Genomic DNA, 72,089 nt, shown 5'->3' with positions numbered 1-72,089 from the left:
AGAGAGAAAAAACGAAAATGTTTTGTTTCGCAAACGGTATTTCGTAAGAAATGCACATCTTGTTTCGTAAGGACTAAGTTGTAATGTAAATAAACGTGCGTACCGAATTTATCGGTAATTTCAAATGAAATATTATCCCTTCTGACACGTGTGAAAAATGCAGAAAATTGATAAACTCGACAGACATAAAATTTGTCAAGCCGTCAATTTGTCAAGAATAAGTTAATAATAATAAATTTCACGTGCGATGGCGCAATTCTGATCAAATTTTAACATCACACACTACTCGAAGCAGGAGTTATATTGATTGAATCACAGCAAATAATTCCATATCTCGATTTCAATATAATAACAAACTAAAGCATTTATATCTGTATCTTCTAATGATTCAGAGTAAATATAAAAGAGATAAATATATATTATATCTTAAAGATTCTGTTATGTAATACGGACATTGAAAGACACGATCTCCTGATTATTTCGAGCAACATGTGAAAAAGTATAATTAAATCGCATTGATTTTCTCGAGATATTGCAAACACCTATCACCATAAAAATGTCTGGTCTTCTCTGACTCACAGCAGACAGAGTCAGCCGCGTTCAGCTGCGAATCTGTAACAAAATATATAGTTTTGTTAGTTAAACCGTTAGGTTAAAACTTAGGTTAGGTTGATTTCAGTTCGCGGAAGCGCGAGCGCAGATATAAACGTTGACCCTTTGCCATCGTAATTCAAGGATTTTTATTCCTCTCGGTTTTCGATCGCAATGAATCAAGAGGTGTACAAATGATCGGCTTGAGCGTCGGCTTGAAGGTGAACCTCACCTTCAAGCCGACGCTCGGCTCGAACCGAGCATTCACATGTGGCCGGTAGGAGCACGCAGAGAAAGACAATATGTCCACGTCGCTTCCGAGTAATGCTCACATTTTTCACTCGTAAGGAATTATTCGCTGAGAATACAAAATAGTGTTATCATTGTTATTATTATCATTATCCGCCCAAAAATAATATTGATAATAATAATTATAACAATAATTATTATAAAGCTAATATAATAAATATTGTTCACTGAGATAAAACTCAATTATTATCATACAGCTTGTCTCTTAGTATTAATAAGCAGAGATCTGGTGTGATTAAAATGGGAGATTATACACTCAATGAGATCGTTGATATGATTTATATTTTAGGAGAATGTCGAGGTGTCTATGTGAATGCCGCAGCACTTTACGCTCAGCGCTTTCCGAGGAGACGACATCCGTGTAACGTGACGATCAGAAATTTGACCACGAGGGCACGTACTGGGCAAATGACACGTCAACGTCGTCATCACGAATATGACGAGAATGACGTTCGAGTGCTGACTATTTTGGCATCGGTCTATCTCGATCCTCATATTTCGAGCCGTAGACTGGAGGTATCCACAGGAATACCGAAGTCCACAATCTTGCGGATTTTGAAGGCTCGGAAGTACCATGCTTATCATATCACTTTGACCCAAACATTATTACCTGCCGATTTTGATCGACGCCTCGAGTTCTGCCGGTGGGCCTTACAGCAGATCGATCGGGACCCTAATTTTTTTAGATTTGTGATGTTTTCCGATGAAGCGACGTTCAAGAACACAGGGGAGTTGAACCGGCATAATTGCCATTATTGGTCCGATACCAATCCGCACTGGCATAGAGCGATTGACAATTAACACCGTTGGAGCCTCAATGTCTGGTGCGGGATTGTTAATGGATACTTGGTCGGTCCATTCTTTTTCGAACGTACTGTGAATGCAAATACGTACCTCGATTTGCTCACAGACCAATTGCCTCATTTGTTGGAGAACGTAGACTTGGAAACCAGGCGAAGGATGTTCTTCCAACAGGATGGTGCACCACCGCACTTTGCACGTATAGTCAGGAGGTTTTTAGATGAAAGGTACTCGAACCGATGGATTGGTCGAGAGGGTCCGATTGCATGGCCTCCTCGTTCTCCTGATTTGACGTCACTCGATTTTTATCTCTGGGGCTATTTGAAAGAAGTTGTTTTCAAAGAAGAACCAACAACAAGAGAAGATATGGAAAATCGCATAAGACGAGCTTGTGAAGCGATTCCACGAAATGTCTTGCTCAGCACAGTGGCCCATTTCCAAAGAAGGCTCAATTATTGTATAAATGCTAACGGTGCAACTTTCGAAAACCTTTTGAATAGCTAGATTAACAATAGCAAAGTATGCATAGTGAGAGGGCAAGGGGACTCACTCTAAACAAGCACCCCGAAAGAGGCAGAATTCTACCACGTCCACGTCGTTGTCTCTGGGTAATGCTAAGTGTAGAAGATAATTTAGAAATCCCCGTATACAGATACGATTTTCGCATGAATACACGTACAAGTTCCTTTTGACTTTGAAATGACCTCAAAACATGACATTTGATCTTATCGATCATACCATATCCTATTCTAAAATTTCCCGCTCTTTCCAAATCCGGGGTCGAAAATAGGCAATTCCAATTTAAAAATGTTATTTGACCTTCAAATAACCCCTAAGGTCAAAGTCAAGGTCAAATTCAAGGATATGGTCATACGTCCCCCTCCTTGTCCAACAACTTTTGTATGAAACTTTTTTCATTATTTCGCTCACCGGTCGAGTTATTCTCCATTAAAGGTTAAAATGGTCCACCCTGTATATATATGTTAGGTTTCTCAGTTGGCGCTACTATTCTATTCAATAATATATCATTTCTTTTGTACAGTGGAAAAGTGTTGCAGAGTTTTATTATAGTTATAAGTTTTACTTGTAAAAACTTATGTACACATATATACAGTAAAAAAAATAATTTGAGTTTGATACTTCTAAAAATAACACAATACTTGTTGCGCTTGTATTTGGCGCCTTTTTTTACCTTTTTGTTTAAAAAGGTAAGTTTTTATAAGTTTTACTTGTAAAATCTTATGTATTATCTTTAAGTTTTACTTGTAAAACTTGATATGTACATATATATACCTTTAAAAAAAAAATTTGAATTTGAAATTTCTAAAAATAACACAATACATGTTGCGCTTGTATAAGTTTTACTTGTAATTTTATATTTTTATATACGGTAATGCAGCATATTTTTACATACAAATAATGGTATGAAAAAGTTTTACCTAGTTTTCCCAATGTCTTGTATGTCTTGTAATGTAGTTTTGTAATGAAAGGTAGAATAGTTTATAATGAATGATTATAATTGTGGCAGCAATAATTGTTCCGACCGAAACGTCATACATTTTGATAGAAATGAGTAAATTTTAATTGCGAATCAATCAAGAGTGCCAATATATTTTTAAAGCATCACATCTGCTAGATCGGTTTATACAAAACAACAAAAATATATAAACAACTATAACAATTAACAACGCATAAAAAGCAACAGTATCGTATGAAAAGGAACAAAAATATAAGACAATATATGATGTATATATGTATATGTGTGTGTGTGTGTATGTGTGTACATGAGAGAGTATGTGCATATTTAAAAACATATAAATATATATATATATATAAATATATTATAATATGCAATATATATAAAAATATGTAACAACATATAGTACATATCAAAATATATCATAATGTGTTCAAGAGAATTATATATAAGAAAGTTATATTCTTTTTGAATATTCTGCTTATCTGAGTAATGTAAACATCTCGATTCGAAAATTGTCCTCGGATAGTTCCCTTCGCTCAGAGAACGCTCGGATAACATCAACATAAGAGTTTGATTTCTATTATAACCGACCATCACTAGCGACGGTTACTTTATGTGTTTCTCTCACGAGAAATGTTTCAAACTATTCGCAGCCAACTTGACGCAATCTTTCCTGTTTGTTTGATATTTCGCTTTTGGATACTGTGAATATCATAGTTACTAATAATTTCAAATAGTAGTCAAATAGTTCGTCGAACATACGTAGTGCGCATTAAAACTTATTTCTTTGAAACGTATAAATAATTAGACAATTCCCGAAGAAAAACAAAGTTAAACGGTGTGGTTGTAAACAGATTATAGTACCGATCAAATTGTAAAAGGGCAAAATCTCAATTAGAAGAAAATCGACAGAAAGAAACCAGAACAGTTCTTGAAGAGCGATCCGTGCGGTAAACGTTAAGAAGAGGCAGCCGGATTAAAAAGTGAATAAGTATGACATACCAATGTGAGATCTGCGAACGAAGCTTTTGTCTTGAGATAGATTTAATACAACACGTCATAGAAGTCTTCGAACGAGGCACAGAGATATGCAGCCACTGCAACTATGAAACCAATGATAAGGTAACCTTGCAAGTATATTATACGAAAGCGCAAAGACGGTTACACATGTCTATGGTAAAACTATAACTTTGTTAATAATCTACAGGAAGACATAAAGAACCACATACATGTTCATCTTAACATCCAGGATGAAAGTAATAGTGCGGAGCCAGAACCGTCCTTGGAGAGTGACTTGTGCGTCAAAAATTTTACCACAAGCAAAGAAATTAAAAAGATCAAAATTTACGAATGTTATCTGTGCAACCGAAGGTTCCTAAGAAAGTATGGATTCATATTTCACTACTGGAAGGACCACAAACATTTAACGCACCAATGTCTACATTGCGATTACAAAACCAACGATACGGTAACTCCGCAAAAGTACATTATACGAAAGTGTAATGACGGTTACACGTGTCCTTAGTAAGACTATAACTGTGTTTATAATCTGCAGGAAAATCTGAAGAACCACATACGACGTGTTCAGTCTAACAGCCAGGAGGGAAGCAACAGTGCGGAGCCGACACCATCTTTGGAGAGTGATGCGTGCGGCAAACATTCCAGCAGAAGCAGGGACATTGAAAAGCGCAAGAATATATTTTACGAATGTCATGTTTGCAACCAAAGGTTCTCTAGAATGTATGAATTGATATGTCACTACAGGAAGGTCCAAAAACATTTAAAGCACCAATGTGAACATTGCGACTACAAAACCACCGATACGGTAACATTAAAAAACTACAATATACCAAGGCAAAAGGATAGTTACACGTGTCCTTATTAAGATTATAACTTTGTTTCTAATCTGCAGGAAGATCTGAGGAGTCATATACAACATGATCATCCTAATATCCAGGAGGACTATGATAGTGCGGAGCCAGTACCGTCTTTGGTCAGTGATCCGTGCAGCAAATATTTCAGCAGAAGCAGCGACATTAAAAAGAATATCCTTTACCAATGTGAGATCTGCGAACGAAGCTTTTATTGCGAGGCAGATTTAATACAGCACATGATAGAGGTCGTTGAACGTGGCACAGATATATGCAGTCACTGCAACTACAAAACCGATGATAAGGTAACCTTACAAAGTACATTATATGAACAAGGAGAGTTACATGTGTCCTTAGTAAGGCTATAACTTTGTTTATAATATGCAGGAAAATTTGAAGATCCACATACGACATGTTCATCCTAACATCCAGGAAGAAAACAACAGTGAGGAGTCGGCATCGTCTTTGGAGAGTAATGCGTGCGGCAAACATTCCAGAAGCAGAAGCAGTGACATCGAAAAGTACAAGAATATGCTTTACGAATGTGATGTTTGCAACCAAAGGTTTTGTAGAAAGTATGAATTGATATGTCACTACAGGATGGTCCACAAAAATTTAATGCATGAATGTGAACATTGCGACTACGAAACCATCGATAAGGTAATTCTGCGAAAGTACATTATACGCAAGGACGGCTACATGTATCCTTAGTAAGGCTATAAATTTGTTTATAATCTGCAGGAAGATCTGAAGCGCCACATACGATATATTTATACTCACATCCAGGATGAAATTCTGGATAATAGTGCGAAGCTGGAATCATCTATGGACCATTATCCGTGCGATGAACATTCCAGCAGAAGCAGCGACATTGAAAAGTGCAAGAATATGCTTTACCAATGTGAGGTCTGCGAACAAAAATTTTATTTCGAGATAGATTTAATGCAGCACGCCATAGAGGTCTTGGGACGTGGCACAGACATATGCAGCTACTGTAACTACGCAACCAATAATGAGGTAATCTTATAAAAGTATATTATACGAAAACGTGAGGACGGTTACACGTCTCTTCAGTAAGGCTATAACTTAATAAGAGTATAACTTTATTTAAAATCTGCAGAAAGATATGAAGGCCCACATACGACATGTTCATCATAATATCCAGGGAAAAAGCAACAGTGTGGAGCCAGAACCGCTTTTGGAGAGTATTCCGTGCGACAAACACTCCAGCAGAAACAGTGAAATTAAAAAGTACGAGAATATGCTTTACGAATGTGATGTTTGCATCCAAAGATTCGCTAGAAAGTATGAATTGATACATCACTACAGGAAGGTTCACAAACATTTAATGCATCAATGTGAGCTTTGCGGCTACGAAATCACCGATAAGGTAACTTTGCAAAAGTACATTTTACGAAAGCAAGGACACGTGTCCTTAGTAAGGCTATAACTTTGTTTATAATCTGCAGGAAGATCTGAATAGCCACATACAATGCGTTCATCCTAATGTCCAGAAGGAAAGTAATAGTGCACAGCCGGGACCGTCCTGGGAGAGTGATCCGTGCGACGAACACTCTAACAGAAGCAGCGACATTGAAAAGTGCGAGGAAATGCTTTACCAATGTGAGGTTTGCGAACAAAGCTTTTATTTCGAGATAGATTTAATGCAGCACGCCATGGAAGTCTTGGGACGTGGCACAGATATATGCAGCTACTGCAACTATGAAACCAATAATGAGGTAACCTTACAAAAGTATATTATACGAAAACGTGAGGACGGTTACACGTCTTCTCAGTAAGGCTATAACTTAATAAGAGTATAACTTCATTTAAAATCTGCAGAAAGATCTGAAGGTCCACATACGACATGTTCATCATAATATCCAGGGGGAAAACAACAGTGCGGAGCTGGAACCGTTGTTGGAGAGTGATCCGTGTAACAAACACTCCAGTAGAAGTAGTGACATCGAAAAGTACAAGAATATGCTTTACGAATGTGATGTTTGCAATCAAAGATTCCCTAGAAAGTATGATTTGATATGTCACTACAGGAAGGTCCACAAACATTTAATGTATCAATGTGAGCATTGCGATTACGAAACCACTGATAAGGTAACATTGCAAAACTACATTATACGAAAGCGCAAGAACGGTTGCACATGTCCTTAGTAAGGCTATAACTTTGTTTATAATCTGCAGAAAGATCTGAATAGCCACATACAATGCATTCATCCTAATGTCCAGAAGGAAAGTAATAGTGCACAGCCGGAACCGTCTTGGGAGAGTGATCCCTGCGGCAAACATTTCAGCAGAAGTAGCGACATAAAAAAGTATAAGAATATGCTTTACGAATGTAAAGTTTGTAATCAAAGGCTCCCTAGAAAATATGAATTGATATGTCACTATAGGAAGGTGCACAAACATTTATTATATCAATGTGAACATTGCGACTACGAAACCATCGATAAGGTAACATTACAAAATTACATTATAATAAAGTGCAAGAACAGTTACACGTGTCCTTAGTAAGGCTATTGTTTGTAACCTGCAGGAAGATCTGAGGAGTCACATACAACGTGCTCATCCTAACATTCAGGAGGAAAGTAATAATGCGGATCCGAGTCCGGCTTTGGTGTGTAAACTGTGCTGGAAACATTAGAAAGCATAGCATTAAAGAATGCATAATAGATTTTAGACAATGCCCAATCTGCAACCAAAAGTTCTCTAGAAAACATGATTGATGCATCACCACATGACGGTCCACAAGCGTCAGTCATATAAGCGTAGCCGTTGCGATTACGAAACCAACAAAAGATCTGACTTTCAAAGACATATCACATGGGTGCACGATATTGTATGTACTGAGCACGGCTATAACAGGAAGTATCATGGGCAAAAGCGTTTACAGGGACACATGCAATATGCTCATTTTAATAAGTCAATGAAAAGCAGTCGTGCTAAAAAGCAGTAGGATCGTCCTCGAAGAGTGTTCTTGCGGGAAACGTTCCAGAGTAAGTAGTAACATTGAAAATCACATACATGTCCCTCACCAATGCAAAAGCTACAACTAGTTTCGATAGAAAGGCAGATTTGAAACATTACCTCTAGAAGGATTGCGGGCATTGCAATTATTACAATTACATAGCTAATAGGAAATAGTACTTGCAATAGCATATTGCACGAATGCATATGCACAGTTTTGACTACATATGTAATAAGGAAGGTTGCTACGAGAAGTTCAAAATCGAGTAAGATCTGAAAAAAAATATAAAGCATGATCATTCGAATAATTACTACTAGTACCGAAAAGATGGTCATATAAGCTCTATTTTTTTTTAAAGCACAAGAAATACTGGAATGTGCAAAGGAATCCAGAAGTGGCCTGTTCAATCTGTGATAAGGTTATACGCAAGTAAATTTTATTTTATCAGATTCATACAGATTTCATACAGATATACGCTGAGATGATAATTACTTGTCTTATTTGCAATGAGATGTTTAATGGGAATATGTTTAAAATAATATGTTTAATATGTTGAATTTATGCGTTGTACTACACGTGACAAAGATCCCACCTCTACAAAGTTTACGGCGTTTATCCAGAGGTAGTTTTTATACAGTCACACGCGAGAAGAAGCGTTTCGATTTACTACCGATCGAAAATGTGTTAATATCGAGAGTATTGTGGCAACATTTTTAGAAGGACAAAAGACAAACAAATTGTCGAATTAAGCGTAGAGAAAGTAGAAGAAGTACACGATGAAACAATTTGTACATAAGTTTACACACATACACACACACACACACACACACACACACACACAATATTTGCGTTTAATAAGCATACCAAAGCAGGTCTCTTTATATCTAATTATATTTTTAGCCCTTTTTAAATTATGTTTTAAATTGTGTTTTTATCTCTGTACATCTGTTTGTAATAATTCTATATTTTTCATATCTTCTGTTGTATGCGTACGTGCGTGCATGCGTGCGTGCATGCTTACTGACATGTATTTATGTGTATATAGGTATACATATGCTCACATCCAATTTTCTATGTATTGGGAGTACAAATTAGTTCGGTCCGTTTTTTTGTGTTAAAAGATGTATTTATTTCAAAACAAAATGAATGAACAGATCAATTAAAGTATTTTCCACCGCTGGCTACTACTTTCTCCCATTTCTCAGGAAATTTTCGAATTCCATCTCGAAAAGATGACTCGTCTTTTGAGGCGATCCAAGTTTGGAGCCAATTTTCGATATCTGCGAAAGAAGTGAACCAGTGATCTGCCAAATCGTGCTACATCCTTTGGAACAACCAGTAATCAGAAGGAGCAATGTCCGGAGAATACGGCGGGTGCGGTAAAACATCCCATTTGAGTGTTTCCAAATATTTTTTTACGACTTTTGCGACATGAGACCGAGCGTTGTCATGAAGAAGAATAACTTTATCATGTCTTTGCTCGTATTCGGGCCGTTTTTCTCGCAATGCACGGCTCAAACGTATCCATTGTAGCCGATACCGATCGCCCGTAATAGGATCTCCAGGTTTCAGCAGCTCATAGTAAACAATATCCTTTTGGGCGAGGCTTGTCTTCGACGCTGAAATCTCCATCCTTGAAACGTCGAAACCATTCCCTACATGATTTATCAGTTGGAGCAGCGTCACCATAAACTTCAACAAACATTCGATGGGCTTCAGCTGCACTTTTCTTCCAATTAAAGCAGAAAATTAAAACCTCCCGCAAATGCTGCTTGGTTAACACAAAATTCGACATTTTCAACACTGTAAAAAGCAAGGTTTTTGTATGAAACTCAAAGCGATATAAACTGAATATTATTGACAGATGTCTAACCTCTCTGAAACCGCCAAATCGGCAGTCACTATGAACTATTCATAACAGCCGGAGCCATCTTTTGAAAACGGACCGAACTAATTTGTATACCCAATGATTATAAGAACGGATTATAAGAATGATAGGGAAGAATTGGGGGATGACTTATATGACTATGTTGTAGATGCATATTTTGCATACATGCCGATTAAAACATAACATTAAAATTTTATTTTTATATAATAAGATAGAAAAGTATTATATTACACGTGTGTATGTGAAAGGTTTAAAGTAATATAAAATGTTTGTATATGTGGATATTTATACATATTCGAGCAAACATGAATAACAATGATATTATATCAATATTATGACACTTCACTTAACAATATAGCAATATAAAAGAATGTAAATGTAATATGTTACAAATTGTAGTTACATCGTTTAGCAAGATATTATGACAATGATATAATTTTGTTGTATTTGTACTTTGAATAGAATGTAATTAAAAGAAAGAGAAATATATAGATGTATACATTTTTTAATATGCATATTGGCATTTATATGTTATGTTTGTATTTTAGATTTTAACTCAATAGAATTGTCATGATAATATAGCCAGTAAAATTGCGTATTGTAGGAATATAATCTTATATACAAGGTATATAAAAAGTCCCGGGACTCCTGAATATCTCAGAGAAGTTACGTTTTAGAAAAAAATGTTAAATATGAATGTTGTAGGATTTCAAGAGATTTATCTATTAGTCTTATCAGTTTGACTTTGAGTGATGTTGCTAAGGTTGGGTTAAGGTCAATTTAATTTTTTTAAATAGAAATTCCCATTTTTCATTGTATATTCTTGTAGCTTACCTCAGGAGCTTTCCAAAACACTATAATAACATATTTTTTCAGTAAGTTTTCGAGTTATAAAGCTTGAAAGTTACAGTACCGTCGGCATTAGCATTAACCAAGATGTACCGCGTGAAGGTTGCCCGGTCGGATTTACATCTCTATTGTGTTCGAAGGAAGATCAACGCGATCCATGCGATTGTAGGTGACAGCTTACAGCACATATGGTTTCAACACGATAGTACCAGACCATATTATGGAATAAGTGTTCGAAATTTTTGGATACAGTTTTTCCTAATTAATGGATAGGAAGAAAAGGAGCGATAGGGTGATCACAAATATCACTTGATTTTTCACCATTGGACTACTTTTTATGGGGCTTGCTGAAAAGTAGAGTTTATAAAACGAAACCTCAAAATCTTGATGATCTCCGGTAAATAATTCTTTATGAGACTGCACTTAACTATAGGGATTACATAAAACATGCTATTGCATCTTTTTTCAATCAATTAGGATATTGTCAAACTGTGAATGAAAGACACTGAACATTTATTATAACGCAGTCTCCAACAGATCATATCAATCTTGCCTTCATTGACTATATCATTCTCTGATCTTCCTTCGAATATAATAGAAGTGTAAATCCAACCAGGCAACCTTCACATCTGCGTGATATATATTGCGTAATGCTAATGCCGGCGGTACTGTAAGTTTCAAGCCTTATAATTCGAAAAGTACTTAATAAATAAATATGCTATTATAGTGTTTTGGAAAACTCTCGAAGCAAGATACAAGAATATATAATGGAAAATGGGGATTTCTATTTCAAAAGTTAAGTTGACTTTAATCTGACCTTAGCAATGTCACTCAAAGTCAAACTGATAAGACTAATAGATAGACCTCTTAAAATCTTACAATATTTATATTTAACATTTTTTTCTAAAACGTAATCCCTCTGAAATATTCAAAGATCCCGGAACTTTTTATATACCCTGTATATGTATTAAAGCGAAGGATCATCATGTCGCATCAATATTCGTCGCCTACTATCGAACGTCTTGTGTTGTTTCATATCTGTTTCAGTAAACATTGATTAATGCAGTAATGTTACCCTTAAATAAAATGTGTGTAGACAAAGAATCGAGATGTACCGTTATTGAGAAATTATATTTACTGCGTATCATTAGCAAAACTCACTGTTTAAATTGAAATGGACAAAAGACAAAAGGTGCCGGTTATCAGGCGTTTGTTTATATATATTTCGTGATCCTTGCTCGTCACGTGCCAAACATCTGCCCATGAGAGCAGTTAGGTTCGTCGCAAAACAAACGCAACATAGAAAGTGTTCGGGATGTTTTAAAAATAAAAAATAAAAAATTTTTAAAATAAAAAATTGTGCAGATTAATAAGATCAAACTGAGAAGGAAAGTCAAGTAGCATCTTGCAAATATCGCAATAATTATTTAATTAATTAATTAATTAATAATTAATTAATAAATTAATTAATAAATAATAATTAAATTATTAATGGTTAAAAATAACCACATCTACAGGTTCTTTTAATTAATAACTTGAAAATTTGCGTACTTAATTGTAAAATGGTAAAAGGTTCTTTTGTTTGGAATGGTCTAATCTACAGTTCGTTTAGAATGATCTAATCTACAGTTATATGACAGTTATTGTGCTTAGCGACAGGTTCAAGATTCAGGGTTCAATGTTCAATATACTCATGTCTATTACTAGACACAATAGCCGTCATATAATTGTAGATTAGGTTATTCTGAACAAAAAAGCCCTATACCATTTTGCAATTAAATACGCAAATTTTCAAGTTGTCAGTTAAAAAATCTTCTAAACTTGATCATTTTCAATCATTAATAACTTAATAACTATTGCGATTTTTGCAAAATGATACTTGACTTTTCTTCTCATTTTAATCTGATTAATATTCATAATTTTTTGTTTTCAAAAGATCCCGCACTCTGAGTAATTCTAATTAGAAAGGGGCAGGAATAAGCGCGGTAGAAGAAACATCTGAATATTTAAATAAGGTTCATTTATTAAGCGTCGTATAATCCTCTATAAGACTATCAATTAAAAATTCTTAGTAAATTCTGTAAGGCAATTTTCCGTATGATTGTTACATTGAAAAGTATAAAATATAAAGTTATATTATTCCATTTTTGCAAAGAAAGAATATCCTCGTAATAAATATTCATGATTTCGATGAACATGCTGTTTCTGACATTATCCATAAGGTGTGCGTTCTCTCTCTTCGAATCCTTTTATGTACACAAGTCGGGATGCATCTTCTTTACGTTTACCATACATATCATCCACCACAGCTGCCGTAACGAAATAATTGGATCTGCAGTACTTGACAGTTCCATCTTCCCATCGTAATCCATGGTAATTACCCAGTGAGCTTTCGATTTGTTAGATCTTGCGAATAGGTGCCATGATATAAAGTCCGCAAAGCTGTAATGCGAAAGAATAGTTTCGCTCTCTAATGTTCCGTTATTTCCTTTACAATAAATTTTTTTCCAAATATTATATACCTTTGTAGATCTACGTTGGCATTACCATGTTGAATTATAATCTACGCAGTTACTAAAAGACTGATCTCCTTATACATGGGTGTCCTAGATATTTTATACTATTCAGTTCGTGAAAAAAGAAGTTAGTTTAGCTAACTTTGCGTACGAGATTGGTCAATGAACTGTATTCGACCGCATGATTGTGTTAAATGAGACAGTGGGCCGTAATGTTAACTAGTACATTCTCCTTGTGTACGAATTCTATTCTTACGTCTACGGTTGCACTCTTGATGCTTAATATTTTTAATATTTTTAAAGCATTATATCTGCTAGATCGATTTATACAACACAACAAAAATATATAAATAACTATAATAATCAACAACGCATAAAAAGCAACAATATCGTATGTAAAAGAATAAAAATATATAACAATATGCGTGTGACGTACATGCGTGTGTGTGTGTGTGATTATGCGCATATAAATTTAACAACTTATAAATATATAACAATATGGAATATACAAAAATATGTAACAACATATAGTATATATCAAAATGTATTACAATATATATTGTATGTTAGATTCCTCAACGTTAGGTTGGCATTAGTATTTTAATATATCATTTCTTTTGTAAAGTAAAACAGTGTTGTAGAGTTTTATTATAGTTACAAGTTCTACTTGCAAAATTTTATGTTACATATATAACTTGAAAAAAATAATTTTAAATTTCTAAAAATAACACATTACGTGTTGCGTTTGTACTTAGCGCCTCTTTTTACCTTTTTATTTAAAAAGGTAAGTTTTATACAACGTTATGGGCTCTCTGAGACACGTCCTGGCGGGACAAGGTTGTGCGACTTTGAAAACGACATGTTCATAAATACGCAACTGTCGCGACTGCCTCCATTATTGTTTACGCCGCGGCGGCGGACGGATCGGCGGATCGCCGCGCGTAATAATTTCCGAATTTTCACGCTCGATCACAGTGCATGCGCGCGTGTGACGTGCAATATTGGTGCGTGTGTGTATGTGTGCGTGACGATTCCGAGCATCTTGAGCAATTGCAGTGTTTCATGGTCTTTAAAGGTAAACTTTTATTGGTTAACTTGGTTAAGTTGAAGAAGCTAATTTGTAGTCTCGAGTCTTCGTACTCTTGATGAAGGGCGCGTTTGTCGTTGTAATACTAATGAGGAAACTCGCTTTTTGTTATAGATCTGTTGGAGTTTGCGGCTACGCGATAGCTGCGGTTACTGGGACGTGTTTCGACGGACGCCGATGCCGCACCGGAGGATCCGGTTCGAGCCGAGCAGAGTCGGCTTGAAGGTGAGGTTCACCGATCGTTTGTACATCTCTTGATTCATTGCGATCGAAAACCGAGAGGAATAAAAATCCTTGAATTACGATGGCAAAGGGTCAACGTTTATATCTGCGCTCGCGCTTCCGCGAACTGAAATCAACCTAACCTAAGTTTTAACCTAACGGTTTAACTAACAAAACCATATATTTTGTTACAGATTCGCAGCTGAACGCGGCTGACTCTGTCTGCTGTGTATCGGTGAGTCAGAGAAGACCAGACATTTTTATGGTGATGGGTGTTTGCAATATCTCGAGAAAATCAATGCGATTTAATTATACTTTTTCACATGTTGCTCGAAATAATCAGGAGATCGTGTCTTTCAATGTCCGTATTACATAACAGAATCTTTAAGATATAATATATATTTATCTCTTTTATATTTACTCTGAATCATTAGAAGATACAGATATAAATGCTTTAGTTTGTTATTATATTGAAATCGAGATATGGAATTATTTGCTGTGATTCAATTAATATAACTCCTGCTTCGAGTAGTGCGTAATGTTAAAATTTGATCAGAATTTTGCGCCATCACACGTGAAATTCATTATTATTAACTTATTCGGCTTGACAAATTTTATGTCTGTCGAGTTTATCAATTTTCTGCATTTTTCACACGTATCAGAAGGGATAATATTTCATTTGAAATTACCGATAAATTCGGTACTCGCGTTTATTTATATTACAACTTAGTCCTTACGAAACAAGATGTGCATTTCTTACGAATTACCGTTTGCGAAACAAAACATTTTCGTTTTTTCTCTCTTGTCTAAACGTCATAATTTTCATTCGCGATTGATTCTACGCAAATCGCGTCTCACGTATACATTCTCGGAACGTTGCAATTCATCGTGTTTATTTCTTTTTGGGATAAAAATCTCATCACTTGAACGCGACCATATATGCTTCTTTGCCTCACCATTCCTTTTCCTTAAATCCCATCGAAATTAATGAAAGAGAAAAGATAAACAAAGAGAAAGAAAAAGCGACAAAATATCGTGAAAAAAGAAACTTCTTCTGGATGTCCAGGAAACTGGACATTGGACGGATGCAGAGTCACAGGAGTCACGAAAGTCGATTAGTGTGCAGATCAAACGCTCAGAAAGCGTCATGTTTTATAATGCATGATCATATATAAATCGCATTGGTTTTCGACCAGAGATAATAAAAATAGTGCGCAGTAATATGCGTTCATATCTAGTTTAATAAAAATGTGAATTGTGAGAAGCACTGTTTGCTTTCTCTCTGATTATTGCGGAAATATTTATTCTGCGAAAATTATACGCGGAACCTTGAGAGTGATAATGGATAAGCTATATATTTGACGAATGAAAAACCATACTGATTGCACTGAAGCTGGTTTTTTTTTTGCAACACTTTATACTAATATTAATCTGATATTTTGTGCATAATATTTATGCGCAGTGTCAATTTAAGAAAATTTAACGAATCACTGCTATGGCAGTCTCTTCCTTGATATACACCGACATATTTTTTCTCATGCTCGTGCTTCGGCTTCGAGCTAGCAAAAGTACTAGCGACCGCGTTCCTCATCAATGTGACCCCGGCGATGTTCACACCTCGGCAGGCGCGATCACGTGCTCGTTGTTTACGTCCGATAATTTTCAACATGTCCATTTCTTTCCGCGAAGACGCGTTTGATTAATCGGACTAGATGGTATCCCAATAAAGAGAAGTGCCTGATAGATCTTATCTCATCCCGTACCATCTGGTTTTACATCAGCGTGAATGACAATTGAATTGATATGACTTTGTTTAATAACGATCACGCGATATGCGAAAAGCAACACGAAGACAAGAAAAAAGTATTGGCGAATGCGCGTCAACCAAAATATTCAAATGTTATGCAGCAGTCTACAGCGCCGACGATTGGGGCGCTAATGATGAATCGATTGACGATTATCGGAGCGCATAATTCGGGCTATAGACTTCTCGAAAAGGGAACCAAATAATGTTTACTATTATCTCTCTTTTTGCCTTTTATGCGTACGCACAGTGCAAATCTCAATTTTGCTTTATAAGTCATTACGACTATCGAATTACGCGACATATAAAAGTGGATAAATAAACGACAGCGCATTGGCCGCTTTCATATCGTTTCAACGAAACAGCCACAAAAAGAGACACACTTATTATTTTAATTATACCACATTTAAAAACAAATTTTGTTAGTTTCATTAGTTGCTATATTCACTAGTCTCTTCTAAGGATTTTCTAGTATTGTCTTTGTTTTGAAATGCAGCAAACTTTAATAAAAATAATAGCAGGATTTTTATGTGTAAAGATGCTATAATTTATTGTAAAGTATGCTATATTTCTAAAATAAAAAATTCTTGTTGTATACTGATAAGATTATAAAAGAATACAGAAATTAGAGTCTTAATTTCTTAGAATGAAAAGAACGGATATTTTTAGTCAAGCAATGATAAAAATATTTCCTTATAAGGCCCTATTAATATTGCTTTATAAGGTCCGGTTGATTATAATCTACACAGAAAATTGAGTGTGAGCATGTGTGTACACACGTGAATGCACATGCGCACGGGTGTGCGTGTGTACACACCACGTAGAAACACCGGACCAGCTATGGGCCTAAGGATTTTTATCATGCGACTATCGCCACAAGAAATAAGACCAACGTACTTTTATCACACACACACGCACACGCATACACGTACGTAAAAAGATATGGAAAATGTAGAATTACTGAACAGATGTTCAAGGATAAAAATACATTTTAAAAAAGACTAAAAATATAATTCCATATAGATACATATTTGTTTGGGATGTTTATTAAGCGTGGGCATTGTGTTTATGCGCGTACGCACGTTAAACGTATGTGTGGTTGAGCGCATGTGTGTGCCTGTGTGTATGTATATGTAACTTGTGTACAAACTGTTTCATCGCGTCCTTATTCTACTTTCTCTACACTTGAATTCGTTAGCCTCTTGTGCTTTAAAAAACTAGAACTTACATGACCATATTTTCGGCACTAGTAGGAGTTATTCCAGTGATCATGGGCAAAAGCGTCTGAAGTTTACATATTTTACGTTTTTCTTCAAATCCTATTCGTGTTTGAACTTCTTATGGCACCTTTCCTTATTACACGCGTAGTCATAATTGTGCACCTACTTTCCTGCAATGTGATATTGCAAATGCTATTTTCAGTTAGATATATAATTGCAGTCATTGCGGTTATACATGTGAGGTCTGTAATTCTTCCAGTGGGTAGTGTGGTGATGTTTCAAGTATTTCTACCTATCATAAACTTAGCTGTAGCTTTTGCATTGGTGAGGCACATATGTACGATTTTCAATGCTGCTACTTTCTCTCGAATGTTTGCCGCACTGGACGATCTTATTGTTTCTCGGCACTACTGGTTTTCTCCTGGTTATTAAGCCGTAACTGCTGTTCTCCGGTCAATTTGACCATTGCACTATTTGAAATTTAAATAACGCGGTTAATTTTCTAGTTGCGTATTCATCCGTCAGTGTATTTTCTTACATTCTGAATGTCAGTCGACTGATATACGCGCAGTTGTGTGGTCGTGTTATTTGTCAAGATATTCATCAATTCCGTTTCCTACCGGTCAATTTGACCGGTGAACAGTGTGCGCGTACTTAAAATGGCTTCACAGCAGTTACGGGTTAAGATGAGCAAGTTCCATGTATCTCTTCAGGCGCTTTTGTCCATGATACTCCTTGTTACAGCCGGCCTCAATACACACAGTCGTTATTGTGTACATGTGTGATGTGAAGGTCGACCCTTCTGTTGGATCCGTACTTGCAATCGCTGCAGTTGTATAATGTCCGACGTCCGTGGACCTCCATTAAGTGATGCATCGACTCTTGCTTTTTACGGAACCTTTTTGATTACAAATTGGACATTGCGTAGGATTTCTGTTGCATATTTCATTACTACCGTTCTCGCTGGAATGTTTGCCGCACGGATCACTCTCCAAGACAACCCTGGGCCTGTATTATTGCATTTCTTTTGTTTGTTAAAATGAACAAGTTGTACGTGCCTCGTTAGATCCGTTTTTACTTTAAACTTCCATATACAATCTTGCTCAGGACATATATAATTGTAATTATCCTCGTGCATTCGTATAATATGATATTGATAGTGTGTTTTGCGGTTAGTTTCGTAATTGCAACGGCTGCAAATGTATAACTGACGTTCGTGGACCTCCACGTGATGATATATCAATTCATTGTTTGTACGGAACATTTGGTTGCAAGAGTTGGGCATTGCACAGGATCTCTTCCACGCTTTTTAATGCTGCTCTTTCTAGTGGAATATTTGCCGCACGGATCACTCTCCAAAAATGGTCTTGGGTTTATATTATTGATTTTCTTTTATTTGCTAGTATAAACACTTTGTACGTATTTCTTCAGATCTACCTGCGCTTTGAACTTCGATTTTCAACCGGGCTCAGTACACACGTATTTGTAATTGTTCTCGTTCTTTCGTATAATATGACTATTAAAGCTGCACTTGAAATTGATCTCGTAGTTACAGCAGTCGCAGTTGTACAAGTGACATCCGTGCACCTCCATAAGATGATGTATCAATTCATTCTTTGCATGAACTTTTGGTTGCAGACTGGACATTGCATAGAATCATTTCCGTGCTTTTCAATGCTGACGTTTTTGCTGGAATATTTGCCACACGGATCACTTTCCCAAGATGGTTTCGAGTCTATAATATTGCTTTCTTCTTGTTTGTCAGAATGATCACGCTGATTGGAATGATGTTGATTACTCGTCGTTGACTGTTGAATGTCTTCAATTGATACAAAATGGTTTCCTCTCATCGCCAAATGGGGCCAGCTTAGGAAATAGAAAATCGCAGGGTGCCAAATCGGGTGAATATGGGGGATATTAGAGTAATAAAATTTTATTTTTGGTCAAAAAGTCAGTGACAATTGACGAACAATGAGAAAGTGCATTATCGTGCAACAATCGCCAACTGCCTAGTTCTCGATATTCAGGGCGAACACGATGAACACGGCCTACCAAATGCTTCAATACACCGAGATAATATTGAACATTAATCGTTGTACCACTTGGATCGAATTCTTTGTGGATAATTGTCTTGTAATTCGACCTGGACGTTTATCATCATCCACGTCCTCTTTGTTTTCTCTGAATCGTCGATGCTATTCAAAAACTTGTATTTATGATAAACAATTATCTTCATAAGCGATTTTAAGCATTTGGAGCGTTTCCATAATATTTTTACCGTTTTTAACATAGAATTTAATTGATTCTTCGTTTTCTATTCATTTTTCCGAGGTATCAAACTATTGTCACTTAAATGCATCGTATCTTGGCTTCTAGTGAACGAAATGTCATGAAATTTTTACAGGTTATTAAGGAAGGTTGACACTTCCTAACTCAATTTCCCACCAACAGAAGACGCCATTAATTTCGTTAAAATAGAACTATTCCGGTTATTTTTGAGACAGAAGATGTATATATAGGGTGAGCAAAAAGTTCCGGACCGGTGAAATATCTAAAAAATAGAACGTTTTTTAAAAAAATGTTTTATACAAAAGTTGTTGTTTTAAATGACATATCAGATAACAGTATCAGGATGTCCTTGAACAGCATATTCAAGGTCACAGAGCGGTCACTTTCAATTTTTTCAACGGAACCCCCTACTTCTCATTGCATATTCATGTAGCTTACCTCGATAGCTTTTCAAAATACTATTATAAAATATTTTTTCATAAAGTACTTTTCGAGTTAAGAAGCTTGAAAATTACAGTGAAAGTCACATGAAGTTGAGGTATGAAGCTGAAGTATGAAGTTCAAGTCCTTTAATATGCATAATTACCGAAATTTCTTTTGTTAATAACTTTTCAATGAATAATGAGCGACAGCTGTAATTTTTTACATAACACTCAGGAACATGTCCTTAACAACATATGCCAAAGTCGTGGACTTTTGAGGAGATTGACCTTATATGCATATTTACCTGAGTAACGTAAACAGCTCGTTTCGAAGATTGTTCTCGAATGGTCTCTGCTCAGAGAACGCTCGCTCAACAATTATGTAAGAGTTTGATTCTTATCATAACTGACTACCTCGCGTAACTCCATTATTAATGGCTCGCAACGGTTACTTCATTAACGTTTTTCTCATTAAAAAGTGTTCAGACTGTTTCGCAGTCGAGTGTACTTGATGTGATCTTTTCTGTTTGTCTGATATCTAGCTTTTGAATATTGTCAATATCATAAATACCAATAATTTTAAACAGTTGGACACTCGTGGAATACAGAGTATCATTAAACAACTCACGTATATATCGGGTGTTTCAGACCACCCGGGTCACCCGATTTTTTCGTCAACGCGACATTTTAGAGAAAATTATTTCAAATAAAAGTTGTAGGGCTTTAAAAGATTTATTTACTGACGCTATGAATTTGACCTTGAGATAACCTTGAAAAGTCCAGTTAAGATCAACATAAAAATCTTAAGTGGATACCCCAATTTTTTATTACATCATCTTTTTCTAGCAATTAATCTGAGTAACTTTTGTGTGAAACATTTTTTTACTTACCTAATATTTTTTGAGATATTTAAGGAAAACTTGATAACTTTTCCAATATTTAACTCACGATATCTCACTAACTATTTGTCAGAAGAAAAAGTAGTACTAAACTTTTTTGCTTTATTTAGTTTCAAGAATATATTTTTACAATAGCGCCCTGACTTTTGTTAACTTGCTGATTTTTGGAAATTTCAAAATTTCAAAATCAAATTAACCAAATATTTTTCTCTAAAATGTCGCGTTAATGGAAAAACGGCTGACTCGAGTGGTCTGAAACACCCGTTATATTATCTTTTTTTCTTTTTATTACAGAGCAATTTTCATCTTTCTTTCTTCATTTTTATCCTTCACAAATCACTGAAGTATTAAATATTTATACGTTTTGAAATACCTGTATTTAGATTTAATGAAACAAAATTTGACGATGAGAGCATACTTCGCATTCTTTCGTATGATGCAAACAGGTTAACTGAGGAGATAATCTATGTTGTTCCCGGGATCTCGGTAAATCTCATTAACGTGATTTTCCGGACACATTTGGTATTTAATTTCCGCTGCGTGTTGGCGAGCATAAAAATATAATGCTACTGTTACTGGGATGAAAATAGGAGACATTATGCGAATGTTTTCGATAGCATAATTCGCAAAAGATAATCTTTTCTCTCTCTCTCTCTCTTTTTCTCTGTTTTCTCTCGCCTGTTTCTCGTCACAGTCGAATGAGCGTGTCATTAAACAGAGCGTTGCGTCTCGAAACAATCGCGAGAACGTACGCTTTCGGGGGACAAGAACGACTAGGTCTCGCTAATCGCGCGTGGATTACAATACGCAATCGAGTCGTGTGGCGCGTCTATTCAGCCGACGAAGAAGCCCGACGCTTCTCGTAACATTATACTCGCACCGATAAGTGCATTAGCGACGGCATAATGACTTCATCGAGGACGTCGCTCGGCGGTGGGGTCGCGCGCGTGAATTCGCGTTAATATCTAATAAATCGCGCTGATTGAATCGCAATGATTACTCGCACTCAGGGCGCGTGAAAGCCGGGTCATCGGGTTTAATGATCTCCGCGCGATCGCGCGGCGTCCGCAAGTAATCGCATACGTAATCGCTGTTTAGTTAATACGCGATTCACCAGGTTCCGTTACACAGGTTCCGCCGCGGCTCTAGATATCAAGCGAACGATTTAGGTAAATGCATTAGCAAGCCGCGGTTCTCTAGCTGTGTCTCTCGGGAGCCCCGGCGTGATGAGATTATTGTTTGCTGGAAATTAGGAGCTCTTAGCGAGACGCATTAACACGTCGATTATCGCCGCTATTACAGAGGAACGTGGTTGCTTACGGAGAAGGTCGGAAGAGAGGAGGAGAGAGAGAGAGAGAGAGAGAGAGAGAGAGAGAGAGAGAGAGAGAGAGAGAGAGAGAGAGAGAGGAGAGAGGAGAGAGGAGAGAGGAGAGAGGAGAGAGGAGAGAGGAGAGAGGAGAGAGGAGAGAGGAGAGAGGAGAGAGGAGAGAGGAGAGAGGAGAGAGGAGAGAGGAGAGAGGAGAGAGGAGAGAGGAGAGAGGAGAGAGGAGAGAGGAGAGAGGAGAGAGGAGAGGAGAGAGGAGAGAGGAGAGAGGAGAGAGGAGAGAGGAGAGAGGAGAGAGGAGAGAGGAGAGAGGAGAGAGGAGAGAGGAGAGAGGAGAGAGGAGAGAGGAGAGAGGAGAGAGAGAGAGAGAGAGAGAGAGAGAGAGAGAGAGAGAGAGAGAGAGAGAGAGAGAGAGAGAGAGAGAGAGAGAGAGAGAGAGAGCGAGAGCGAGAGCGAGCAAAGTACAGTTTATCATTAATTCGTCATAACCTTTTCATAACATGATGAAGCAACAATTGTATTTAATGAAGCAATCATGCGTTAAACACGCGGCTTATTCGGTTCCTCATCATATTTATTTATATTCATTTTACATTGTATCGCGTATTATCAGGTCTGTTTAATTAATGAATACGAGCGAACACGTGGGGAACGGTAATTGTGAGTTTCATGCATGCGTGCGATTGCGCGCAGCGTGTTTTTAGAAAAGTTACAGTTGAAGCGTTTCGTACCTGTCGGTTTTTCCTCGACGCGCGGATTTTTCGATCCATTCGACGTCCGTTTTCCTTGAGTTTTCGCGAGTATGACAGCTACCTCTTCGTCGGGTTTCCAAATTTCCGATATCTCGTGTCTCACCGAGACCTTAAGATTTCATGAGATGAAGTTCCGTCGCGAGCTAAAATTTGCCCGAAATTGTCCGTTGAACGAAGCTTTATCACCCGCTGGCAGTTGCGAAGCTTAATCTCCATAACTCTTTACGTCTTATTACATTTGAAATTCCGAATCTCTACTAGTCTCTCTCTCGATATTTCGAGAGGGACTCCTACAGAATTAATGTCAACATGCGAGGGAACGAATGCTGATATACCGCACCCGACGGCAAGCGGGTGATATCGTGCTTGATCTTCGATAAAGATGGCCATAAAAATTTTATTGTCCAATATAGAGGCAAACTTTTTTTTTATCGTGCATTAGAGAGATCGAGTGTGATGACTCGCGCTGCGAACCGTTGCCTACATGGCGTTCAGGCAAGCATGGGGAACAGTTTAGCGCGATACTCGAGCCGAAAGGACTCGATAGGTAAAATCAGCAGATTTTGGCCCGAGCGATGGAACTTTCCTTGTGCATGTTTTCTTATACTTTTCGATATATTGAGTTCAAATCAAACGTTATTTTCGAGATACACCGATAGGGAAGTATTGCATAATATTGCGATGGGAAAGACGCATTTAATCCTTTAACGCCCGACTTTTTTATAAGTGTTTTAAAAATAAAATTTGAGTTTTTTTGAACTGAGACTATAAGTAGTAATAACAAAAAAAAATATCAGAATTTTATATTGGTTCTTTTCATCGTTCGTTTTTTGTTTATTGGTAAATATGACTTGAATCCTAAAAGCATATACGAAGTGAGCAATCTACACAGAGAAAAATGAAGGGTAATCTATACGACATAACTCTAATAGTCAGCATGACATTTTTGAGCTGAAACTTAACTATATTTGTGAGTGAAGTTTATCATTCAGAGCGTCAAGCTTACTACTTCAGAAGAATATCTTATAGATCACCATTTAGATAGTCAATCGTCCCTTCATTTTTCGCCGCATAAAAAACTATAGATCACTAGGTTTCACGAAAATAGTTTGATTTCTTGATTTCCGTGCCCACCATATTGGATTCGCATTTTGAATTTCTGTATACTTTTAATTTCACATTTTGCATCTGAGAAAGCTCCCAAATATATAAAAGTATAACAGATACAAATCTATTCACTTATAGTGCACTTCTAGATGTCAGTAACAATGCTAACTATGCCTACTTGGAATTTGACAAAACATATTATCATTAAAACTGAGCTAAAAACAGATTAAACCGAATCTACATATAATCTGTGTACCATTTTTTAGAAGAAGAATTTACTTTTACAGTGGTGCAAAGAGAATGAAAATATCTCCTTTTTTGACTAAGTTATGGATTCTTAAATATGTTTCTGGTAACTATAGTTACCAGTAGGCATTAAAGGGTTAAATTGCAGTTCTGCTCTTAGCATGACTCAGAATTAACGATGTGGCGGCTATCTATGATTACGTGTGTTTGTGTATCTTGTATTGAAAGTTCTTTTTTATTTTTCAATAGTTTAATTGTCAACGTTATTACAAGAGAAACAAAGGTTAATCGTGCGATCAACATTAACCTTTTTCTAAAATTCTAAATTAATTTCCCTACATTCCCTAACATTCCCTAAATTCCCTAACATTCTTGTGCAATTAAATAGCTTTTGACATATGACGGTAAATTGAAAAGTTTTTGACCTGACTAAGGAAAAGAAAAGTTTCTTACCTGACTAAGAAAAAACCATTTTTTTGAGTTAAATGAAATTGATCCCTCAACAAAGTTTTCCTTCGACTCAATACGCTTGGTCTAACATTTTTAAACCTGTTATTTCTTCAATATAATAATTATCTAAATCCGAAAAATAGTCATTAACGACACTTATCACTTCAGCACCCAACGAAAAATTTTTTCTCAGATAGCCATTTTTTAAAATTTGGAAACAAGAAAAGTCGCACGGGGTCAAATTTGAAGAGTACGGTGGATATGAAATTAATTCGTATTTCAGTTCGTACAATTTCGCCATCGCAACTGCTGATTTCTAAGCCGGTGCATTGCTCTGATGAAAGATTTTTTTTAGTCAAATGTGGACGTTTATTCTTGACTTCCATGTCCAAATGTTGTAACCCAGCATAATATTCTCCGGTGATTGTTTTCCCTTTTTGCAAAGGAATTTTATCACGACGCGATACTCCAATTTCTTCCAATTTCCATTGTTAACAAATTGTAACTTTGAAAGGCTGTCAGATACAAATAAATCGCTAAAATGACATTAAATTTAGCTCTTTGTGTTTCTTTCACTATCATTTATTGGACAAGTATTAAAATTTGACTTTGAAATTTTGCTCTTTCTTGGTTAGGTCTGGAAGCTTTTCAATCTATCCTCGTATTATAAACAGAAGGAATAGGAGAATAAATTTTATAACAATTTAATGATTAAGTTTTAAGGTAATACTTACAAACGCCGACATTAATGTAAGAGAAGACGGAGAAAAAATTTAAAAACGTATGAACGCTTATATAGAGCGATATTTTTAAGTATTATTAGAATAGAAAGGGTTAAGATTGTCTGCCTGATTAATATAAATATACAACTTATCGCATCAAAATGTATTATTCTCTTTTATTTGCACGTGTTCGATCATCAGTAGTAATGAGAAAGTTGATGAAATTCATCTTCCCTCCGAATTCATTCTTATAAAATAGATTTCTCGGTCACACGCGGATAATTTTCTCTCTTCTATGATGACTGACGATTAAATTATCGAAAAATAAAAAAACAAACTTTTAACATACACACACACTCACACATAGAATCAGATATTTGCTACGTCCACAATCGTTATTGATCCTCGATCATACTAAGAGAGGAACTGCAATTTAAATGCGATTTTCAATATTTTTCCATCGGTGCAGCTTGAAAATGACGTTTGATTTAGATTCAGCACATCGAAAAATACAATAAGAAAACCAGCATAAGAAAAATTCCATCGCTTGAGCCAGAACCTGCTGTTCTCCACCCTTTCTATTTACATTGACTCTGCAAATTTCATCGAGCTCGAGAGGATCATAATACACCGAGTGCCTCGAGAATTAATTAATATTGCGTGGAAATAAAGTTTCGGATCACTTTGCTCGTTTTCATAATCATAAATGTCGCTTACGTAATTGCGTCTCGATCGTAATACGTCTATGTATGTTAGATTTCGTTAGTGACTTGATCGTGCTGAATCGCAAACGCGACTACAAGATTGTGCAACTCGCCTTGCGAGCGTCAGTCGCGCAACGTAATGCGTTAGATCGACCGGCGAATATAGCGATTAATTAATTGCCGTTACGTCAGCGCAGACAATGGCGCGGGCGCATTGAGTGTCGCCCCATACCGTAGTCGCAAATTGCGCCGACACGATATTCTTGTAAAAATCGAAAGACTCTCAAGCAATTGCCTGTAAAATATTAAGGTTCAAATTAGTCGCTCGGCGAATTCTCGGCATACAACACGGCGCAAGTAACGTCGATATTGAATTATGCGAGGACATTTAGTTATACCAAGTTGCTGCAGTTTTGTTGTCTCGCAACATCCTCGGCTCGTTTCGCCGGTGTCAAAGAGAAATACGACATGGCGAGGCGAATGAAAAGCCCAACGAAGTTCCCGCTTTACGGATACTTTTCGATCCCGAAATAGACGCGTGAGATTTTCGCAGCATGGCTGCGGCAAAGACGGTCAGTGCGTGCCGTTTAAAATATGATATTTAAAGAACAAGGGTCTATGACGTCTAAAACCCTTACACCCCGTGCAAATCTCCGGCCGTCCGCCGTCCGCCGTCTCGTCGGGTCGGCTTTAACGACCCTGGGGAACTTTGTGATCTACCCCGATAAATCGACCATGCGTCTCTCACGCAAATAGACGGCATCTTGTACAGCAGCTTTACAGCGCGCCGTCACGCTGGATTTCATCTCTTTATTTAAGACTTACAGGATCATACTAATTTATGAGGAACGCGCGCGATAGTGCAAATAGAAAAATCAGAGGAGCCCGCGTATAAATTAGCGTTTCTTTGCCTTATTAAATTACGTTTCTTTGCCTTATCGCCGCGCTAACGTGATCCCGTAATTCATTGCGACGCGAGTCTCGCGAGACGTTCCGTCAAAGAGTAACATCGCATGCTCTCCGCGTTTTCGGGAACGATGTATTAGGTTGGCCAATACACAGTCTGTCCCAGATCCAATGAGACTGGTCTAAAAAAAAATACAAAGTGTTTATTATTTTGATTTTTTATTCTTGTTTATTCAAAATAGTCTCTTTCTGAGTCAATACAGCGCTGGAAACGTTCAACAAATTTTTCGAAACATTTTTTATACTCATCGGCTGGAATGGCCTTTAGTATGGCGGTCGAAGTCTTTTGGATGACCGGGATGGTATCGAAACGATTTCCTTTCATCGCCAATTTCAGTTTGGGAAATAGTCAGAAGTCACACGGAGTCAAATCAGGTGAACACGGTGAATGATCGATAACAATGATGCCTTTTTTGGTCAAGAATTCACGTACCATGATGGCTTTGTACGATGGTGTATTATCGTGCAACAAAAACCAACTGCCTGGCTCTCTATATTCCGGTCGAACTCGTCGAATTCTGGCCCACAATCGTTGTAGAACTCCCAGATAATATTCTGCGTTCACCGTCTGACCTTCTGGGACGAATTCACTGTGAACATTTCCCTTTGAATCGAAGAAAACGGTCAACATTGTCTTGATTTTGCTCTTCTGAAAGCGTAATTTTTTCTCTTTTGGCTCTTCTGGTGACTTCCATGTCGCATTCTGACGTTTTGTTTTTGGCTCGTATTGAAAACACCACGTTTCATCACCAGTTACAATGGCTGACATGCTTGCCGGATTCCTTCGGGAATCCCCATCATCCAAAAGACTTCGACCGCCATACTAAAGGCCACTAAATTCCAGCCGATGAGTATAAAAAATGTTCCGAAAAATTTGTTGAACGTTTCCAGCGCTGTATTGACTCAGAAGGAGGCTATTTTGAATAAACAAGAATAAAAAATCAAAATAATAAACGCTTTGTATTTTTTTTAGACCAGTCTCATTAGATCTGGGACAGACTGTGTAAGTCCGTGCGGTTTTTCTCGATAGATGGCATCAAGGCGCTCTGCTAAGCTTTATCTTCAGTCGAAAGTCTTGAAAGCGTATAGTCATTGACGGATGACATTTCAACGTACATTTAAAAAATATACGTAAATATTGCTTGTGTATCTTGTATGTTTTGCGTCATCTGAAAATGGATAACCAAGACGAGCATTCTCGGCATTTTTACTTCAAAAATGCTTTTTTACTTCAAAAAAGGCAAAAACGCGGCGCAAACCTGTAAAATGATTTGTGCAATATATGGTGAGGATGCTGTAAAAGAACGCATGTGCCAAAAGTGGTTTGCGAGATTTCGTTGCGGAGATTTTTCCTTCAAAGACAAACCACGCTTAGGTCGACCAAATGAGACGGACAGCGACAAATTGAAGGCGGTAATCGACATCAATCTACACTACACGACGCGGGAGATTTTCTAGACGTTTTCCAAATATCGAAATCGAGCGTGGAAGATCATTTGCATTAGAGATTCGTTTCGACGGTTCAAATTTTGATGTGAAAGACAAGAAAACTCCGGGTCAGGCAAAAAAGTTTGAAGACGCCGAACTGCAAGTGTGGACCAAAATCAATCTGAAACACTCAAGGAATTGGCTGAGGCATTAAATATTGCAGTTTCGACAGTTTCTGACCGTTTGTATGCAATGGGAAAAATTCAGAAAGAAAAGGAAATAGGTGCCACATGAATTGACCAATGTGAATATGCTGAACTGTGTATCCACTGCCATTGCTCTCATTGCCAGGCACAGAAAAAAGATTTTTGTACCGGATTGTCACTGGTGATGAAAAGTGGATCCATTCTAACAATCCTAAACGCAAAATATTATAAGTAGACTCAGACAGCATCAGTCAAAGGTTGCCATCCATATGGGTGTCAAAAACACAATATTCATGATTATAGAACATACTTCTGTATTTGATGGGATCAAAAAGGTGTTGTGTATTATGAGCTTTTAAAACTGAACTTATGGCTTGGGGATTTGAATAAGTTCTCGCTGTTTTTCGTGAAAATGAATGCTTTATTTAAAAAAATTAGTAAAGAACATGTCACCCTCGGCATTAGCATCACCCGATGTTCACCATGTGGAGGTCGCCGATGGGATTTTGCACATCATTGACCCTGAAAAGGGCCGAGGGTACTGGACATGATGAGATAAAAGATTTTTTCCAAACATTGGCGGAAAAAAGTGCATGATCAACTATGCGAAAATTCGAGTGAATTCCTTGCAGCATTCTAAGAACTTTTTGTCTTCTGCAATTTCCCCCCAAACCCCACCATTCTCGAGTAAAAAATTCAGAAAGTTTGAAAATTTCAATTTTGGAGGCTGAATAAGTGAAATTAGTTTGCGTTATAAAAAAAAAATGCTTCAGACAAAAGTTTCATTTTTTTTACGTAGAATCGATTGCCGATGTGAAAAATAGGGGTTCCCATTTAAGAAAAAAAAGTTGACCTTGAATGACCTTGAACCCTTCACCCGAGGTCAAAATTGTTGATGGCATCGAATGTCCCCCTTAAAACTGAACAACATTTGTCTGACATTTTTTTCTGGAAAATATCCATCCTCAAATTTTATTCAGCCGGCCGGATTAAAATGGGACACCCTGTATATATATATATATATATATATATATGTATATATATATGTGTGTATATATATATATATATATGCATGTATATATATTTTTTTTCTTTTATTATATCCTAGTGGAAGCACAAATTGGTACACTAAAATTACATCAATTCCACAATATCTTACTAAACGATGTAACTATAACTTACGTAACATGTATTATATTACATTTACATTCTTTTATATTGCTACATTGTTAAATGGAATGTCAAAATATTGATGTAACTTGATGTAACTTCACTGTTATAATTTGAGATTATTGAAATATGTAAATATCCACATACAAACATTTTATATTAAAAATATCACTTTAAAAATATCATACATACATTAAAAATATCACTCGTACAATATATTTCTTTATCTTGTTATAAAAAAGTTTAATATTATATTTCGTTTGGCATGTAAACAAAATATACATCTGTCACATATCCCGTATAGTGATCCATCAATTCTTCCATATGTATCATTCTTGTAATCTACACCGAAAATTAGATTTGACTACGTATGTGCGTGCATACATGTATGCACATATCATGCATTCACGCACGCGCACAACATGTAATTGGTTTCTAATATCATATATCTGTCAATGATTAAATAAACTTTGCCTGCGTATGATATTACTATAGAATATACAGGCTACTTTCGAATTTCTCTGCATATCTGTATATCTCTTGTACTTTACAAAACTAAAGCTTACATGACCATATTTTCGTCACTAGTAGGAGTCATCCGAATGATCATAATATATGTGTTTTTTCAGATTCAATTCTGGTTTGAACTTCTTGTAGCAGCTTTCCTTAATACATACGTACATTGTAATTGTATACATGCTTTCGTGCAATGTGATATTGCAAGTCGTGTTTCCTGTCAGACATCTAATTGCAATCGTTGCAATCTTGTCATGGTCTTTCTAGCGATGATGTTTCAACTTTTCTTTTCTATCGAAATTTTAGGCACACTTTTGGATTCTTAAATCTCGTTTCTTTTTATTCTAGATTGTTTGTTGCATGAGTCATTCTCCAAGGACGGCTCAGCGTTCGCACTTTTGTTTTTCTTTGGTAGTTAGAATGCATACGTCGTATGTGTAGCTTCAGATACTGCTGCACGTTGAACGCCCGATTACAGCCGGGCGCATTACACACGTATTTGTAACTCTCGTGTATTTGTTTATGTTGTTCATAGCTGTACTCGACATTAGTTCTATAATTGTAATGGCTGCAGTTGAATATCGTTTGACGGTCGTGGATTTCTATTAAGTGATCTATGACCTCTTTCTTACAACGAAATCTTCGGTTGCAGACTGGGCATAGCGCAGGATTTCTTATGAACTTTTTAATACTGCTCTTTCTGGTGGAATGTTTGCCGCACGGTTCACTCTCCGAAGACAGTTTCAGGTCCACAATATTGCTTTTCTCTTGTTGGTTAGAATGAATACGTCGTATGTGGCGCATGAGATTAATTTGCTCTTTGAACGCCTATTTACAGCCGGGTTCAGTACACGGATAGCCGTAATTGCCTTCATCCTTTACTTTCCAATGAAGTTGATAATAAAATTTGTTGTTGGTTTTTTAGTTGCATTGACTGCAATTGAATGTCGTCTGACGTCCATGGGCTTTTATTAAGTGATGCATCAACTCTTGCTCGCTACGGAACTTTCGATTACAAATTTTACATTGCTTTTGATCTATTTTGTACTTTTTATTGCTACTGTTTCTACTGGAATATTTAACGCAAGGATCACTTTCTCAAGACGGTCCAGGCTCCACACTATTATTATCCTTCTGAATGTTAGGATGATCACGTCGTACGTGGCTTCTCAGATCCTTCTGTAGATAATAAACAAAGTTACAGCCTTACTGAGGACACATGTAACCGTCATTGCGTTTTCGTATAATGTATAATATTTTTGCAGACTTACCTCATCGTTGGTTTCGTTGTAGCAATATTCATATTGATGCAATAAATGCCTGTGGACCTTCATCAATGCATACCTTGAAAGTTCAATATTTTTGGGACAAGATGTGACATTTATATCTGTATCAAAGTAACGTTTTTGATACGAAATCAAGCTTATAAAAAATAAAATTGTTGATTTTTCACGACGTTTTTCCAAAAATTCCGTCATATTGGATTTTATTGTGAATCTAAACGAATTCTGATGCCGGAATCTTGTAGAATGATCCCGAAAACATAAGGAAATGCTATTCCAACCTTATATAATATGTTTCTCTACATAAAATACAGTTGCAAAATAAGACTAATATTTTAGGACTTTTGGGCGTTAATGGGTTAATATTATACATACGTAGTCGTAATTGTACATATGTTTTCGTATGCAATGTAACATTGCAAGTCCTATTTCCTGTTAGACATGTAATTGCAATCACTGCAGTCCTTCCATGGTCCTTTCAGAGATGATGATGTTTCAACTTTTTCTGTCTGTCAAAACCTTAAGCATACTTTCTTTAATGCTGTTTTGTTCTTATTCTAGATTGTATGCTGCATGAGCCATTCTCCAAGGACGGCTCCGCGTCCGTACTTTTACTTCTCTTTTGACTATTAAGATGAACATGTTGTATGTGTTAGATTCGGCTGAACTTTGCCCTTGCAATTACAGCCGGGCATAGTACACACGTAATTGTCCTCGTGCCATCGTTTATTATGCAATTCATAGTCTCTCTTGTTATTAGTTTCATAGCTACAATGGATGCAGTTGAATATCGCCCAACGTCCGTGGACATTTATGCAGTGATCTATCAACTCTTTCTTATAACAAAATCTTTGTTTGCAGGTTGGGCAATCCATAGAATTTTTTACGTACGTTTTAATACTGCTCCCTCTAGAGGAACGTTTACTGCACAGATCACTCTCCGAAGACAGTCCCGGGTTCATAATATTGCTTTTCTCTTGTTGGTTAGAATGGTTACATCGTATGTAGCACTTCAGTTCCTGCTTCGATTTGAACGCCCATTTACAGCCGGGCTCAGTACACGGATAGTCATAATTGTCTTTATGCTTTACATTCCAATGACGTTGATAATTAAATTTGTAGTTGGTTTTGTAGGTGCATTGACTGCAATTGAATGTCGTCTGACGTCCATGGGCTTTTATTAAGTGATGCATCAACTCTTGCTCGCTACAGAACTTTTGATTACAAATTTGACATTGCTCTTGATCTATTTTGTACTTTTCATTGCTATTATTTCTGCTGGTATATTTGGTGCAGGGATCATTCTCCCAAGACGGTACCGGCTCTGAAATATTACTTTTCTCCTGGATATTACGATGGACGCGTCGTATATGGTCCTTCAGATTTTCCTGCAAATTATAAACAAAATTATAGCTTTATTGAGGACACATGTAACCGTCTTTGCGTTTTCATATAATGTATAATATTTTTGCAGAGTTACCTCATCGTTGGTTTCGTAGGCGCAATGTTCACGATGGGACATAAAATCTTTGTGGTCCTCCGTTAAGTGATTCGTCAACTCATTAATTTTACGGAACCTTTGGTTGCAAACATCATATTCGTGAAGTATATTGTTTTCAATGCAGCTGTTTTTGCAAGAATGGTTGTCGCACGGATCACTCTCCAAAGACGGTTCCGGGTCTATAATGCTTTCTTCTTGGTTGTTTGAATGATCACGTATGTGGCTCTTCATATCCTCCTATCGATTATACAGAAAGTTACATAATTACTGAGGACACATATAACCGTCTTTGCATTTTGTATAATATTTTCGCAGATTACCTCACAGTTGGTTCCGTATATACAATGTTTACATTGGTACATTAAACGTCGGTGGGCATTCTTGTAATGATATATCAATTCATATCTTCTATAAAACCTTTGGTTGCACGCATCACATTCGTAGGGCATATTGTTTTCAATGCAGCTGTTTGTGTTGGAATGTTCGCCACAGGGATCACTCTCCCAAGACGGTCCCGGCTCCGAACTATTATTTTCTTTCTGAATGTTAGGATAAACACATTGTACTTGGCTTTTCAGATGCTCCTGCAGATAAAGAAAGTTATAATCTTACTGAGAATACATATAACCATTGCGTTTTCCTATAATATATAGTATTTTAGCAGAGTTACTTCATTGTTAGTTTCGTAGTTGCAATATTCAGATTGGTGCATTAAATCTTTGTGGTCCTCCATTAAATGATTTGTCAACTCATTAATTGTACGGAATCTTTGATTGCAAACATCATATTTGTGAAGCATATTGTTTTCAATGCAACTATTTCTGTTAGAATATTTGCCGCACAGATCATCACTCTTCCAAGAAGGTCTTGGGTCTGCAATATTACTTCCTTCCTGGATGTTAGGATGAACACATAGTATGTGGCACTTCAGATGTTTCTGCACATTGTAAAGAAAATTACGGCTTTATTGAGGGCACATGTAACCGTCTTTGCGTTTTGTACAATGTTTAACACTTTTGCAGATTTACCTCATCGTTGGTTTCGTAGTTGCAATGTCCGAATTGGTGCATTAAACCTTTGTGGTTCTGCGTTAAATGATTTGTCAACTCATTCTCTCCACAAAATTTTTGGTTGTAATCATCATACTTGTAAAGTATATTTTTGCACTCTTGAATGCCACTGCTTGTGCTGGAATGTTTGCCGTACGTGGTACTGCTTAAAAATGGTTCCGGGCCTGTAATATTGCTTTCTTCTTGTTTGTTGAATGTCCGTAGTTAGAATGAACACGTATATGACTTTCCAGTTTTTTCTGCAGATTATAAACAAAGTTACAGCCTTACTATGGACTAACGACATATATAATCGTCTTTACGCTTTAGTATAATATACTTTTACAAGGTTACCTCATCGTTGGTTTTATAGTTGTCATGGTCCCATACCTTTATCCAACATTCCATGTCCTCAATGAGGTGCTTTGTGAAATTACTGTAACTGAAGCTTCGTCCGCAGAAATTACATTTATGAGACATATTCATGCACTTTTTAATGCTACTCACTTTTCTTAAGTGTACCGCACGGATCGCTCTTCAAAGTTGTTCCGTTTTCTTTCTATCGATTCTCTCCTTATGTAGATTTTACCCTCTTACAACTTGCTCGGCACAATAATCTGTTTGTATAACCACACCGTTCAACTTTGTTTTTCTTCGTGATTCGACTTATTATTAGTACCTTTCAAAGATTCTATGTGCACTTTATAAGATCGACGAACGACTATTTGAGATTATTAGTAGCTGCGATATTCAAAGTATCCAAAAGCGAGATATCAGACAAACAGAAAAGGTCGCGTCAGCTACACTCGGCTGCGAAACAGTTTGAACACTTTCTTCATGAGAGAAACACAAGAAGTATCCGTCGCGAATCATCAATCATGAATTTGCGCGCAGTGATAGGTTATAATAAGAATTAAATTCTTACACAGTTGTTAAGCGAGTGCTGTCTGAGCGAAGAACCATTCCAAGACAATTTTCGGAAAGAGCTGTTTACATTGTTCACAAAGGCGGAATATTCAAAAGAAATATAACTGTCTTATGTATTGCTACCTTGTATATATTGTGATATGTTTGATATATACTATATCTTGTTACATATTTTTATATATCGCATATTATTATATACTTATGTATATTTATAAACTCATGTATTTTTAACTTTATGTACACTCCGATACCGATCAAAAATATATCACCTTTAGGATCAAAAATATATCACCTTTGAGCATGACTTCCTTCACAGTAAAGAAACTAGATTCAAATTTTACAGCAAATAGCTGGTATCATATATACTTTGTGTGTAATGTAGAGATGTGCGAATCAAGAATTTTTATGTCGAATCGAATCGAATCGAATCTAATTTTTTTAACTCGAATTCGAATCGAATCGAATCTATGAAATTTCATTCGAATTCGAATCGAATCGAATCATTAAAAAATTTAACATGACTATTAAACATGTACATAATGATGGAAGGTTTTAATATGAAAGGGGATATTGATATTGTAATATCATTTTAAAGTAAAATATATATTTAAATATTTAAAGTAATTTATAATTAAGTTATTAATTATAAGTTAAGTTAATTACAAGTTAAGGGTTCAAACATACAGGCCCAGATGTCTCGTTTTGTACTTGCAAATATAATGCACGCTAATATATTTGATTCGTAATTGAATTTTCGATTCGAAATTTTCGAATTATTCGGATTCGAATCATAAGGATTCACATTCGAATCGAATCGAATTACATTAGATTCGATTCGATTCGATTCGAATTCGAACAGTTCGCACATCTCTAGTGTAATGTATGGGAAAATTTGGCAACATATATTATGATATTCAAAATATTTCATTGATTGTTCCAAAATCGTCCGTGGACGTCCATGGACTACTTTTGTTTATATGTTCTGTTTATATATTTTGTCGCTAATTCAGCACGGCTGTAAACATTAGTTTAGTAGTATCTTAGAAGATGGACGAACGACAATGAACATTTCTCATAGAGAATCGCAAACAAGGGCATGGAGAAATCTCCCGGCAGTTAGGCTTTTCCAAATCAGCGATGATCAAGTTGCTTAAGAGCGTTTAAAGCTTCAGGAAGGTTTTGTTATAATAAGAAAACACACGGTCAACCTCATTGTACTCTTTCTCTCGGTGATCGTCACATTTTGCATACATCTCGCAACAATCAACATGTCACGGGCCCGGACATTACTAAAGAAATATTGAATCCAGAACAGTCAAATTCATCCGTACATAACATACAGTCTGTAAAGTAAAGTAAGAGCGTGTACGGCATAAATGGCAGTTGGCTTGAAATATCGTCCTAGTATTTTGTGAACCGATAGATGAAATCTTTGTTGTGAACGCTTTGTCACAAAAGATTCAGTTGGCGTCGAACTCTAACCTGAGAAACAAGTTAACTGCCATGAGTGCCACATACGCATCGCGCTACAAGGCTGCGTTCCTTTGTTCCCACTCCAAAGGACCAAAAATGTCATATGCAATGGCTGCTAAATACATGGGAAAGTCAAAATCGTTCGTCGCTAAGTGGGTTCAGCAATATAAGAAGATCAAGAGTGTCGACGACTTGCTAGAACGTGGCTCGATAGGCAAAGTGACGCCGAATATGGAAAAAAAAATTGTGAATTTGTTTAAGCGGGACCCGACATTAACATTGCGACAAGGAGCAGCAAAATTAAAACAGAAGGATATAGAAGTATCAAATACAACTATACGAATCCATCTCCTTGCGCATAACCTCAAACATCGAAGCACAATGAAGAAACCACTGTTAGGCGAGAAACATGTGACGAAAAGACTCGCTTGGGCAAAGGAGAATTTGGATCGAGATTGGAGCAACGTGATCTTTACGGACGGAGCTTCAGTTTGGGGATATACTGCCATCCGACGCTCCTGGTCAACCTTGACCAATAGATTAATACAACGGACTGTTAAACACCCTGTAAAAGTTCATCTTTGGGGCTGCTTTTCGAAACAGGGTTTTGGAGCATTACATCTGTTTACATACAATTTAAATGCTCCGAAAATGCTTAAAATTTATAAGAAGTGTTTGTTGCCAACTGCTGAACGATGCTTCATAAAAAAAAAACGAGGACTGGACCTTACAGGAAGACAACGACCTAAACCACTGGAGCAAGCTTTGCGCCGAGTGGAAAGAGCAGTCTGGCATCGTCACACATGATTGGCCATCGCAGTCGCCACATGCAAATCCCATTGAAAATGTGTGGGCATATCTCAAGCACGAGCTTCGAGGAAAAAGAGTGTGCACTTTGAAGCAGTTGACACGACAAAATTCGTCTCATTTGGAGGTCTTTACCAAACGAATACGCAGTCAACTTAGTGGAAAGTATGCCTCGGAGATGCCAGGCAATTACCAAAGCCGGTGGTGACTGGACTCATTATTAATGGTATAGCATTTTACTTCCCATGGAATACAAAAAATCCATGTACTTAAAAATTATTAAAAATAAATTTTTCTACACATTAACCCGTACACGCTCTTATTTTGCAGACTGTATTTCTTTATCTTTTTATAAAAAAGGTTTAATATCATGTTTCATTCAGCACGTAAATAATAATATATATCTATGACGTACCTCATATAGCCATCCTTCAATTCTTCCATATGTCTCGTTTTTGTAGTCTACACAGAAAATTATGAACATGTATGTGCACACATTCATGTGTACACACATCACGCACGGGAGAAGAAATACAAACTATTTTGAAAGCTGCGAATGTTAATGTTGAATCTTACTGGCCAGGGCTGTTGCCAAAGTTTTGGAAGGAACCGATGTTAAAGAACTGATTACCGATATTTGATCTGGTGTTGGTGCCGCGCCTGCAGGAGCTGAGCCTCCATCTGCAGTAGCACCTGCCAACAGCCAAAAGCTGTACCAACCAAGGAAGAGAAAAAAAGAAAGAACCGTAAGAAGAATCAAGCGATGAAATGGGCTTAGGTTTCGATTAAGCTCAAGGATTGCACTACGTAGATCCATTCCTTTTGTATGTATAGTTATACGTATTGTACAATAAATAAAACATTTTGCGCACGTGTATAAGAAAGTATAGAAAATATAGAACTATTGCGAATATATGTCCAGGAACAAAACCACAATTCAAAAAGGGCAAAAATATAATTCTACAAAGAAATTCCCTCTCGAATATTTTCTAAATGCGGATATCTTATGTGCGTGTGCACGCATGAGCTCATATGTGCGTTTCAAGATGTAAGTTTGAGCGAGTGTGTGGAAGCTGAAGCATAAACTGTTTCACCACTGTTTTTTATGCTTTTTATACGCTTAATTCGACAGCCTGTTTATCGCTTGTCCATCTAGAAGTTTTGCAATAATGCTTCAATATCTACTGACATTATTCGATCGGAAGTTATTCCGAACATTTTTCTCCCTCTTTCCATATAACTGCGTAAAAACTGCGAATGGACAAATGCCATGCCGTAAAGCTTGCAGAAGTAGGATCGTTGGCCCGTGATACAACGAATGAATTCCGCATTCTGCCCTTCGTACTAAATATCTTATTGTAAACAGAACAAGTAATTGTCCTGTCAACATACATCAGTAAACGATTAAATAAACTTTACCTGTGTATGATATTACCACAGATGGTACAGGCTATTTTTGAATTTTTCTGCACATCCGTGTATCTTTTATAAAAAACTAGAGTTAGCATGATTATATTTTCGTCATTATTAAGAGTCATTCGAATGATTATATTTTACGTTTTTCTTCTGTTCCTATTCAAGTTTGAATTTCTTGTAACAGCTTTTATTAATAAATACGTAGTGGTAATTGTACACGTGCTTTCGTCCAATGTGATATTGCAAGTCCTGTTTTTTGTTAGATGTGTAATTGCAGTCGCTGCAGTCAGTCCTTCTATGGTCCTCTCAGAGATGATGTTTCAACTCTTTCTTTCTATCGAAACCTTAATCACATTTTTGGGCTCTTTATTGCTGTTTATTCCTTATTCTGGATTGTTTGATTCTTGAGTCATTCTCGAAGGACGGCTCCGCGTTCGTACTTCCGCTTTTCTTTTGATTATTATGATGAACACGTTGCATGTGTTGTGTTAGATCACATTGAACTTTGCCCTCCCAGTTACAGTTGGGCACACTACACACGTAGTCGTAATTGTCCTCGTGCATTCGTTTATTATGCTTTTTATAGCTTTGCCTGTTATTAGTTGCATAGCTGCAATGGATGCAGTTGAATATCGTTCGACGGCCGTGGTCTTTTATTAAGTGATCTATCAGCTCTTTCTGAAAACGAAACCTTCGGTTGCAGACTGGGCATAGTACAGGTTTTTTTGCGTACTTTTCAACACTGCTCTTTCTGGTGGAATGTTTGCCGCACGGATGACTCTCTGAAGACAGTTTCAGGTCCACAATATTGCTTTTCTCTTGTTCGTTAGAATGCTTATCACGCATGTGTTTCTGCAGACCTGTTCGTGTCTTGTACGCCCGTTCACAGCCGGGTTCAGTACACGGGTAGTCGTAATTGTCTTCATGCATTGCTTTCCAATGACGATGATAAATATAGTAGAAGTGGGTTTTGTAGTTGCATTGGCTACAATTGAATTTTGCCTGAATTCCATGGACTTCTGCTAGGTGATGCATCAACTTTTGGTTGCCAGAGTGCTCTTGATTACAAACTTGACATTTCCAATCTAATTTGTACTTTTTTTTGTTATTATTTATGCTGGTATATTTGGCGCAGGGCTCACTCTCGCGAGACGGTCCCGGCTCTGAACTATTACTTTCCTTCTGGACATTAGGATAAACGCGTCGTACGTGGTCCTTCAGATTTTTCTGTAAATTATAAACAAAATTGTACTCTTACTAAGAACACATATAATCGTTCTTGCGCTTTCGTATAATGTATAATATTTTTGCAGAGTTACTACATCATTGGTTTCGTAGGCGCGATGTTCACAATGGGGCATTAAACGTTGGTGGACATTCTTGTAGTGATTTGTCAAAGTTAACGTTCTATAAAACCTCTGGTTGCAAACAGTACATTCGTAAGGCATATTGTTTTCACTGCAGCTGTTTCTGCTGGAATGTTTGCCATACGTATCACTCTCCCAAGACGGTCCCGGCTCCGCACTATTATCTTCTTCCTGGATGTTTGGATGAACACATTGTAACTGGCTCTCCACATGCTCCTGCAGGTTATAAAGAAATATATAGTCTTACTGAGAACACATATAACCATTGCGTTTTCCTATAATGAATAATATTTTAGCAAGATTATTTCATTGTTGGTTTGGTAGTTGCAATATTCAGATTGATGCATTAAATATTTGTGGTCCTGCATTAAGTGATTCGTCGTCACCTCATTAATTTCACGGAACTTTTGGTTGCACACATCATATTCGTGAAGCATGTTTTCAATGCAGCTGTTTGTCTTAGAATGTTTGACGCCCGGGACACTCTCCCAAGACGGTCCCGGCTCTGCACTATTATTTTCTTCCTGGATGTTAGGATGAACACATTGTACCTGGCTCTTCAGATGCTCCTGCAGATTACAAAGAAAGTTATAGTCTTACTGAGAACACATAAAACCATTATGTTTTCCTATAATGTATAATATTTTAGCAGAGTTATTTCATTGTTTGTTGGGTAGTTGCAATATTCAGATTGATGAATTAAATATTTGTGGTCCTGCATTAAGTGATTCGTCACCTCATTAATTTCACGGAACTTTTGGTTGCAAACATCATATTCGTGAAGCATGTTTTCAATGCAGCTGTTTGTCTTAGAATGTTTGACGCCCGGGACACTCTCCCAAGACGGTCCCGGCTCTGCACTATTATTTTCTTCCTGGATGTTAGGATGAACACATTGTACCTGGCTCTTCAGATGCTCCTGCAGATTACAAAGAAAGTTATAGTCTTACTGAGAACACATAAAACCATTGCGTTTTCCTATAATGTATAATATTTTAGCAGAGTTATTTCATTGTTTGTTGGGTAGTTGCAATATTCAGATTGATGAATTAAATACTTGTGGTCCTGCATTAAGTGATTCGTCACCTCATTAATTTCACGGAACTTTTGGTTGCAAACATCATATTCGTGAAGCATGTTTTCAATGCAGCTGTTTGTCTTAGAATGTTTGACGCCCGGGACACTCTCCCAAGACGGTCCCGGCTCTGCACTATTATTTTCTTCCTGGATGTTAAGATGAACACATTGTACCTGGCTCTTCAGATGCTCCTGCAGATTACAAAGAAAGTTACAGTCTTACTGAGAACACATAAAACCATTGCGTTTTCCTATAATGTATAATATTTTAGCAGTTATTTCATTGTTGGTTTGGTAGTTGCAATATTCAGATTGATGCATTAAATATTTGTGGTCCTTCATTAAGTGATTCGTCGTCACCTCATTAATTTCACGGAACATTTGGTTGCAAACATCATATTCGTGAAGCATGTTTTCAATGCAGCTGTTTGTCTTAGAATGTTTGACGCCCGGGACACTCTCCCAAGACGGTCCCGGCTCTGCACTATTATTTTCTTCCTGGATGTTAGGATGAACACATTGTACCTGGCTCTTCAGATGCTCCTGCAGATTACAAAGAAAGTTATAGTCTTACTGAGAACACATGAAACCGTTGCGTTTTCCTATAATGTATAATATTTTAGCAGAGTTATTTCATTGTTTGTTGGGTAGTTGCAATATTCAGATTGATGAATTAAATACTTGTGGTCCTGCATTAAGTGATTCGTCACCTTATTAAATTGGCGGAACTTTTGGTTGCAAACATCATATTCGTGAAGCATGTTTTCAATGCAGCTGTTTTCCCTGGAATGTTTGACGCCCGGGTCATTCTCCAAAGACGGTTCCGGGTCTATAATAATGCTTTCTTCTTGGTTGTTAGAATGATCACGTATGTGGCTCTTCATATCTTCCTGCAGATTATAAAAAGTTATATCCTTACTGAGAACACATATAACGGTCTTTGCATTTTGGTACAATGTATAATATTTCCGCAGATTTACTTCATCGTTAGTTCCGTATATGCAATGTTCACATTGGTACATTAAACGTCGGTGGGCATTCTTGTAGTGATATATTAATCCATATCTTTTATGAAACCTTTGGTTACACACATCACATTCGTAAGGCCTATTGTTTTCAATGCAACTATTTCTGTTAGAATGTTTGCCGCACTGATCATCCTCCCAAGAAGGCCCCGGCTTCGCACTATTAGTTACCTCCTGGATGTTTGGATGAACACATCGTATGTGGCTCATCAGATGTTTCTGCAGATTGTAAAGAAAATTACGGCTTTATGGAGGGCACGTGTGACCGTCTTCGTTTTGTACAATGTTTAACACTTTTGCAGATTTACCTCATCGTTGAATTCGTAGTTGCAATGATCGCATTGGTGCATTACACCTTTGTGTTTCTGCGTTAAGTGATTCGTCAACTCATTCTCTCTACAAAACTTTTGGTTGTAATCGTCATATTCGTAAAGTATATTTTTGCGTTCTTGAATGCCGCTGGTTGTGCTGGAATGTATGCCATACGTGTTACTGCTTAAAAATGGTTCCGGGCCTATAATATTACTTTCTTCTTGTTTTTGTGAATGAATACGTATATGGCTTTCCAGTTTTTTCTGCACATTATAAACAAAGTTACAGTCTTACTATGGACTAGCGACATGTATAATTGTCTTTACGCTTTAGCATAATATACTTTTACAAGATTACCTCATCGTTGGTTTTATTGTTGCCATGGTCCCATACTTTTATCCAACATTCTTTGTCCTCAATGAGGTGCTTTGTGAAATTCATCTGACTGAACCTTTGTCCGCAGGAAATACATTCGTAGGACATATCCACTTTTTATGCTACTCCTTTTTTTTAACGTTTGCCGCACGGATCGCTCTTCAAAGTTGTTCCGTTTTCTTTCTATCGATTCTCTCCTAATGGAGATTTTGACTTTTAAAACTTGCTCGGCGCAATAATCTGTTTGTATAACTACACCGCTCAACTTTATTTTTCTTCGTGATTCGACTTATTATTAGTACCTCTGAAAGATTTTATGTGCACTTTGTAAGATCGACGAACGACTATTTGAAATTATTAGTAGCTGTGATATTCACAGTATCCAAAAGCGAGATATCAGACAAACAGAAAAGGTCGCGTCAGCTACAATCGGCTGCGAAACAGTTTGAACACTTTCTTCAAGAGGGAAACATATGAAGTAACCGTCGCGAGTCACCAATCATAAACTTACGCGCGGTGATCGGTTATGATAAGAATTAAACTCTTACACAGTTGTTAAGCAAGTGCTGTCTGAGCGAAGAACGATCCGAAGACAATCTTCGGAAAGAGCTGTTTACGTTGTTCACAAAGGCGGAATAATCAAACGAAATATAACTGTCTTATGTATTGCTACCTTGTATATATTGTGATATGTTTTGATACATACTATATGTCGTTACATATTTTTTTATATCGCATATTTTTATATACTTATATATATTTATATACTGTTGTATTTTAATTTTATGTACAGTACCGACCAAAAATATATCACTTTTAGGATGTTTTAGCATAACTTTCTTTGTAGTAAAGAAATTAGATTCATTTTTGCAACAGGTAGCTGTTATTATATATACTTTGTTCGTAATGTATGAGAAAATTTGGCAACATATATTATGATATTCAAAACACTATATTAATTGTCCCAAAATCGTGGATCACCTTTGTTTATATGTTATGGTTATGTATTTTGTCGTTAATTCAGCCCAGCTGTAAACATTAGTTAAGTAGTATCTTAGAAGATGTACGAACGACAATGAAAATTTATCATAGAGAGTCGCAAACAAAGGCATGGAGAAATCTCCCGGCAGTTAGGCTTCTCCAAATCAGCGATGATCAAGTTGCTTAAGAGCGTTTAAAGCTTCAGGAAGGTTTTGTTATAATAAGAAAACACACGGCCAACCTCATTGTACTCTTTCTCTCGGTGATCGTCACATTTTGCGTATATCTCGCAACAATCTACATGTGACGGGCCTGGACATTACTAAAGAAATATTGAATCCAGAACAGTCAAATTCATCTGTACATAACATATAAGAAGATCAAAAAATGTCGATTACTTGCCAGAACGTGGCTCGATAGGCAAAGTGATGCCGAATATGGAAAAAAAATTGTGTATTTGTTTAAGCGGAACCCGACCTTAACATTGCGACAAGGAGCAGCAAAATTAAAACAGAAGGGTATAGAAGTATCACATACAACTATACGTACCCATCTCTTTGCGCATAACCTCAAACATCGAAGCACAATGAAAAAACCACTATTGGGCGAGAAAGATGTGACGAATAGACTCGCTTGGGCAAAAGAGAATTTGGATCGAGATTGGAACAACGTGATCTTTACGGACGAAGCTTCTGTTTGGGGATATACTGCCATCCGACGTTCCTGGTCAACCTTGACCAATAAATTAATACAACGGACTGTTAAACACCCTTTAAAAGTTCATCTTTGGGGCTGCTTTTTGAAACAGGCTTTTGGAGCATTACATCTGTTTACATACAATTTAAATGCTCCGAAAATGCTTAAAATTTATAAGGAGTGTTTGTTGCCGACTGCTGAACGATGCTTCATAAAAAAAACGAGGACTGGATCTTACAGGAAGACAACGACCCAAAACACCGGAGCAAGCTTTGGCGTCGAGTGGAAAGAGCAGTCTGGCATTGTCACACATGATTGGCCATCGCAGTCGGCAGATGCAAATCCCATTGAAAATGTGTGGGCATATCTCAAGCACAAGCTTCGAGGAAAAAGAGTGTGCACTTTGAAGCAGCTGACACGACAAATTCGTCTCATTTGGAGGTCTTTACCGAACGAATACGCAGTCAACTTAGTGGAAAGTATGCCTCGGAGATTCCAGGCAATTACCAAAGCCGGTGGTGACTGGACTCATTATTAATGGTATAGCATTTTTCTTCTCATGGAGTACAACAAATACATGTACTTAAAAATCATTAAAAATAAATTTTTCTACACATTAACCCGTACACGCTCTTATTTTGCAGACTGTATTTCTTTATCTTTTTATAAAAAAGGTTTAATATCATGTTTCATTCAGCACGTAAATAATAATATATATCTATGACGTACCTCATATAGCCATCCTTCAATTCTTCCATATGTCTCGTTTTTGTAGTCTACACAGAAAATTATGAACATGTATGTGCACACATTCATGTGTACACACATCACGCACGGGAGAAGAAATACAAACTATTTTGAAAGCTGCGAATGTTAATGTTGAATCTTACTGGCCAGGGCTGTTGCCAAAGTTGTGGAAGGAACCGATGTTAAAGAACTGATTACCGATATTTGATCTGGTGTTGGTGCCGCCGCCTGCAGGAGCTGAGCCTCCAGCTGTAGTAGCATCTGCCAACAGTCAAAAGCTTGTACCAACCAAGGAAGAGAAAAAAAGAAAGAACCGTAAGAAGAATCAAGCGATGAAATGGGCTTAGGTTTCGATTAAGCTCAAGGTTTGCACTACGTAGATCCATTTCTTTTGTATGTATAGTTATACGTATTGTACAATAAATAAAACATTTTGCGCACGTGTATAAGAAAGTATAGAAAATGTAGAACTATTGCGAATATATGTCTAGGGACAAAATCACAATTCAAAAAAGGGCAAAAATATAATTCTACAAAGCAGTTCCCTCTCGAATATATTCTTAAACACGGATATCTTATGTGTGTGTGCACGCATCAGCGCATATGTGCGTTTCAAGATGTAAGTTTGAGCGAGTGTGTTGAAGCTGAAAGCATAAAAACTGTTTAATCACGGTTTTTTTATATTTTTTCTACGCTTAATTCGACAGCCTGTTTATCGCTTGTCCATCTAGAAGTTTTGCAATAATGCTCAATATCTACTAACATTATTCGATCGGGAAGTTACTCCGAACATTTTTCCTTCCTCTTTCTATATAACTGCATAAAAACTGCGAATGGACAAATGCCATGCCGTAAAGCTTGCAGAAGTTAGGATCGTTGGCCCGTGATACAACGAATGAATTCCGCATTCTGCCCTTCGTACTAAATATCTTATTGCAAACAGAACAAGTAATTGTCCTGTCAACATACATCAGTAAACGATTAAATAAACTTTACCTGTGTATGATATTACCACAGATGGTACAGGCTATTTTGAATTTTTCTGCACATCCGTGTATCTTTTATAAAAAACTAGAGTTAGCATGATTATATTTTCGTCATTATTAAGAGTCATTCGAATGATTATATTTTACGTTTTTCTTCTGTTCCTATTCAAGTTTGAACTTCTTGTAACAGCTTTTATTAATAAATACGTAGTGGTAATTGTACACGTGCTTTCGTGCAATGTGATATTGCAAGTCCTGTTTTTTGTTAGATGTGTATAATTGCAGTCGCTGCAGTCAGTCCTTCTATGGTCCTCTCAGAGATGATGTTTCAACTCTTTCTTTCTATCAAACCTTAATCACATTTTTGGGCTCTTTATTGCTGTTTATTCTTATTCTGGATTTGATTCTTGAGTCATTCTCGAAGGACGGCTCCGCGTTCGTACTTCCGCTTTTCTTTTGATATAATATGATGAACACGTTGCATGTGTCGTGTTAGATCATACTGAACTTTGCCCTCCCAGTTACAGTTGGGCACAGTACACACGTAGTCGTAATTGTCCTCGTGCAATCGTTTATTATGCCTTTCATAGCTTTGCCTGTTATTAGTTGCATAGCTGCAATGGATGCAGTTGAATATCGTTCGACGGCCGTGGTCTTTTATTAAGTGATCTATCAGCTCTTTCTGAAAACGAAACCTTCGGTTGCAGACTGGGCATAGTACAGGTTTTTTGCGTACTTTTCAACACTGCTCTTTCTGGTGGAATGTTTGCCGCACGGATGACTCTCTGAAGACAGTTTCAGGTCCACAATATTGCTTTTCTCTTGTTCGTTAGAATGCTTATCACGCATGTGTTTCTGCAGACCTGTTCGTGTTTTGTACGCCCATTCACAGCCGGTTCAGTACACGGGTAGTCGTAATTGTCTTCATGCATTGATTTCCAATGACTATGATAATGATAGTAGAAGTTGGTTTTGTAGTTGCATTGGCTACAATTGAATTTTGCCTGAATTCCATGGACTTCTGCTAGGTGATGCATCAACTTTTGGTTGTCAGAGTGCTCTTGATTACAAACTTGACATTTCCAATCTAATTTGTACTTTTGTTTGTTATTATTTATGCTGGTATATTTGGCGCAGGGCTCACTCTCGCGAGACGGTCCCNTTTGATATATACTATATCTTGTTACATATTTTTATATATAGCATATTATTATATACTTATGTATATTTATAAACTCATGTATTTTTAACTTTATGTACACTCCGATACCGATCAAAAATATATCACCTTTAGGATCAAAAATATATCACCTTGAGCATGACTTCCTTCACAGTAAAGAAACTAGATTCAAATTTTACAGCAAATAGCTGGTATCATATATACTTTGTGTGTAATGTAGAGATGTGCGAATCAAGAATTTTTATGTCGAATCGAATCGAATCGAATCTAATTTCTTTAACTCGAATTCGAATCGAATCGAATCTATGAAATTTCATTCGAATTCGAATCGAATCGAATCATTAAAAAATTTAACATGACTATTAAACATGTACATAATGATGGAAGGTTTTAATATGAAAGGGGATATTGATATTGTAATATCATTTTAAAGTAAAATATATATTTAAATATTTAAAGTAATTTATAATTAAGTTATTAATTATAAGTTAAGTTAATTACAAGTTAAGGGTTCAAACATACAGGCCCAGATGTCTCGTTTTGTACTTGCAAATATAATGCACGCTAATATATTTGATTCGTAATTGAATTTTCGATTCGAAATTTTCGAATTATTCGGATTCGAATCATAAGGATTCACATTCGAATCGAATCGAATTACATTAGATTCGATTCGATTCGATTCGAATTCGAACAGTTCGCACATCTCTAGTGTAATGTATGGGAAAATTTGGCAACATATATTATGATATTCAAAATATTTCATTGATTGTTCCAAAATCGTCCGTGGACGTCCATGGACTACTTTTGTTTATATGTTCTGTTTATATATTTTGTCGCTAATTCAGCACGGCTGTAAACATTAGTTTAGTAGTATCTTAGAAGATGGACGAACGACAATGAACATTTCTCATAGAGAATCGCAAACAAGGGCATGGAGAAATCTCCCGGCAGTTAGGCTTTCCAAATCAGCGATGATCAAGTTGCTTAAGAGCGTTTAAAGCTTCAGGAAGGTTTTGTTATAATAAGAAAACACACGGCCAACCTCATTGTACTCTTTCTCTCGGTGATCGTCACATTTTGCATACATCTTGCAACAATCTACATGTGACGGGCCCGGACATTACTAAAGAAATATTGAATCCAGAACAGTCAAATTCATCTGTACATAACATACAGTCTGTAAAGTAAAGTAAGAGCGTGTACGGCATAAATGGCAGTTGGCTTGAAATATCGTCCTAGTATTTTGTGAACCGATAGATGAAATCTTTGTCGTGAACGCTTTGTCACAAAAGATTCAGTTGGCGTCGAACTCTAACCTAGAAACACGTTAACCGCCATGAGTGCCGCATACGCATCGCGCTACGAGGCTGTGTTCCTTTGTTCCCACCCAAAGGACCAAAAATTCATATCAATGGCTGCTAAATACATGGGAAAGTCAAAATCGTTCGTCGCTAAGTGGTTCAGCAATATAAGAAGATCAAAAATGTCGATGACTTGCCAGAACGTGGCTCGATAGGCAAAGTGACGCCGAATATGGAAAAAAAATTGTGAATTTGTTTAAGCGGACCCGACATTAACATTGCGACAAGGAGCAGCAAAATTAAAACAGAAGGGTATAGAAGTATCACATACAACTATACGAATCCATCTCCTTGCGCATAACCTCAAACATCGAAGCACAATGAAGAAACCACTGTTAGGCGAGAAATGTGACGAAAACTCGCTTGGGCAAAGGAGAATTTGGATCGAGATTGGAGCAACGTGATCTTTACGGACGAGCTTCTGTTTGGGGATATACTGCCATCCGACGCTCCTGGTCAACCTTGACCAATAATTAATACAACGGACTGTTAAACACCCTTAAAAGTTCATCTTTGGGCCTGCTTTTCGAAACAGGGTTTTGGAGCATTACATCTGTTTACATACAATTTAAATGCTCCGAAAATGCTTAAAATTTATAAGAAGTGTTTGTTGCCGACTGCTGAACGATGCTTCATAAAAAAAAAACGAGGACTGGACCTTACAGGAAGACAACGACCCAAAACACCGGAGCAAGCTTTGCGCCGAGTGGAAAGAGCAGTCTGGCATCGTCACACATGATTGGCCATCGCAGTCGCCACATGCAAATCCCATTGAAAATGTGTGGGCATATCTCAAGCACGAGCTTCGAGGAAAAAGAGTGTGCACTTTGAAGCAGTTGACACGACAAAATTCGTCTCATTTGGAGGTCTTTACCGAACGAATACGCAGTCAACTTAGTGGAAAGTATGCCTCGAGATGCCAGGCAATTACCAAAGCCGGTGGTGACTGGACTCATTATTAATGGTATAGCATTTTCTTCATGGAGTACAACAAATCCATGTACTTAAAAATCATTAAAAATAAATTTTTCTACACATTAACCGTAGCTCTTACTTTGCAGACTCTATTTCTTTACTTGTTATAAAAAAGTTTAATATATGTTTCATTCACATAAATAATAATATATATCTATGACGTACCTCATATAGCCATCCTTCAATTCTTCCATATGTCTCGTTTTTGTAGTCTACACAGAAAATTATGAACATGTATGTGCACACATTCATGTGTACACACATCACGCACGGAGAAGAAATACAAACTATTTTGAAAGCTGCGAATGTTAATGTTGAATCTTACTGGCCAAAGCTGTTGCCAAAGTTTTGGAAGGAACCGATGTTAAAGAACTGATTACCGATATTTGATCTGGTGTTGGTGCCGCGCCTGCAGGAGCTGAGCCTCCATCTGCAGTAGCACCTGCCAACAGCCAAAAGCTGTACCAACCAAGGAAGAGAAAAAAAGAAAGAACCGGAAGAAGAATAAGCGATGACATGGGCTTAGGTTTCGATTAAGCTCAAGGATTGCACTAGTAGATCCATTCCTTTTGTATGTATAGTTATACGTATTGTACAATAAATAAAACATTTTGCGCACGTGTATAAGAAGATAGAAAATGTAGAACTATTGCGAATATATGTCCAGGAACAAAACCACAATTCAAAAAGGGCAAAATATAATTCTACAAAGAAATTCCCTCTCGAATATTTTCTAAACGCGGATATCTTATGTGCGTGTGCACGCATGAGCCATATGTGCGTTTCAAGATGTAAGTTTGAGCGAGTGTGTGGAAGCTGAAGCATAAACTGTTTCACCACTGTTTTTATGCTTTTTATACGCTTAATTCGACAGCCTGTTTATCGCTTGTCCATCTAGAAGTTTTGCAATAATGCTTCAATATCTACTGACATTATTCGATCGGAAGTTATTCCGAACATTTTTCTCCCTCTTTCCATATAACTGCGTAAAAACTGCGAATGGACAAATGCCATGCCGTAAAGCTTGCAGAAGTAGGATCGTTGGCCCGTGATACAACGAATGAATTCCGCATTCTGCCCTTCGTACTAAATATCTTATTGTAAACAGAACAAGTAATTGTCCTGTCAACATACATCAGTAAACGATTAAATAAACTTTACCTGTGTATGATATTACCACAGATGGTACAGGCTATTTTTGAATTTTTTGCACATCCGTGTATCTTTTATAAAAAACTAGAGTTAGCATGATTATATTTTCGTCATTATTAAGAGTCATATGATTATATTTTACGTTTTTCTTCTGTTCCTATTCAAGTTTGAATTTCTTGTAACAGCTTTTATTAATAAATACGTAGTGGTAATTGTACACGTGCTTTCGTCCAATGTGATATTGCAAGTCCTGTTTTTTGTTAGATGTGTAATTGCAGTCGCTGCAGTCAGTCCTTCTATGGTCCTCTCAGAGATGATGTTTCAACTCTTTCTTTCTATCAAAACCTTAATCACATTTTTGGGTTTATTCCTTATTCTGGATTGTTTGATTCTTGAGTCATTCTCGAAGGACGGCTCCGCGTTCGTACTTCCGCTTTTCTTTTGATTATTATGATGACACGTTGCATGTGTTGTGTTAGATCACATTGAACTTTGCCCTCCCAGTTACAGTTGGGCACACTACACACGTAGTCGTAATTGTCCTCGTGCATTCGTTTATTATGCTTTTTATAGCTTTGCCTGTTATTAGTTGCATAGCTGCAATGGATGCAGTTGAATATCGTTCGACGGCCGTGTCTTTTATTAAGTGATCTATCAGCTCTTTCTGAAAACGAAACCTTCGGTTGCAGACTGGGCATAGTACAGGTTTTTTTGCGTACTTTTCAACACTGCTATTTCTGGTGGAATGTTTGCCGCACGGATGACTCTCTGAAGACAGTTTCAGGTCCACAATATTGCTTTTCTCTTGTTCGTTAGAATGCTTATCACGCATGTGTTTCTGCAGACCTGTTCGTGTCTTGTACGCCCGTTCACAGCCGGGTTCAGTACACGGGTAGTCGTAATTGTCTTCATGCATTGCTTTCCAATGACGATGATAAATATAGTAGAAGTGGGTTTTGTAGTTGCATTGGCTACAATTGAATTTTGCCTGAATTCCATGGACTTCTGCTAGGTGATGCATCAACTTTTGGTTGCCAGAGTGCTCTTGATTACAAACTTGACATTTCCAATCTAATTTGTACTTTTTTTTGTTATTATTTATGCTGGTATATTTGGCGCAGGGCTCACTCTCGCGAGACGGTCCCGGCTCTGAACTATTACTTTCCTTCTGGACATTAGGATAAACGCGTCGTACGTGGTCCTTCAGATTTTTCTGTAAATTATAAACAAAATTGTACTCTTACTAAGAACACATATAATCGTTCTTGCGCTTTCGTATAATGTATAATATTTTTGCAGAGTTACTACATCATTGGTTTCGTAGGCGCGATGTTCACAATGGGGCATTAAACGTTGGTGGACATTCTTGTAGTGATTTGTCAAAGTTAACGTTCTATAAAACCTCTGGTTGCAAACAGTACATTCGTAAGGCATATTGTTTTCACTGCAGCTGTTTCTGCTGGAATGTTTGCCATACGTATCACTCTCCCAAGACGGTCCCGGCTCCGCACTATTATCTTCTTCCTGGATGTTTGGATGAACACATTGTAACTGGCTCTCCACATGCTCCTGCAGGTTATAAAGAAATATATAGTCTTACTGAGAACACATATAACCATTGCGTTTTCCTATAATGAATAATATTTTAGCAAGATTATTTCATTGTTGGTTTGGTAGTTGCAATATTCAGATTGATGCATTAAATATTTGTGGTCCTGCATTAAGTGATTCGTCGTCACCTCATTAATTTCACGGAACTTTTGGTTGCACACATCATATTCGTGAAGCATGTTTTCAATGCAGCTGTTTGTCTTAGAATGTTTGACGCCCGGGACACTCTCCCAAGACGGTCCCGGCTCTGCACTATTATTTTCTTCCTGGATGTTAGGATGAACACATTGTACCTGGCTCTTCAGATGCTCCTGCAGATTACAAAGAAAGTTATAGTCTTACTGAGAACACATAAAACCATTATGTTTTCCTATAATGTATAATATTTTAGCAGAGTTATTTCATTGTTTGTTGGGTAGTTGCAATATTCAGATTGATGAATTAAATATTTGTGGTCCTGCATTAAGTGATTCGTCACCTCATTAATTTCACGGAACTTTTGGTTGCAAACATCATATTCGTGAAGCATGTTTTCAATGCAGCTGTTTGTCTTAGAATGTTTGACGCCCGGGACACTCTCCCAAGACGGTCCCGGCTCTGCACTATTATTTTCTTCCTGGATGTTAGGATGAACACATTGTACCTGGCTCTTCAGATGCTCCTGCAGATTACAAAGAAAGTTATAGTCTTACTGAGAACACATAAAACCATTGCGTTTTCCTATAATGTATAATATTTTAGCAGAGTTGTTTCATTGTTTGTTGGGTAGTTGCAATATTCAGATTGATGAATTAAATACTTGTGGTCCTGCATTAAGTGATTCGTCACCTCATTAATTTCACGGAACTTTTGGTTGCAAACATCATATTCGTGAAGCATGTTTTCAATGCAGCTGCTTGTCTTAGAATGTTTGACGCCCGGGACACTCTCCCAAGACGGTCCCGGCTCTGCACTATTATTTTCTTCCTGGATGTTAGGATGAACACATTGTACCTGGCTCTTCAGATGCTCCTGCAGATTACAAAGAAAGTTATAGTCTTACTGAGAACACATAAAACCATTGCGTTTTCCTATAATGTATAATATTTTAGCAGAGTTATTTCATTGTTTGTTGGGTAGTTGCAATATTCAGATTGATGAATTAAATACTTGTGGTCCTGCATTAAGTGATTCGTCACCTCATTAATTTCACGGAACTTTTGGTTGCAAACATCATATTCGTGAAGCATGTTTTCAATGCAGCTGTTTGTCTTAGAATGTTTGACGCCCGGGACACTCTCCCAAGACGGTCCCGGCTCTGCACTATTATTTTCTTCCTGGATGTTAAGATGAACACATTGTACCTGGCTCTTCAGATGCTCCTGCAGATTACAAAGAAAGTTACAGTCTTACTGAGAACACATAAAACCATTGCGTTTTCCTATAATGTATAATATTTTAGCAGTTATTTCATTGTTGGTTTGGTAGTTGCAATATTCAGATTGATGCATTAAATATTTGTGGTCCTTCATTAAGTGATTCGTCGTCACCTCATTAATTTCACGGAACATTTGGTTGCAAACATCATATTCGTGAAGCATGTTTTCAATGCAGCTGTTTGTCTTAGAATGTTTGACGCCCGGGACACTCTCCCAAGACGGTCCCGGCTCTGCACTATTATTTTCTTCCTGGATGTTAGGATGAACACATTGTACCTGGCTCTTCAGATGCTCCTGCAGATTACAAAGAAAGTTATAGTCTTACTGAGAACACATAAAACTGTTGCGTTTTCCTATAATGTATAATATTTTAGCAGAGTTATTTCATTGTTTGTTGGGTAGTTGCAATATTCAGATTGATGAATTAAATACTTGTGGTCCTGCATTAAGTGATTCGTCACCTCATTAATTTGGCGGAACTTTTGGTTGCAAACATCATATTCGTGAAGCATGTTTTCAATGCAGCTGTTTTCCCTGGAATGTTTGACGCCCGGGTCATTCTCCAAAGACGGTTCCGGGTCTATAATAATGCTTTCTTCTTGGTTGTTAGAATGATCACGTATGTGGCTCTTCATATCTTCCTGCAGATTATAAAAAAGTTATATCCTTACTGAGAACACATATAACGGTCTTTGCATTTTGGTACAATGTATAATATTTCCGCAGATTTACTTCATCGTTAGTTCCGTATATGCAATGTTCACATTGGTACATTAAACGTCGGTGGGCATTCTTGTAGTGATATATTAATCCATATCTTTTATGAAACCTTTGGTCACACACATCACATTCGTAAGGCCTATTGTTTTCAATGCAACTATTTCTGTTAGAATGTTTGCCGCACTGATCATCCTCCCAAGAAGGCCCCGGCTTCGCACTATTAGTTACCTCCTGGATGTTTGGATGAACACATCGTATGTGGCTCATCAGATGTTTCTGCACATTGTAAAGAAAATTACGGCTTTATTGAGGGCACATGTAACCGTCTTTGCGTTTTGTACAATGTTTAACACTTTTGCAGATTTACCTCATCGTTGAATTCGTAGTTGCAATGATCGCATTGGTGCATTACACCTTTGTGTTTCTGCGTTAAGTGATTCGTCAACTCATTCTCTGTACAAAACTTTTGGTTGTAATCGTCATATTCGTAAAGTATATTTTTGCGCTCTTGAATGCCGCTGCTTGTGCTGGAATGTTTGCCATACGTGTTACTGCTTAAAAATGGTTCCGGGCCTATAATATTACTTTCTTCTTGTTTTTGTGAATGAATACGTATATGGCTTTCCAGTTTTTTCTGCACATTATAAACAAAGTTACAGTCTTACTATGGACTAGCGACATGTATAATTGTCTTTACGCTTTAGCATAATATACTTTTACAAGATTACCTCATCGTTGGTTTTATTGTTGCCATGGTCCCATACTTTTATCCAACATTCTTTGTCCTCAATGAGGTGCTTTGTGAAATTCATCTGACTGAACCTTTGTCCGCAGGAAATACATTCGTAGGACATATCCACTTTTTATGCTACTCCCTTTTTTTAACGTTTGCCGCACGGATCGCTCTTCAAAGTTGTTCCGTTTTCTTTCTATCGATTCTCTCCTAATGGAGATTTTGACTTTTAAAACTTGCTCGGCGCAATAATCTGTTTGTATAACTACACCGCTCAACTTTATTTTTCTTCGTGATTCGACTTATTATTAGTACCTCTGAAAGATTTTATGTGCACTTTGTAAGATCGACGAACGACTATTTGAAATTATTAGTAGCTGTGATATTCACAGTATCCAAAAGCGAGATATCAGACAAACAGAAAAGGTCGCGTCAGCTACAATCGGCTGCGAAACAGTTTGAACACTTTCTTCAAGAGGGAAACATATGAAGTAACCGTCGCGAGTCACCAATCATAAACTTACGCGCGGTGATCGGTTATGATAAGAATTAAACTCTTACACAGTTGTTAAGCAAGTGCTGTCTGAGCGAAGAACGATCCGAAGACAATCTTCGGAAAGAGCTGTTTACGTTGTTCACAAAGGCGGAATAATCAAACGAAATATAACTGTCTTATGTATTGCTACCTTGTATATATTGTGATATGTTTTGATACATACTATATGTCGTTACATATTTTTTTATATCGCATATTTTTATATACTTATATATATTTATATACTGTTGTATTTTTAATTTTATGTACAGTACCGACCAAAAATATATCACTTTTAGGATGTTTTAGCATAACTTTCTTTGTAGTAAAGAAATTAGATTCATTTTTGCAACAGGTAGCTGTTATTATATATACTTTGTTCGTAATGTATGAGAAAATTTGGCAACATATATTATGATATTCAAAACACTATATTAATTGTCCCAAAATCGTGGATCACCTTTGTTTATATGTTATGGTTATGTATTTTGTCGTTAATTCAGCCCAGCTGTAAACATTAGTTAAGTAGTATCTTAGAAGATGTACGAACGACAATGAAAATTTATCATAGAGAGTCGCAAACAAAGGCATGGAGAAATCTCCCGGCAGTTAGGCTTCTCCAAATCAGCGATGATCAAGTTGCTTAAGAGCGTTTAAAGCTTCAGGAAGGTTTTGTTATAATAAGAAAACACACGGCCAACCTCATTGTACTCTTTCTCTCGGTGATCGTCACATTTTGCGTATATCTCGCAACAATCTACATGTGACGGGCCTGGACATTACTAAAGAAATATTGAATCCAGAACAGTCAAATTCATCTGTACATAACATATAAGAAGATCAAAAATGTCGATTACTTGCCAGAACGTGGCTCGATAGGCAAAGTGATGCCGAATATGGAAAAAAAATTGTGTATTTGTTTAAGCGGAACCCGACCTTAACATTGCGACAAGGAGCAGCAAAATTAAAACAGAAGGGTATAGAAGTATCACATACAACTATACGTACCCATCTCTTTGCGCATAACCTCAAACATCGAAGCACAATGAAAAAACCACTATTGGGCGAGAAAGATGTGACGAATAGACTCGCTTGGGCAAAAGAGAATTTGGATCGAGATTGGAACAACGTGATCTTTACGGACGAAGCTTCTGTTTGGGGATATACTGCCATCCGACGTTCCTGGTCAACCTTGACCAATAAATTAATACAACGGACTGTTAAACACCCTTTAAAAGTTCATCTTTGGGGCTGCTTTTTGAAACAGGCTTTTGGAGCATTACATCTGTTTACATACAATTTAAATGCTCCGAAAATGCTTAAAATTTATAAGGAGTGTTTGTTGCCGACTGCTGAACGATGCTTCATAAAAAAAACGAGGACTGGATCTTACAGGAAGACAACGACCCAAAACACCGGAGCAAGCTTTGCGTCGAGTGGAAAGAGCAGTCTGGCATTGTCACACATGATTGGCCATCGCAGTCGCCAGATGCAAATCCCATTGAAAATGTGTGGGCATATCTCAAGCACAAGCTTCGAGGAAAAAGAGTGTGCACTTTGAAGCAGCTGACACGACAAAATTCGTCTCATTTGGAGGTCTTTACCGAACGAATACGCAGTCAACTTAGTGGAAAGTATGCCTCGGAGATTCCAGGCAATTACCAAAGCCGGTGGTGACTGGACTCATTATTAATGGTATAGCATTTTTCTTCTCATGGAGTACAACAAATACATGTACTTAAAAATCATTAAAAATAAATTTTTCTACACATTAACCCGTACACGCTCTTATTTTGCAGACTGTATTTCTTTATCTTTTTATAAAAAAGGTTTAATATCATGTTTCATTCAGCACGTAAATAATAATATATATCTATGACGTACCTCATATAGCCATCCTTCAATTCTTCCATATGTCTCGTTTTTGTAGTCTACACAGAAAATTATGAACATGTATGTGCACACATTCATGTGTACACACATCACGCACGGGAGAAGAAATACAAACTATTTTGAAAGCTGCGAATGTTAATGTTGAATCTTACTGGCCAGGGCTGTTGCCAAAGTTGTGGAAGGAACCGATGTTAAAGAACTGATTACCGATATTTGATCTGGTGTTGGTGCCGCGCCTGCAGGAGCTGAGCCTCCAGCTGTAGTAGCATCTGCCAACAGTCAAAAGCTTGTACCAACCAAGGAAGAGAAAAAAAGAAAGAACCGTAAGAAGAATCAAGCGATGAAATGGGCTTAGGTTTCGATTAAGCTCAAGGTTTGCACTACGTAGATCCATTTCTTTTGTATGTATAGTTATACGTATTGTACAATAAATAAAACATTTTGCGCACGTGTATAAGAAAGTATAGAAAATGTAGAACTATTGCGAATATATGTCTAGGGACAAAATCACAATTCAAAAAGGGCAAAAATATAATTCTACAAAGCAGTTCCCTCTCGAATATATTCTAAACACGGATATCTTATGTGTGTGTGCACGCATCAGCGCATATGTGCGTTTCAAGATGTAAGTTTGAGCGAGTGTGTTGAAGCTGAAGCATAAACTGTTTAATCACGGTTTTTTTATATTTTTTCTACGCTTAATTCGACAGCCTGTTTATCGCTTGTCCATCTAGAAGTTTTGCAATAATGCTTCAATATCTACTAACATTATTCGATCGGAAGTTACTCCGAACATTTTTCCTTCCTCTTTCTATATAACTGCATAAAAACTGCGAATGGACAAATGCCATGCCGTAAAGCTTGCAGAAGTAGGATCGTTGGCCCGTGATACAACGAATGAATTCCGCATTCTGCCCTTCGTACTAAATATCTTATTGCAAACAGAACAAGTAATTGTCCTGTCAACATACATCAGTAAACGATTAAATAAACTTTACCTGTGTATGATATTACCACAGATGGTACAGGCTATTTTTGAATTTTTCTGCACATCCGTGTATCTTTTATAAAAAACTAGAGTTAGCATGATTATATTTTCGTCATTATTAAGAGTCATTCGAATGATTATATTTTACGTTTTTCTTCTGTTCCTATTCAAGTTTGAATTTCTTGTAACAGCTTTTATTAATAAATACGTAGTGGTAATTGTACACGTGCTTTCGTGCAATGTGATATTGCAAGTCCTGTTTTTTGTTAAATGTATAATTGCTGTCGCTGCAGTCAGTCCTTCTATGGTCCTCTCAGAGATGATGTTTCAACTCTTTCTTTCTATCAAAGCCTTAATCACATTTTTGGGCTCTTTATTGCTGTTTATTCCTTATTCTGGATTCTTTGATTCTTGAGTCATTCTCGAAGGACGGCTCCGCGTTCGTACTTCCGCTTTTCTTTTGATTAATATGATGAACACGTTGCATGTGTCGTGTTAGATCATACTGAACTTTGCCCTCCCAGTTACAGTTGGGCACAGTACACATGTAGTCGTAATTGTCCTCGTGCAATCGTTTATTATGCCTTTCATAGCTTTGCCTGTTATTAGTTGCATAGCTGCAATGGATGCAGTTGAATATCGTTCGACGGCCGTGGTCTTTTATTAAGTGATCTATCAGCTCTTTCTGAAAACGAAACCTTCGGTTGCAGACTGGGCATAGTACAGGTTTTTTTGCGTACTTTTCAACACTGCTCTTTCTGGTGGAATGTTTGCCGCACGGATGACTCTCTGAAGACAGTTTCAGGTCCACAATATTGCTTTTCTCTTGTTCGTTAGAATGCTTATCACGCATGTGTTTCTGCAGACCTGTTCGTGTTTTGTACGCCCATTCACAGCCGGGTTCAGTACACGGGTAGTCGTAATTGTCTTCATGCATTGATTTCCAATGACTATGATAATGATAGTAGAAGTTGGTTTTGTAGTTGCATTGGCTACAATTGAATTTTGCCTGAATTCCATGGACTTCTGCTAGGTGATGCATCAACTTTTGGTTGTCAGAGTGCTCTTGATTACAAACTTGACATTTCCAATCTAATTTGTACTTTTGTTTGTTACTATTTATGCTGGTATATTTGGCGCAGGGCTCACTCTCGCGAGACGGTCCCGGCTCTGAACTATTACTTTCCTTCTGGACATTAGGATAAACGCGTCGTACGTGGTCCTTCAGATTTTTCTGTAAATTATAAACAAAATTGTACTCTTACTAAGAACACATATAATCGTTCTTGCGCTTTCGTATAATGTATAATATTTTTGCAGAGATACTACATCATTGGTTTCGTAGGCGCGATGTTCACAATGGGGCATTAAACGTTGGTGGACATTCTTGTAGTGATATGTCAATGTTAACGTTCTATAAAACCTCTGGTTGCAAACAGTACATTCGTAAGGCATATTGTTTTCACTGCAGCTGTTTCTGCTGGAATGTTTGCCATATGTATCACTCTCCCAAGACGGTCCCGGCTCCGCACTATTATCTTCTTCCTGGATGTTTGGATGAACACATTGTACCTGGCTCTCCAGATGCTCCTGCAGGTTATAAAGAAAGTTATAGTCTTACTGAGAACACATATAACCATTGCGTTTTCCTATAATGAATAATATTTTAGCAGAGTTATTTCATTGTTGGTTTGGTAGTTGCAATATTCAGATTGATGCATTAAATATTTGTGGTCCTGCATTAAGTGATTCGTCGTCACCTCATTAATTTCACGGAACATTTGGTTGCAAACATCATATTCGTGAAGCATGTTTTCAATGCAGCTGTTTGTCTTAGAATGTTTGACGCCCGGGACACTCTCCCAAGACGGTCCCGGCTCTGCACTATTATTTTCTTCCTGGATGTTAAGATGAACACATTGTACCTGGCTCTTCAGATGCTCCTGCAGATTACAAAGAAAGTTACAGTCTTACTGAGAACACATAAAACCATTGCGTTTTCCTATAATGTATAATATTTTAGCAGTTATTTCATTGTTGGTTTGGTAGTTGCAATATTCAGATTGATGCATTAAATATTTGTGGTCCTTCATTAAGTGATTCGTCGTCACCTCATTAATTTCACGGAACATTTGGTTGCAAACATCATATTCGTGAAGCATGTTTTCAATGCAGCTGTTTGTCTTAGAATGTTTGACGCCCTGGTCATTCTCCAAAGACGGTTCCGGGTCTATAATAATGCTTTCTCCTTGGTTGTTAGAATGATCACGTATGTGGCTCTTCATATCTTCCTGCAGATTATAAAAAGGTTATATCCTTACTGAGAACACATATAACGGTCTTTGCATTTTGGTACAATGTATAATATTTCCGCAGATTTACTTCATCGTTAGTTCCGTATATGCAATGTTCACATTGGTACATTAAACGTCGGTGGGCATTCTTGTAGTGATATATTAATCCATATCTTTTATGAAACCTTTGGTTACACACATCACATTCGTAAGGCCTATTGTTTTCAATGCAACTATTTCTGTTAGAATGTTTGCCGCACTGATCATCCTCCCAAGAAGGCCCCGGCTTCGCACTATTAGTTACCTCCTGGATGTTTGGATGATCACATCGTATGTGGCTCATCAGATGTTTCTGCAGATTGTAAAGAAAATTACGGCTTTATTGAGGGCACATGTAACCGTCTTCGTTTTGTACAATGTTTAACACTTTTGCAGATTTACCTCATCGTTGAATTCGTTGTTGCAATGATCGCATTGGTGCATTACACCTTTGTGTTTCTGCGTTAAGTGATTCGTCAACTCATTCTCTCTACAAAACTTTTGGTTGTAATCGTCATATTCGTAAAGTATATTTTTGCGCTCTTGAATGCCGCTGCTTGTGCTGGAATGTATGCCATACGTGTTACTGCTTAAAAATGGTTCCGAGCCTATAATATTACTTTCTTCTTGTTTTTGTGAATGAACACGTATATGGCTTTCCAGTTTTTTCTGCACATTATAAACAAAGTTACAGTCTTACTATGGACTAGCGACATGTATAATTGTCTTTACGCTTTAGTATAATATACTTTTACAAGATTACCTCATCGTTGGTTTTATTGTTGCCATGGTCCCATACTTTTATCCAACATTCTTTGTCCTCAATGAGGTGCTTTGTGAAATTCATCTGACTGAACCTTTGTCCGCAGGAAATACATTCGTAGGACATATCCACTTTTTAATGCTACTCCCTTTTTTTAACGTTTGCCGCACGGATCGCTCTTCAAAGTTGTTCCGTTTTCTCTCTATCGATTCTCTCCTAATGGAGATTTTGACTTCTAAAACTTGCTCGGCGCAATAATCTGTTTGTATAACTACACCGCTCAACTTTATTTTTCTTCGTGATTCGACTTATTATTAGTACCTTTGAAAGATTTTATGTGCACTTTGTAAGATCGACGAACGACTATTTGAAATTATTAGTAGCTGTGATATTCACAGAATCCAAAAGCGAGATATCAGACAAACAGAAAAGGTCGCGTCAGCTACAATCGGCTGCGAAACAGTTTGAACACTTTCTTCAAGAGGGAAACATATGAAGTAACCGTCGCGAGTCACCAATCATAAACTTACGCGCGGTGATCGGTTATGATAAGAATTAAACCCTTACACAGTTGTTAAGCAAGTGCTGTCTGAGCGAAGAACGATCCGAAGACAATCTTCGGAAAGAGCTGTTTACGTTGTTCACAAAGGCGGAATATTCAAACGAAATATAACTGTCTTATGTATTGCTACCTTGTATATATTGTGATATGTTTTGATACATACTATATGTCGTTACATATTTTTTATATCGCATATTTTATATACTTATATATATTTATATACTCTTGTATTTTTAATTTTATGTACAGTACCGACCAAAAATATATCACTTTTAGGATGTTTTAGCATAACTTTCTTTGTAGTAAAGAAATTAGATTCATTTTTGCAACAGGTAGCTGGTATCATATATACTTTGTGCGTAATGTATGAGAAAATTTGGCAACATATATTATGATATTCAAAACACTATATTAATTGTCCCAAAATCGTGGATCACCTTTGTTTATATGTTATGGTTATGTATTTTGTCGTTAATTCAGCCCAGCTGTAAACATTAGTTAAGTAGTATCTTAGAAGATGGACGAACGACAATGAAAATTTATCATAGAGAGTCGCAAACAAAGGCATGGAGAAATCTCCCGGCAGTTAGGCTTCTCCAAATCAGCGATGATCAAGTTGCTTAAGAGCGTTTAAAGCTTCAGGAAGGTTTTGTTATAATAAGAAAACACACGGCCAACCTCATTGTACTCTTTCTCTCGGTGATCGTCACATTTTGCATACATCTTGCAACAATCTACATGTGAAGGGCCTGGACATTACTAAAGAAATATTGAATCCAGAACAGTCAAATTCATCTGTACATAACATACAGTCTGTAAAGTAAAGTAAGATCGTGTACGGCATAAATGGCAGTTGGCTTGAAATATCGTCCTAGTATTTTGTGAACCGATAGATGAAATCTTTGTCGTGAACGCTTTGTCACAAAAGATTGAGTTGGCGTCGAACTCTAACCTAAGAAACACGTTAACCGCCATGAGTGCCGCATACGCATCGCACTACGAGGCTGTGTTCCTTTGTCCCCACCGCAAAGGACTAAAAATTTCATATACAATAGCTGCTAAATACATGGGAAAGACAAAATCGTTCGTCGCTAAGTGTGTTCTGCAATGTGAGAAGATCAAAAATGTCGATGACTTGCCAGAACGTGGCTCGATAGGCAAAGTGATGCCGAATATGCCGAAAAAAATTGTGAATTTGTTTAAGCGGAACCCGACATTAACATTGCAACAAGGAGCAGCAAAATTAAAACAGAAGGGTATAGAAGTATCACATACAACTATACGAATCCATCTCCTTGCGCATAACCTCAAACATCGAAGCACAATGAAGAAACCACTGTTAGGCGAGAAATGTGTGACGAATAGACTCGCTTGGGCAAAAGAGAATTTGGATCGAGATTGGAACAACGTGATCTTTATGGACGAAGCTTCTGTTTGGGGATATACTGCCATCCGACGCTCCTGGTCAACCTTGACCAATAAATTAATACAACGGACTGTTAAACACCCTTTAAAAGTTCATCTTTGGGGCTGCTTTTTGAAACAGGCTTTTGGAACATTACATCTGTTTACATAGAATTTAAATGCTCCGAAAATGCTTAAAATTTATAAGAAGTGTTTGTTGCCGACTGCTGAACGACGCTTCATAAAAAAAAACGAGGACTGGACCTTACAGGAAGCCAACGACCCAAAACACCGGAGCAAGCTTTGCGCCGAATGGAAAGAGCAGTCTGGCATCGTCACACATGATGGCCATCGCAGTCGCCACATGCAAATCCCATTGAAAATGTGTGGACATATCTCAAGCACGAGCTTCGAGGAAAAAGAGTGTGCACTTTGAAGCAGTTGACACGACAAAATTCGTCTCATTTGGAGGTCTTTACCGAACGAATACGTAGTCAACTTAGTGGAAAGTATGCCTCAGAGATGCCAGGCAATTACCAAAGCCGGTGGTGACTGGACTCATTATTAATGGTATAGCATTTTTCTTTTCATGGAGTACAACAAATCCATGTACTTAAAAATCATTAAAAATAAATTTTTCTACACATTCACTCGTGCAGGCTCTTACTTGCAGACTCTATTTCTTTACCTTGTTATAAAAAAAGTTTTATATGTTTCATTTAGCACATAAATAATAAAATATATATCTATGACGTACCTCATATAGCCATCCTTCAATTCTTCCATATGTCTCGTTTTTGTAGTCTACACAGAAAATTATGAACATGTATGTGCACACATCATGTGTACACACATCACGCACGCGAGAAGAAATACAAACTTTTTTGAAAGCTGCGAATGTTAATGTTGAATCTTACTGGCCAAAGCTGTTGCCAAAGTTTTGGAAGGAACCGATGTTAAAGAACTGATTACCGATATTTGATCTGGTGTTGGTGCCGCGCCTGCAGGAGCTGAGCCTCCATCTGCAGTAGCACCTGCCAACAGCCAAAAGCTGCACCAACCAAGGAAGAGAAAAAAAAGAAAGAACCGGAAGAGGAATAAGACGATGACATGGGCTTAGGTTTCGTGTTAAGCTCAAGGATTGCACTATGTAGATCCATTCCTTTTATATGTATAGTTATACGTATTGTACAATAAATAAAACATTTTGCGCACGTGTATAAGGAAGAATAGAAAATGTAGAACTATTGCGAATATATGTCCAGGAACAAAACCACAATTCAAAAAGGGCAAATATATAATTCTACAAAGAAATTCCCTCTCGAATATTTCTAAACGCGGATATCTTATATGCGTGTGCACGCATCAGCACATATGTACGTTTCAAGATGTAAGTATGAGCGAGTGTGTGGAAGCTGAAGCATAGACTGTTTCATCACGGTTTTTTATACTTTTTCTACGCTTAATTCGACAGCCTGTTTATAGCTTGTCCATCTAGAAGTTTTGCAATAATGCTTCAATATCTACTAACATTATTCGATCGGAAGTTACTCCGAACATTTTTCCTTCCTCTTTCTATATAACTGCATAAAAACTGCGAATGGACAAATGCCATGACGTAAAGCTTGCAGAAGTAGAATCGTTGGCCCGTGATACAACGAATGAATTCCGCATTCTGCCCTTCGTACTAAATATCTTATTGCAAACAGAACAAGTAATTGTCCTGTCAACATATATCAGTAAACGATTAAATAAACTTTACCTGTTTATGATATTGCCACAGATGATACAGGCTATTTTCGAATTTTTCTGCACATCCGTGTATCTTTTATAAAAAACTAGAGTTAGCATGATTATATTTTCGTCATTATTAAGAGTCATTCGAATGATTATATTTTACGGTTTTCTTCTGTTCCTATTCAAGTTTGAACTTCTTGTAACAGCTTTTATTAATAAATACGTAGTGGTAATTGTACACGTGCTTTCGTCCAATGTGATATTGCAAGTCCTGTTTTTTGTTAGATGTGTAATTGCAGTCGCTGCAGTCAGTTCTTCTATGGCCCTCTCAGAGATGATGTTTCAACTCTTTCTTTCTATCAAACCTGAATCACATTTTTGGGCTCTTTATTGCTGTTTATTTCTTATTCTGGATTGTTTGATTCATGAGTCATTCTCCAAGGACGGCTCCGCGTTCGTACTTCCGCTTTTCTTTTGATTATTATGATGAACACTTTGCATGTGTAGTCTTAGATCATACTGAAATTTGCCCTTCCAGTTGCAGTTGGGCACAGCACACACGTAGTCGTAATTGTCTTCGTGCTTTCGTTTATTATGCCTTTCATAGCTGTGCCTGTGATTAGTTTCATAGCTGCAATGGCTGCAGTTGTATACCGTTCGACGGCCGTGGTCTTTTATTAAGTGATCTATCAGCTCTTTCTGAGAACGAAACCTTCGGTTGCAGACTGGGCATAGTGCAGGTTTTCTTCCATACTTTTCAACACTTCTCTTTCTGGTGGAATGTTTGCCGCACGGATGACTCTCTGAAGACAGTTTCAGGTCCACAATATTGCTTTTCTCTTGTTCGTTAGAATGCCTAACATGCATGTGTCTCCACAGACCTGTTCGTGTTTTGTACGCCCGTTCACAGCCTGGTTCAGTACACGGGTAGTCGTAATTGTCTTCATGCATTGTTTTCCAATGACGATAATAAAGATAGTGTAAGTTGGTTTTGTATTTGCATTGGCTACAATTGAATTTTGCCTGAATTCCATGGACTTCTGCTAGGTGATGTAGCAACATTTGGTTGCCAGAGAGCTCTTGATTACAAACTTGACATTTCCAATCTAATTTGTACTTTCTTTTGTTACTATTTATGCTGGTATATTTGGCGCAGGGCTCACTCTCGCGAGACGGTCCCGGCTCTGAACTATTACTTTCGTTCTGGACATTAGGATAAACGCGTCGTACGTGGTCCTTCAGATTTTTCTGTAAATTATAAACAAAATTGTACTCTTACTAAGAACACATATAACGTTCTTGCGCTTTCGTATAATGTATATATTTTTGCAGAGTTACATCATTGGTTTCGTAGGCGCGATGTTCACAATGGGGCATTAAACGTTGGTGGACATTCTTGTAGTGATATGTCAATGTTAACGTTCTATAAAACCTCTGGTTGCAAACAGTACATTCGTAAGGCATATTGTTTTCACTGCAGCTGTTTCTGCTGGAATGTTTGCCATACGTATCACTCTCCCAAGACGGTCCCGGCTCCGCACTATTATCTTCTTCCTGGATGTTTGGATGAACACATTGTACCTGGCTCTCCACATGCTCCTGCAGGTTATAAAGAAATTTATAGTCTTACTGAGAACACATATAACCATTGCGTTTTCCTATAATGAATAATATTTTAGCAAGATTATTTCATTGTTGGTTTGGTAGTTGCAATATTCAGATTGATGCATTAAATACTTGTGGTCCTGCATTAAGTGATTCGTCGTCACCTCATTAATTTTGCGGAACTTTTGGTTGCAAACATCATATTCGTGAGGTATGTTTTCAATGCAGCTGTGTTTCCTGGAATGTTTGACGCCCGAGTCACTCTTCAAAGACGGTTCCGTGTCTGTAATAATGCTTTCTTCTTGGTTGTTAGAATGATCACGTATGTGGCTCTTCATATCTTCCTGCAGATTATAAAAAGGTTATATCCTTACTGAGAACACATATAACCGTCTTTGCATTTTGGTACAATGTATATGGTAACATTTCCGCAGATTTACTTCATCGTTAGTTCCGTATATGCAATGTTCACATTGGTACATTAAACGTCGGTGGGCATTCTTGTAGTGATATATTAATTCATATCTTTTATGAAACCTTTGGTCACAAACATCACATTCGTAGGGCATATTGTTTTCTATGCAGCTGTTTGTGCTGGAATGTTTGCCACAGGGATCACTTTCCCAAGATGGTCCCTGCTCCCCACGATTACTTTCCTTCTGGACGTTAGAATGATAAAATTGCATGTGGCTTTTCAGATCCTCCTACAAATTATACACAAAGTTACAGACTTACTGACAATACATGTAACCGTCCATGTGTTTTCGTACAATGTATTTTTGCAGAGTTACCTCATTGTTGGTTTCGTAGGCGCAATGTTCACATTGATGCATCAAACGTTGGTGGACATTTTTGTAATGATATATCAATTCTAACTTTCTATGAAACCTCTGGTGGCAAACTTTATACGATTCGTAAGGCCTGTTGTTTTCAATGCAACTATTTCTGTTAGAATGTTTGCCGTACTGACCATCCTCCCAAGAAGGTCCCGGCTGCGCACTGTTAGTTTCCTCCTGGATGTTAGGATGAACATATCGTATGTGGCTCATCAGATGTTTCTGCAGATTATAAAGGAAATTACGGATTTACTGAAGACACATGTATCCGTCTTTGAGTTTTGTACAATGTTTAACACTTTTGCAGATTTACCTCATCCTTGAATTCGTAGTTGCAATGTTCGCATTGGTGCATTACACCTTTGTGTTTCTGCGTTAAGTGATTCGTCAACTCATTCTTTCTACAAAACTTTTGGTTGTAATCATCATATTCGTAAAGTATATTTTTGCGCTCTTGAATGCCGCTGCTTGTGCTGGGATATATGCCATACGTGTTACTGCTTAAAAATGGTTCCGGGCCTATAATATTACATTCTTCTTGTTTTTGTGAATGAACATGTACATCGCTTTCCAGTTTTTTCTGCACATTATGAACAAAGTTACAGCCTTACTATGGACTAACGACATGTATAATTGTCTTTACGCTTTAGTATAATATACTTTTACAAGATTACCTCATCGTTGGTTTTGTAGTTGCCATGGTCCCATACTTTTATCCAACATTCTTCGTCCTCAATGAGGTGCTTTGTGAAATTCATCTGAATGAACCTTTTTCCGCAGGAAATACATTCGTAGGACATATCCACTTTTTAATGCTACTCCCTTTTTTAACGTTTGCCGCACGGATCGCTCTTCAAAGTTGTTCCGTTTTCTCTCTATCGATTCTCTCCTAATGGAGATTTTGACTTTTAAAACTTGCTCGGCGCAATAATCTGTTTGTATAACTGCACCGCTCAACTTTATTTTTCTTCGTGATTCGACTTATTATTAGTACCTCTGAAAGATTTTATGTGCACTTTGTAAGATCGACGAACGACTATTTGAAATTATTAGTAGCTGTGATATTCACAGTATCCAAAAGCGAGATATCAGACAAACAGAAAAGGTCGCGTCAGCTACAATCGGCTGCGAAACAGTTTGAACACTTTCTTCAAAAGGGAAGCATATGAAGTAACCGTCGCGAGTCACCAATCATAAACTTACGCGCGGTGATCGGTTATGATAAGAATTAAACTCTTACACAGTTGTTAAGCAAGTGCTATCTGAGCGAAGAACCATCCGTAGACAATCTTCGGAAAGAGCTGTTTACGTTGTTCACAAAAGCGGAATATTCAAACGAAATATAACTGTCTTATGTATTGCTACCTTGTATATATTGTGATATGTTTTGATACATTCTATATGTCGTTACATATTTTTTTATATCGCATATTTTTATATACTTATATATATTTATATACTCTTGTATTTTTAATTTTATGTACAGTACCGACCAAAAATATATCACTTTTAGGATGTTTTAGCATAACTTTCTTTGTAGTAAAGAAATTAGATTCATTTTTGCAACAGGTAGCTGTTATTATATATACTTTGTTCGTAATGTATGAGAAAATTTGGCAACATATATTATGATATTCAAAACACTATATTAATTGTCCCAAAATCGTGGATCACATTTGTTTATATGTTATGGTTATGTATTTTGTCGTTAATTCAGTCCAGCTGTAAACATTAGTTAAGTAGTATCTTAGAAGATGGACGAACGACAATGAAAATTTATCATAGAGAGTCGCAAACAAGGGCATGGAGAAATCTCCCGGCAGTTAGGCTTCTCCAAATCAGCGATGATCAAGTTGCTTAAGAGCGTTTAAAGCTTCAGGAAGGTTTTGTTATATAAGAAAACACACGGCCAACCTCATTGTACTCTTTCTCTCGGTGATCGTCACATTTTGCATACATCTTGCAACAATCTACATGTGACGGGCCCGACATTACTAAAGAAATATTGAATCCAGAACAGTCAAATTCATCTGTACATAACATACAGTCTGTAAAGTAAAGTAAGATCGTGTATGGCATAAATGATAGTTGGCTTGAAATATCGTCCTAGTATTTTGTGAACCGATAGATGAAATCTTTGTCGTGAACGCTTTGTCACAAAAGATTGAGTTGGCGTCGAACTCTAACCTAAGAAACACGTTAACCGCCATGAGTGCCGCATACGCATCGCACTACGAGGCTGTGTTCCTTTGTCCCCACCGCAAAGGACCAAAAATTTCATATACAATAGCTGCTAAATACATGGGAAAGACAAAATCGTTCGTCGCTAAGTGTGTTCTGCAATATGAGAAGATCAAAAATGTCGATGATTTGCCAGAACGTGGCTCGATAGGCAAAGTGATGCCGAATATGGAAAAAAAATTGTGTATTTGTTTAAGCGGAACCCGACCTTAACATTGCGACAAGGAGCAGCAAAATTAAAACAGAAGGGTATAGAAGTATCACATACAACTATACGAATCCATCTCCTTGCGCATAACCTCAAACATCGAAGCACAATGAAGAAACCACTGTTAGGCGAGAAATGTGTGACGAATAGACTCGCTTGGGCAAAAGAGAATTTGGATCGAGATTGGAACAACGTGATCTTTATGGACGAAGCTTCTGTTTGGGGATATACTGCCATCCGACGCTCCTGGTCAACCTTGACCAATAAATTAATACAACGGACTGTTAAACACCCTTTAAAAGTTCATCTTTGGGACTGCTTTTTGAAACAGGCTTTTGGAACATTACATCTGTTTACATAGAATTTAAATGCTCCGAAAATGCTTAAAATTTATAAGAAGTGTTTGTTGCCGACTGCTGAACGACGCTTCATAAAAAAAAACGAGGACTGGTCCTTACAGGAAGCCAACGACCCAAAACACCGGAGCAAGCTTTGCGCCGATGGAAAGAGCAGTCTGGCATCGTCACACATGACTGGCCATCGCAGTCGCCACATGCAAATCCGATTGAAAATGTGTGGACATATCTCACGCACGAGCTTCGAGGAAAAAGAGTGTGCACTTTGAAGCAGTTGACACGACAAAATTCGTCCTATTTGGAGGTCTTTACCGAACGAATACGCAGTCAACTTAGTGGAAAGTATGCCTCGGAGATGCCAGGTAATTACCAAAGCCGGTGGTGACTGGACTCATTATTAATGGTATAGCATTTTTCTTTTCATGGAGTACAACAAATCCATGTACTTAAAAATCATTAAAAATAAATTTTTCTACACATTAACTCGTGCAGGCTCTTACTTTGCAGACTCTATTTCTTTACCTTGTTATAAAAAAAGTTTTATATGTTTCATTTAGCACATAAATAATAAAATATATATCTATGACGTACCTCATATAGCCATCCTTCAATTCTTCCATATGTCTCGTTT

At 37.2% G+C, this 72,089-nt stretch overlaps 4 protein-coding genes and 1 long non-coding RNA gene across 8 annotated transcripts; 1 reads left to right on the top strand and 4 right to left on the bottom strand.

The window, feature by feature from the left end:
* The first annotated feature begins 3,783 nt into the window (after positions 1-3,783).
* LOC105180718 (zinc finger protein 271) lies at positions 3,784-7,851 on the top strand. Its single transcript, XM_025302628.1, has 12 exons — positions 3,784-4,303; positions 4,389-4,649; positions 4,737-5,006; positions 5,094-5,357; positions 5,440-5,712; positions 5,794-6,069; positions 6,173-6,442; positions 6,522-6,791; positions 6,895-7,164; positions 7,252-7,521; positions 7,604-7,684; positions 7,741-7,851. Exons 1-12 carry the CDS (start codon positions 4,175-4,177, stop codon positions 7,831-7,833), a joined length of 2,727 nt encoding a protein of 908 aa, XP_025158413.1. The 5' UTR covers positions 3,784-4,174; the 3' UTR covers positions 7,834-7,851.
* Positions 7,852-32,455: 24,604 nt separating this feature from the next.
* On the bottom strand, positions 32,456-34,962 carry LOC112589433 (zinc finger protein 711-like). Its single transcript, XM_025302632.1, has 6 exons — positions 34,947-34,962; positions 34,635-34,858; positions 34,277-34,543; positions 33,927-34,190; positions 33,586-33,843; positions 32,456-33,493 (listed from the first exon to the last, which is right to left on the bottom strand). Exons 1-6 carry the CDS (start codon positions 34,960-34,962, stop codon positions 32,735-32,737), a joined length of 1,788 nt encoding a protein of 595 aa, XP_025158417.1. The 3' UTR covers positions 32,456-32,734.
* A 47-nt stretch (positions 34,963-35,009) lies between these two features.
* Positions 35,010-35,549, bottom strand: LOC112589432 (uncharacterized). Its single transcript, XR_003113544.1, has 2 exons — positions 35,163-35,549; positions 35,010-35,103 (listed from the first exon to the last, which is right to left on the bottom strand). It is a non-coding gene; the product is annotated as an uncharacterized LOC112589432 (long non-coding RNA).
* Positions 35,550-38,734: 3,185 nt separating this feature from the next.
* LOC112589431 (zinc finger protein 62-like) lies at positions 38,735-63,047 on the bottom strand. 3 transcript variants are annotated; one of them, XM_025302626.1, is made up of 17 exons: positions 59,193-59,785; positions 58,417-58,694; positions 55,993-56,207; positions 55,632-55,898; positions 55,277-55,540; positions 55,006-55,185; positions 54,656-54,838; positions 54,305-54,487; positions 53,955-54,137; positions 53,605-53,787; positions 53,255-53,437; positions 42,083-42,265; positions 41,732-41,914; positions 41,382-41,564; positions 41,032-41,214; positions 40,601-40,861; positions 38,735-40,505 (listed from the first exon to the last, which is right to left on the bottom strand). In XM_025302626.1, exons 3-17 carry the CDS (start codon positions 56,116-56,118, stop codon positions 39,645-39,647), a joined length of 3,606 nt encoding a protein of 1,201 aa, XP_025158411.1. In that variant the 5' UTR covers positions 56,119-56,207; positions 58,417-58,694; positions 59,193-59,785; the 3' UTR covers positions 38,735-39,644. The 3 variants fall into 3 exon arrangements, with proteins under 3 accessions (XP_025158411.1, XP_025158410.1, XP_025158412.1); XM_025302625.1 differs by lacking the exons at positions 55,006-55,185; positions 55,277-55,540; positions 55,632-55,898; ... (1 more) ...; positions 58,417-58,694; positions 59,193-59,785 and adding exons at positions 61,174-61,356; positions 61,525-61,704; positions 61,796-62,059; positions 62,149-62,415; positions 62,510-63,047; XM_025302627.1 differs by lacking the exons at positions 41,032-41,214; positions 41,382-41,564; positions 41,732-41,914; ... (4 more) ...; positions 58,417-58,694; positions 59,193-59,785 and adding exons at positions 61,174-61,356; positions 61,525-61,704; positions 61,796-62,059; positions 62,149-62,415; positions 62,510-63,047.
* LOC105188865 (zinc finger protein Xfin) lies at positions 51,662-69,868 on the bottom strand. Of its 2 annotated transcripts, XR_003113543.1 has the most exons (8): positions 69,328-69,868; positions 68,967-69,233; positions 68,609-68,875; positions 68,258-68,521; positions 67,982-68,161; positions 67,551-67,811; positions 66,578-67,460; positions 51,662-51,860 (listed from the first exon to the last, which is right to left on the bottom strand). XR_003113543.1 is itself a non-coding variant. In XM_025302629.1 (7 exons), the coding sequence occupies exons 1-7, from the start codon at positions 69,451-69,453 to the stop codon at positions 66,636-66,638; spliced, it is 2,190 nt and encodes a 729-aa protein (XP_025158414.1). In that variant the 5' UTR covers positions 69,454-69,868; the 3' UTR covers positions 65,924-66,635. The 2 variants fall into 2 exon arrangements, 1 of the variants encoding a protein (XP_025158414.1); XM_025302629.1 differs by lacking the exon at positions 51,662-51,860 and having other exon boundaries at positions 65,924-67,460.
* Between the last annotated feature and the right edge of the window lie 2,221 nt (positions 69,869-72,089).

Source organism: Harpegnathos saltator, unplaced genomic scaffold, assembly GCF_003227715.2.
Source record: "Harpegnathos saltator strain DR-91 unplaced genomic scaffold, Hsal_v8.6 scaffold507, whole genome shotgun sequence".
NCBI classification, from domain to species: Eukaryota; Metazoa; Arthropoda; class Insecta; order Hymenoptera; family Formicidae; genus Harpegnathos; species Harpegnathos saltator.
This window is presented reverse-complemented; position numbering and strand designations above follow the sequence as displayed.

Coding starts and splice junctions, on each gene's coding strand:
- LOC105180718 (XM_025302628.1), top strand. CDS start 4,175: ATGACATACCAATGTGAGATCTGCGAACGAAGCTTTTGTCTTGAGATA. Junction 4,304..4,388: donor ACTATGAAACCAATGATAAG/GTAACCTTGCAA, acceptor AATAATCTACAG/GAAGACATAAAGAACCACAT. Junction 6,070..6,172: donor ACTACGCAACCAATAATGAG/GTAATCTTATAA, acceptor TAAAATCTGCAG/AAAGATATGAAGGCCCACAT.
- LOC112589433 (XM_025302632.1), bottom strand. Junction 34,544..34,634: donor ACTACGAAACCAACGATGAG/GTAAATCTGCAA, acceptor TACAATGTGCAG/AAACATCTGAAGTGCCACAT. Junction 34,191..34,276: donor ACTACGAAACTAACAATGAA/GTAACTCTGCTA, acceptor CTTTATCTGCAG/GAGCATCTGAAAAGCCAAGT.
- LOC112589431 (XM_025302625.1), bottom strand. CDS start 62,635: ATGTCCTACGAATGTATTTCCTGCGGACAAAGGTTCAGTCAGATGAAT. Junction 62,416..62,509: donor ACAATAAAACCAACGATGAG/GTAATCTTGTAA, acceptor TATAATGTGCAG/AAAAAACTGGAAAGCCATAT. Junction 61,705..61,795: donor TATACGGAACTAACGATGAA/GTAAATCTGCGG, acceptor TATAATCTGCAG/GAAGATATGAAGAGCCACAT.
- LOC105188865 (XM_025302629.1), bottom strand. CDS start 69,453: ATGTCCTACGAATGTATTTCCTGCGGAAAAAGGTTCATTCAGATGAAT. Junction 68,522..68,608: donor CCTACGAAACCAACAATGAG/GTAACTCTGCAA, acceptor TATAATTTGTAG/GAGGATCTGAAAAGCCACAT. Junction 68,162..68,257: donor TATACGGAACTAACGATGAA/GTAAATCTGCGG, acceptor TATAATCTGCAG/GAAGATATGAAGAGCCACAT.